The 72089-nt window shown below is 39.3% G+C and overlaps 2 protein-coding genes across 2 annotated transcripts; one reads left to right on the top strand and one right to left on the bottom strand.

Moving 5' to 3' along the window:
- Positions 1-27466: 27466 nt before the first annotated feature.
- On the bottom strand, positions 27467-30852 carry LOC133799935 (peroxisomal (S)-2-hydroxyacid oxidase GLO3-like). Its single transcript, XM_062237923.1, has 7 exons — positions 30845-30852; positions 30624-30726; positions 28523-28657; positions 28347-28399; positions 28217-28247; positions 27871-28126; positions 27467-27516 (listed from the first exon to the last, which is right to left on the bottom strand). Exons 1-7 carry the CDS (start codon positions 30850-30852, stop codon positions 27467-27469), a joined length of 636 nt encoding a protein of 211 aa, XP_062093907.1.
- Positions 30853-35493: 4641 nt separating this feature from the next.
- LOC133799934 (uncharacterized) lies at positions 35494-36918 on the top strand. The gene is made up of 3 exons (XM_062237922.1): positions 35494-35772; positions 36047-36319; positions 36391-36918. Exons 1-3 carry the CDS (start codon positions 35494-35496, stop codon positions 36916-36918), a joined length of 1080 nt encoding a protein of 359 aa, XP_062093906.1.
- The last annotated feature ends 35171 nt before the right edge of the window (positions 36919-72089 follow it).

The following is a 72089-nucleotide window of genomic DNA, read 5'->3' as shown; positions in this document are numbered from 1 at the left end:
TGTTTGGGATAGGATTTGTTTATGATTAGATCATTGTGTAAGCCATTATAGGGCATAGGATTTATGTAATTTTATTTGGTTTTTGACACCATAAAATTGTAATTTCGATCACACAAAAGTCAAAACGGAGCCTGGGATCAGAATTCAGCCATTGTTCCTCCGAGGCCACCCTTCGAGCCGCTGCCGGGGACATTGTACGGAAGGGTCCATATGGATCCGTACAGTTCCTTACAAAATGGCCCTGGCAGCACCAAATGGTGTCACGTGTCCCCATCTTACTGGTCTAGTTTTTTTTTATTTTTATGAAATTATTTTGTATTTTTTTTTTAATTTTTAAAATGTTAAATATCCTATTTATTATAAATTTGATATTTAAATAATGAGATAATTTTGTTATCCTAACAAACTTTTTTGAATACATTATATAAATTGTTTTTTAAAATAACATATTTTAATTCAATTTATTTCAGTTTAAATTAAAAGTTGTTTTAATTAAAAAGGAAAATAAAATAATTATTATTGAAAAGTTTTGTTTTAATTAATCAAGATAATTAGAAAATTGTTTTCTTATTATTATTCTGGACCAACAACGACACATATCCTACCGAAAGTAAAGTGAAGAAACTCGATGGAGATCAAGGCAGATTTATTTTATTTTATTCTATTTTATAAAGAGGTTGTAAAATGAGAAATACTTGAAAGCACCCGGTTCAACATTTATTGTTTATTTATTTAAATAATTGTTTTCATGTGATTGATAACTGTTCATGCATTTTGTGTCATACATAAAAAACCCACATAGTCATTATCATGCATCTCATTGGTAGAAACATGATTATTAGGATTGTCCTATATGTTTATATGAATTGTTTTGCGAAACCAATTGCATATAAATTACTTAGTTTTATTCTTTGAAAACTTGGTAAAATATCACACCGGTTTTAAGTCTTTATGACTTAATTTCTTTAAACCAACTTTATTTTAAAATTGTTTTTTAGTAAAGTTTAGATGAACATAATTGGTAATTTAAAATTGGATACGGACCTAGAAACTCGCTTTCTTTCCAATTTTAATTATGTTCATAAAATTTAAAGAATCTATAATTAATTCAGAATTAATTAGGTTAAAAACATTTATTTCAAAATAGTGAGTGGGAGAGGGTTGATATCTCAAATATAACCCGTGGTCTCCATTATTAATATAACACCGTGAGATGTGAATAGCGCCTCGCGATGACTTTGTTTTCGTCCCCCTAAGGAAGGTGTCTAGACATGTCAATAGTAAGGTTATATTTCTTACAAAGATAGGAACTAATGATGTATTTTAGGTTTGACCGACCCTAAGGCGGCATGTCCTAAGTTAAGTTATGAACTCTGAAATAATGGGTTACACTCACAAAGTTATGATTAAGCTTTTGCAGTGGATAATCATAACTTGACCAAACTAAGCGGTACTTTAATGTTTAAAAGAGAAAATAATGAGTTATTTTAAGTTTTAAACAATAAAGATAAGAACATCTTATAAACTCTCTAAGATTAATTTGACCGACCCTAAGGCAGCACTTTAATTGTTAGAAAATTTTATCGTGGAAATTAAACTTTATTATATGTGTTTTAATTGTTGTTGACTGCGTTTTTAGCCAACGACGTGAGAATGTCAAATACGACGAGCCTTCAAGAGAAATAAAAACGACACAGACGGTTTAAACAGGAAAAGTAAATAACACAAGAGATTTTATAGTGGTTCAGCCCCGATTGTCGGTAATAGCCTAATCCACTTAGAGTTGTGATTTATAGATCCGTACTCCAGATCAGATGGACTGAGCCAACTGAGTTTCTTCAGTACAGATTGCAAAAATACAAGAATTCTCTCTTATTTCAGCACTTTCTCTCTCTAGAATACTCAGACCCAAATTTCTCTCTCTAGAAAGAAGAAGCAGAAGAAGCCCTTCTTTCATCCCATAAGCCCTCTATTTATAGGCTTAGAGTCATACAACTGATATCCCTTAGAATTGGGATATTTTATTATATTTATTACATTTAAATTACAAAGAATCATTCAAAATTCAAAATGTAACAAACCCCCCATTTGTGGGAAGAATGAGAGATTCCCGCATATTTTGTTGAAGTTGTTTCTGGGAATCTTGACTTAGTCTCCTCTAGCTAGTTGATCCACCTCCTACTGACCACCCATGCAAGTGCTGGTCGAACATGTGCATGGTGGTAGGACAAACATTTTTTGGTCAGACGTGCATGGTGGTAGGACATGCATGGTGGTAGGACATGCACTCCCCTAGGCTTTCCTTGGCTCAAGGTTATGCATGCATGGCTCTCCTCGGACCAAGGTGGTCTGAGGCAATCTCCTTGGCATCTAACCTTGGATAGGTCTGAGGCAACCTCCTTGGCATCTCACCTCGGATAGGTCCGAGGCAACCTCCTTGGCATCTCACCTCGGATAGGTCCGAGGCAACCTCCTTGGCATCTCACCTCGGATACGTCCGAGGCAATCTCCTTGGACTTCTCCTCGGTCCAAGGTCCCTTGGTCTCTCTTCGGACCACATCCTTGGGGTCTCCTAGGACCACTCTCCTTAGCTCTCCTAGGAGGCACTCTCCTTAGCTCTCCTAGGATGCATTCTCCTTAGCCTCCTAGGATGCACTCTCCTTAGCCTCCTAGGATGCACTTGGCTTGGTTATGACATCTTTCAAGCAGTCCAAATTCTTCGTCAGTCTACCTGGTCACCTTATCACAACTCTGAGGAGTCAATGTATTTATTGACTATTTAATGTGTTTTTTACGGACCATGTACTGCCAATTTGTCACCTCTATTGCCACGCCATTGATCTCCAATTTTTGGGTATAACAATTGTGCTCAAGAATCACGTTTAATTTCCGAAACTATGATATTTATTTTTCTAAATATAATAATATTTGTATTTATTTATTCCCAAAAAAAATGTCTATTGGTGAATTACATACCGATGCTTTTCTCAAATCCTTGGTTTTTGAACCTGAAAATATGCAACACTGATTTCGAGGCATGTTGACCATTTTTTCTTATAAAAATATGGTGTCAACAGTCTGTGAAAAACCTCCAACAGAAACACCTTTGGCTACTAGCTATGAAGTAGAAGAAAAATATGCAAATTGGATGAAATCTGATAGGTTCGCACGTTATTGCATGCTTTCAACCATGCCTGACGATACAAAGGAAAAATATATACACTATAACTCAGCACATGAGATGTGGCGAGCAATGATAGAGGAAGTCTTTGCTGAGTGTCATCGTTTATATCAAACGAAAAAGGCAAATAAGATTTACAGATATTTTTCAATTTTGAATTATAGAATTCAAATACAATGAATATTATATTAAAAAAATTTGGATAGTAGATTCGAAAATATATGCCACTAATCTATTTTTCTTTTGTTTTTCCTTTTACAGAATCAGAACCCTGAAAAGGAGGAAGAAACTGATGAGGATTAAAATAGCAAGTAAAGAGATGGAGAAGTTGGAGAGTAGTTTTATTTAGTAATTTTATTGTTAGTTGAACAATTTAAATTTATTTATTTTGTTTTAGAAATTTTAGATTTCTTTAAACAAAAGAAAACTACAATCTAGAAATTTAGTTTATTATTAGTAATTTTGACTATTAATGTTTGGAAACTTATTTCTATTTTTGCATAACATTTATTTCTTTATTAATAAAGTAGTTATTATTTAAAGAAATTATCTATATACTTGTTATGCAAATGCTTTGGGATAAACAAAATTTGCATACTTACAATGAATGACAAAATTTTTATAATTATGAATTATTTAAAACAACTAATCCTAGATCTATTAAAATGATTCCGATAGTGAAACATATCTGTGACACTTGATATTGGACCATATTGCTCTAGACAGAATAAATAGGCTTGTAAAAGATGGTCCTTTAAGAGAACTATCAATTGGATCTCTCCTTGTTTGTGAATCCTTTCTAGAAGGCAAAATGATCAAGTGACCTTTCTCTGCTAAAGGTTCAAGAGCCATAGAACCACTTCAGCTAGTACATACGGATGTTACGATCCACTTAATGTACAAGCAAGAGGAGGTTATGAATATTTCGTCACTTTCATTGACGATTATTCAAGATATGGTTACCTATACTTAATGCAAAGACAATTTGAAACTTTTGGAAAGTTCAAAGAATTTCAAGCAGAGGGTGAAAAGCAATTAGGTAAATCACTAAAAGCTCTTTGATCTAATCGAGGAGGAGAGAACTTGGATTGTGAATTCAAGGACCATTTGCGTGAGCATGGCATTCAATCCCAACTCACTACACCTGAAACGCCACAGTAAAATAGTGTTTCAGTAAGACGGAATAGAACGTTATTAGATATAATTAGATGAATGATGAGTTTCTCATCATTACCACTGTCATTCAGGGGCTATGCGATTCAATGTGTTCTATACATATTGAATGATGTTCCATCTAAGTCTATCCAAAAGACACCCATAGAATTATGGAATGGTTGTAAACCTAGTTTACACCATTTTCGAATTTGGGGGTGTCCTGCACGCGTGCTTAAAGGAAAGACTGGGAAGTTGGAATCACTCTCTGAAGTGTGCATGTTTGTGGGATATTCCAAAGAGACTAGAGGTGGAATTTTCTATAGTTCAAAAGAAAATAAAACATTTGTATCGACAAATGCAACTTTTCTTGAATATGACTATGTTAATAACCACAAACCTCGCAGCAAGGTTGTACTGGAGGAGATGATCTCGAATGAAGTTGCAAAGTCACCAGCAATAACCAATGAAAAGCAACAAGAGTAAACTGCTAGTTATAGTCAGAATACTAGAGAACCTCGTCGTAGTGGGAGGGTTAGTAAGCAACCCACACGCTATGAATACGAAGTTCAAATGCTTGTGTCTAACACAAACAAAGACGATCCATTGACATTTAAAGATGCAATGAATGATTCTGACAAGGAAAAATGGCAAGAAGCCATGAACCAAGAAATAGAATCGATGTATTCCAATTCTGTCTAGGTTCTTGAAGATCCACTTGAGAATATCAAATCCATTGGTTGCAAGTGGATATTCAAGAAGAAAAGAGGAGCGGATGGGAAAGTAGAGACTTTGAAAGCAAGGCTTGTAGCCAAAGGATACACATAGAAATAAGGGGTTGACTATGTAGAAACCTTTTCTCCTGTAGCCATGCTAAAATCTATTCGTATACTCTTGTATATAGCTGCATGCATGGATTAGGATGGATGTCAAAACAACTTTTCTGAATGGCTACCTTGACGAAACCATTTACATGTCTCAACCAGAAGGGTTCAAATTAAAAGATCAAGAGCAAAAGGTTTGCAAGCTTCTTAGGTCCATTCATGGACTCAAATAAGCTTCTAGATCTTGGAATCTTAGATTTGATGACACAAGTAAAACATTTGGTTTTTGAACAAAATGTTGAAGAACCTTGTGTCTATAAGCAAATCAAAGATAATATAGTAGTATTCCTCGTTCTTTACGTTGATGATATATTACTGATTGGAAATGACGTAACATCATTATCAAGGGTAAAGAACTGGTTAGCTGAACAATTCCTAATGTAAGATTTGGGAGAAGCCAAGTATGTTCTGGGCATTAAGATTCTTAGAGATAGACAAAACAAAGCTTTGGCACTGTCTCAAGCAACTTATATTGATAAGGTGCTAGAACACTTTAATATGCAAAACTTCAAAAAGGGTGATATGCCAACCCATTATGGAGTATTCCTTTCCAAGGAGCAGTGTCCCAAAACACCTCAGGAAGAGGAAGACATGAGACAGTATCCCTATGCCTCAGCAGTAGGCAGTCTGATGTACGCCATGTTGTGTACAAGACCTGACATTTGTTATGCAGTAGGGATAGTTAGTCGTTATCAATCCAATTCTGGATTGAGTCATTGGATTGTAGTGAAGAATATTCTCAAGTATCTTAGAAATACCAAAGATTATATGCTTGTATATTCAGGTGGAGACCTGAACCCCACTGGTTACATTGATTCTGATTTTCAATCAGATAGAGACAGTCGGAAATCGACTTCTGGATCAGTGTTTATTCTTGGAGGAGAAGCATTAGTCTGGCAAAGTATTAAACAAACCAGCATTGTAGACTCCACCATGGAAGCCGAGTATATAGCGGCTTGTAAAGCACCTAAGGAGGCTGTGTGGCTCAAAAAGTTCTACTCTGATCTGGAAGTTGTTCCAGAAATGGAGAAACCACTCTGACAACAGTGGAGCAGTGGATAATTCCAAAGAACCAAGAAGCCACAAGAGAGGAAAGCATATAGAGCGCAAATACCACTTAGTCAGAAAAATCGTACATAGAGGAGATGTGTCCATTCTGAAAATTGCATCAGAACACAACCTGGCAGACCCGTTTACAAAGACGCTTCCTACAAAACAATTCGAGGGTCATGTACGTAATATGGGATTGAGAGAAATGCCCTACTTGCATTAAGTACAAGTGGGAGATTGTTAGGAGTATTTCCTAAAAGCATGCAAAAGACATTTATTAATTGATGAATAAATAAATACAATGATTAATTATTGTTATATTTAGATTATTACATTATTGTTTGAATAATTTTGTAAATATCAGAAAAATTCCATATTCATTATTGAGGATGTGATCTTGTATTAGTACGAGAGAATTAAGATCACATGAATGAATAAAAATAGTCAACAACAACAAATTGAAGTTATGGAATTCTTTAATTGGGGTTGTAAGTACGGTTTGCTGAGTATCATGTTGATACAAATAGTCTAGATTCGAATTATTGATGTGGTAAGAAATCTCGGTAAATTTGCTTTATATAATATGATTATATATATGACATGGACCAATATGAATAAAAGTCTTTATCCAAAAACCATTTAATAATAAGACTTGTAATTCATATCATAACTGATGATCATTTATAGATCAACCTAAATCCTGAGTGTTCATGAACTCCTGTTAATGTTTATTAAATCTTTTAATTCATTCGTTAAGGTCTCTTCATAGAATGAGGCTAATGACTTTTGTTTTGGAGATTTAATATCATGGATGGTTGGGAACATGTATCAATAATACGGAATCTAATCTTTCCTAACGGATCGTATATTAGTTCCCTTAAGGGTTAATTCTGGAACTGAATGATTTTGAGCTCAAATCTATAATTAGATTATAGATTAATTATTTACTAGTGAATTAATTGTACTTAAGGAATAAGAAGTAAATTAGAAAGGTAAAATGGTAATTATTCCATTGTAATTTATGAACTAATTAATTAGAGGGTTGAACTATTGTAAGATGGTTATATCAATGGACGACTTAAAGTAAGATTTCTGTAAAAGTATATCTATAACATACAGAGTGCAATTCTGAATTTATAGTGGAGAAATATCATAATTAATAAATTAACTATTATAATTAAAGAGTTTAAGTATTTAGTTTCAATTTATTTGAGCTTAATGTTATAGGTCCATGGTCCCCGAAATGGCTCAAACAAACACTGACAAAGGTAAATACAAAAAATGGGCAAAATGACTTTTTTGATAAGTAAAATATTTTTCTATGCACTAAACATAATTATTGTATAATTATGTGTAATTAATTAATTGAGAATTAATTAATTATTTGATTTAACAAAAAATATAATTATTTTGAATTAATTTATTTTTGGGATTTTCGGTATTTAAATAATAAGAAAAATTGGGAAAAATCACATGTCTTCCTTGGCATGTGGTACACGTGTAGCACAGTGCACAGTCACTGTGCTACACACATAAGAAGCTCATGGCAGTTTCTTGGTTCCATAATTTTAGTTATTTAAATATTAAATAAATAATGAGATATTGTAATATGATCAAAATATTATTATTTAAACAAAATCTGATAACTGATTAGTTATTTTCAAATTGTTTAAAATAACTATTATTTTATTTCTAATATATTGGATATATTAAATGTAGGATATCAGTTTTTCAGAACGATACTTTTCAATGATAGAAAATATATCGTGAAATCTCACTAAGAGAAATAGAACAGTGATACAAGCATAGGTCACTGTTCTTCAAAACTTAGGTCCAAACTTTATTGGATCTCATGTGTTGAGAATATCTGATAAATAGATTTTGCCTATTATTGTGTATAGCGAGCCCACACTCGTTCTTTGAGTGTTGAGAACATTTTGGAAGATCTTGGTGTGGAATCTCAAGGATTTTTACCGTACAAAAAGATAGCAGGAAGAAAGGACTTGAGGTAATTTTCTATTCATATCTTTGATTCAATATATATGTATGTGAAGAAGTAGAAGATCTAGAAATCTTGTGGGGTCAAATTAACAATTGTGATTGTTGTTCCACTGCGTATAATCTCTGATTTGATCTATAAAAACCAACTTTGATCAACTGTCGGCGTTGGGGTCAATAGCAACAATGTTTAAATGTCGGCATTGGTCTTGAATTAACTGTCAGAGTTGGGGTCAATAGCGACACCATTTAGTTGTCGGCATTGGTCTCGAATTAACTGTCGACGTTGGGGTCAATAGCGACACCTTTTAACTATCGGCATTGGTCTCGAATTAACTGTCGGCGTTGGGGTCAATAGCGACACCTTTTAACTGTTGGCATTGGTATCTAATTAACTATCGGCGTTGGGGTCAATAGCGACAGTCAAAAGAAACGGTGACAGTTATTAGTTGTCGGCATTAGTCTCCATGCCTACAGTTTTTAACTGTCGGCGTAGAGTCCCGCTAAGCAATTACGACAGTCAATAGAGTAGACTGTCGTGGTTGGGTGTCGGGAAATCCCAGTTTTGTTGTAACGCCCTGGATAGCCAAGACCACTACACAGTGTACTTATAAAGTTGCAAGACTTGCTAATCAAGTCATTAGTTTTAAAATGTGTCACTAAACATGTATGTGCTAGGGTTAAAAAGATTTTGGTTTCAAAAGTTTCATTTTATATAATTAAACTATTATTTACGCGGGATCCCAAAAGAAACAAAGTTAAAAGTAGGTTTACAGACTCCCAAAAGTACATGAGTACTCATTAGCCATACTAAGGAAAAATAGACAGTCTTTGGGTCTCGCGTCCCTGCCTAAACCTCAACCGTGGCGGCTGAGCAGCTGGCCATGTACATTCCACCCGCTGAGCTCTCCAATCAAGGCTGATCCAACTTGCCCTTGTCTTTACCTGCACCACGTAGCACTTGTGAGCCAAGGCCCAGCAAGAAAACATGAAATGCAACACGATCAGTGATATCAGATAGTAAAATTTACCAAGCATGAACTTTCATCAAATAATCCACATAATATCATTCAGCATATATTCAGAATCATGGATGTAATCAAACACTTAGAACATCTATATCACATAATAATCAGGGCCGACAACGTAGGCCGCACCCTCTGTTTATTCCACTAACTCCGGCCTGCTTAAACTGATCTCAGTGCATATTAAGCTGTCCTCGGCTACTAGTGGCCGAGTCGCGCCCTGTGCACTAGTGTAACCCTTGGCACCCTTAGGCCGTTGGTTCACTAAATGGCTTGCATGGCATAATACCATCTTTTCAAGCATTCACAATAGGGAACCCTTAGTTCTGTCACATATATTCAACCAGGTGCAGTTTTCTTACCTTTGATCTTTGCAGTTGTTATTTACAAGCAACACTCCTCAGGCACGATCCGTTCCCGAGCCTAAGCTTTTATCATCTAGTCACAAACAAAGTATATGGTTCCATTAATATCCAAATATAGGTTTTTCAGGTTCAAAACTAACTTCCGGGAAATCGAATCCCGCCAAGCATGGTGGCGAAAATGATCCTGAGCATTCTAGACCACATTCCCATGCCTAAAATCCCTAAAAGTTCAAGTGCATAACTAAGGGCTGCGGCCCTTGAAGCTTAACCGCGGCCCTAGCCTCAAACAGAGCCAAGGACCACCCCCGAAAGAGGACACGCGCCACGACCCTTGCCTTGGGCGCAGCGACGCTCACCTTTGGCCGAGCCCTCTTGGCTCATTTCCATCCTAGGGCCGCAACGCTCTAGAACAGAGCCGCGTCCCTTCCCTTCGAACCCAGAATTCCCACCATTTCTGATGCAAACCAAGGAGCTAGACATGCTGATCATACATGTGGGAATGGAGCTGGATTTACACTAGACCCTTTATCACTTCCTAGTGGCCCAATTACAAGACTTAGAGCCAAGCGTTTCAAGGAAGCACTAAATGGGCTAATCCAAGAGAATTGGGCTGATTCTAAAAAGACCAATATGGACTCAAATAATAATCAAGGCTTAGTCCATGTCATCAAAGCAAGTGAAGAGACTAATTAACATCCATAAACGTAATCAGCATGGTTTAGTCATTAAAGGGCATGAATTTGATGAGTTTCAAGGATATTAAATAGGGGAATGCCAATGGCCTTGGCTGGTTAAGTTAATGCATTAAATTTAGTCATTTAAGTTATTTTTGGCAGCCATTTGAAGTCCAAAATGCCTAAAAACGTGGGGACTTATTATTTTTATGTTTGTGATGATTTTAAGACTGAATTATGACTTTTCCTACTCTTGGAGGATTGTTCCAAGTATATATAGGGGTTTTATGAACATTGTAAGACATTATGTTTTGAGAAATATTATTATTATTGTGAGGTGTGTTCCTCAAGAGTTCTTTCAAGAACAAAGAGGAACACACCTCACTATAATAATAATATTTCTCAAAACATAATGTCTTACAATGTTCATAAAACCCCTATATATACTTGGAACAATCCTCCAAGAATAGGAAAAGTCATAATTCAGCCTTAAAATCATCACAAACATAAAAATAATAACTCCCCACATTTTTAGGCATTTTGGACATCAAAAGGCTGCCAAAAATAACTTAAATGACTAAATTTAATGCATTAACTTAACCAGCCAAGGCCATTGGCATTCCCCTATTTAATATCCTTGAAACTCATCAAATTCATGCCCTTTAATGACTAAACCATGCTGATTACGTTTTTGGATGTTAATTAGCCTCTTCACTTGCTTTGGTGACATGGACTAAGCCTTGATTATTATTTGAGTCCATATTGGTCTTTTTAGAATCAGCCCAATTCTCTTGGATTAGCCCATTTAGTGCTTCCTTGAAACGCTTGGCTCTAAGTCTTGTAATTGGGCCACTAGGAAGTGACAAAGGGTCTAGTGTAAATCCAGCTCCATTCCCACATGTATGATCAGCATGTCCAGCTCCTTGGTTTGCTATGGTTGGAGATTTAATGGTAGCAAGGCGAGTTCTAAATGTGCAGATTAAGGAGGAAGAAAGTAACCAAAGGGAGAACTTATTTCATATTCGGTGCTTTGTAAATAAAAAAGTTTGCAGTGTCATTATTGATGGAGGGAGTTGTCAAATGTAGCCAGCACTTATTTGGTGGAGAAATTGGCCTTAACCACTTTGAAACATCCTCACCCTTACCGTCTTCAGTGGCTGAATGATTATGGCGAAATAAAGGTGACAAGGCAAGTGTTGGTGGCGTTATCCATTGGCAAATATGAGGATGAGGTGCTTTGTGATGCGGTTCCTATGCATGCATGCCATTTATTGTTGGGAAGACCGTGGCAGTATGATTTGAGGGTTACGCATGATGGATTCATGAATAGGTATTCTTTCACTCTTAAAAGGCAACCTATTACTCTTGTTCCATTAACTCCAAAACAGGCCATGGAGGATCAACTAAAGTTACAAAGATCAAATGAAAAAAATAAAAAAGGAAGGCTGAAATAGAAAAAAGAAAAGAGTTGAAAAATAAAGAAAGAGAGAAAGACATTGATCAGAGTGAAAAAGAAAGAGAGAAAAACATTGATCAGAGTGAAAAAGAAAGAGAGAGGATTTCAGCCATAGTGAGAGCAAGAGAGGAAAAATTCAATTATATTGCAAAAAAAAGTGAGATCAAGAGAGCATTATTTTCACACCAGCCCTTTATTGTACTCATGTACAAGGATCTCGTCAGGACTTTGCCGAGCGATATTGTTTCTCTTTTGTAGGAGTTTGAAGATGTCCTTCCCGAAGAGGTACCTTATGGCTTACCTCCAATTCGAGGGATTGAACATCAAATTGATTTCATACCTAGTGCATCCATTCCAAACCGACCTGCTTATAGGAGCAATCCCGAGGAGACCAAGGAGCTTCAGAGGCAAGTAGGTGAATTATTGGAGAAGGGGTATGTGCGTGAAAGTATGAGTCCTTGTGCTATTCCGGTGCTATTAGTTCCTAAGAAGGATGGAACATGGAGGATGTGTGTTGACTGCCGAGCCATCAACAACATAACGGTAAAGTATCGTTATCCCATTCCTAGATTAGATGATATGTTGGATGAATTGCATGGTTTTTGTGTCTTTACAAAAATTGATCTTAAGAGTGGGTATCATCAAATTAGGATGAAGGAAGGTGATGAATGGAAAACTGCTTTTAAGACTAAACATGGTTTGTATGAGTGGTTAGTAACGCCTTTCGGTTTAACTAATGCTCCGAGCACATTTATGCGTTTGATGAACCATGTTTTGCGTGCATTTATTGGCAGATTTGTAGTTGTGTATTTTGATGATATCCTAATTTATAGCAAAAACTTGGAAGAACATGTAATGCATTTGAAATTTGTTTTGGAAATTCTAAGAAAAGAAAAGTTGTTTGCTAACCTCAAGAAGTGCTCCTTTTTCACGGACAAGCTTGTGTTTCTTGGTTTTGTTGTTAGTAAGAGCGGAATTGAGGTGGATGAGGAAAAGGTGAAGGCAATCCAAGAGTGTCCAACGCCTACAACAATCAGCCGAGTGAGGAGTTTCCATGGCTTAGCTAGCTTCTATAGACGGTTTGTGCGTGATTTTAGTAGCTTAGTCGCCCCTCTTACTGAAGTCATCAAGAAAAATGTGCAGTTTATGTAACGCCCTGGATATCCAGGACCGCTACACTGTGTGTTTATAAAGTGCCAGACTCGCTAATCAAGTCATTAAAGTGAAAACGTGTTATTGAAATAGTAGAGGAACTAGGGTTAAAAGCGTTTTGGTCTCAAAAGATACATTTTCACTGCTCAACATTGTTTATGTACATGGGATCCCAAAAATGACAGTTTAAAAGCCATACTACAAAAGTTACAAAGTTTATATACGTTAACAGCCATACTAAGGCAAAATGAGCAGTTAGGTGATCTCCGTCCTGACACACTCCTCGATCGTGGTGATCGAGCGGCTGGCTATGTACATTTCACTTCGGAGCTCTCCACCTCAGGACTGGTCCAGCTTGCTCTTGCCTTTACCTGCACCACGTAGCACCCGTGAGCCAAGGCCCAGCAAGAACACATAGCAACAATAGAACATGCACATTTAGCTGTCAAGTCAATCTCACATATGGCATCTCATAAACTTCAAGCATATCAATAGTCAAGTATTTCATATACAAAGCATATCAGCTCATATAACACAATGCACAAATGATAACCAGGGCTAGCGCTCGCAAGCTGCTCCCTCTGTTATCCTATTATTTCTGGCTCCCAGTGGCCAATTCGCGCCCCGTGCGCTAGAAATCATGAACGGTACTCTTAGACCGCTTATACGTGTCCCTTGGCATAATACCAACGATGACACAAAACAGTTCTCGGGAGCACTTAGTCCCATCACAATCATACACTCAGGTGCAGTGTTCTTACCTTTCAATTTACTGATTTCCGATGCCACGTAGCCACAAGCACGGTCCTCTACCCCGAGCCTCTCCAAATTCCTAATCAAAACACAAATATAATATTCTTTGTCATTAACCAATCCAAGACTACCTTCCCGGTACCTAATCCACACTCTCGGAACCCCCAAAACCTTAGAATAACACCCCGGAGGCATCCCCCGAACCCCCAGAGCAAAGACCAAAAATTGCAAAATTTAACTCCCTGAAATTTGCCTTGTGCCACGGCACCCACCTCCAGAGACCCCTAGGCCGCGGCAAGCAAAAGCCATGCCGCGGCACACCATCGCAGACCCAGATTTCTGGGTTTCCCTTCGCATTTTCCCGAGCTCCAACCTCTCCAAATCACCCCAAACTCTATCCTAAGCCCCAAAACCAACTCTAAACCCCTAACAAACCTCACAACAACTCAAAGACATCATGCCCAAGCTCACTCACACCTTCAATCCTAAAATTCACTCTTGAATTTCCCACTTGACAACTCAAACCAGAGAAATTATGAACTGCTTGAACTCAAGCACAACCCACACTTCAAACTCCCTATACCTTAACAAAACAAACCTAATAAACATACAGAGACCTTACCTTAAGTGATAGGTTCAACCTCCAGCTCTTGACCTCCTTCCCCCTTGGTTCCCAATTCTCTGAAATTACATAAAACCAGCCACCAACTCATCTCAATTCACCTTCCTTAACTAAAATTCAGACTTTAAACTTGGATATAACATAATCAAAATCTTACCTCTGAGTTTTCTTGGCCTAAGCTTGGTTGATAACTTCAAACATCCCTTGATTCTCCTTCCAAGAGTTTAGATTTCTGCTTCTCCTTTCTATCTCCTTTTTGCTCTTATTCTAGGTCTCCACAATTCAGCATAACCAACTCCCAAAGTGTTACACGTATATGATATTCCCCCTTCAGCTGAAACTCATCTACTAACTGCCAAAATACCATTTTAACCCTCCATTAATATCACTTACTAACTAGACCTCAAGGGCTTATTTGTCCTTTCCCTAACTTTGCAATTCTACCACTTCCCCAATAAGACCTGTTACTCTCTATAGTTACTAACGGTTACGCAGGTTACCAAATCACCAGTTACCATTATCTAGTTTCCTAGGACCGTCTTGGCACGTGCATCACGTTTGTATCACATCACCCACACAGTACAATTCACATATCATAATTATCACATAATATAATTCACATAGTCATATAACATGCTTAAAATCATAATCATACATCTTAATCATAATAACCACACATAATTCTCATCTTGCCCTCCCGGCACACTAATCAAGGCCCTTAAGCCTTATTAGTGAATTTGGGTCGTTACAACTATCCCCTCCTAATAAGAATTTCGTCCTCGAAATTTACCTGAACAATTCCGGATACTGATCCCGCATAGCTGTCTCAAGCTCCCAGGTCGCCTCCTCGACATTACTGTTTCTCCACAGCACTTTAACTAAAGGAATCGTCTTATTTCGCAACACCTTGTCTTTCCGGTCCAAGATCTGAACTGGCCTCTCATCATAAGCCAAATCTGCCTGCAATTCCAGATCTTCATGCCGCAATACATGGGTTACATCCGAGACATACTTCTGAAGCATAGAGACATGAAACACGTCGTGAACTCCAGACAACGATGCCGGCAAGGCTATCCTGTAAGCCACCTGACCAATCCTTTCCAGGATCTCGAATGGTCCAATGAATCTAGGGCTCAACTTGCCCTTCTTACCAAACCTCCTCACCCCTCGCAGAGGTGAAATTCGAAGGAAGACGTGATCACCAACCTGAAACTCCACATCCCTACGCTTAGGATCAGCGTAACTTTTCTGCCTGCTCTGAGATGCGAGCATCCTAGCCCGGATCTTCTCTATGGCCTCACTCGTCTTCTGGACCATGTCCGGTCCCAAGTATCTCCTCTCACCCATCTCGTCCCAATGGATAGGCGATCTACACTTCCTCCCATACAACATTTCATAGGGAGCCACTCCAATCGTTGACTGGTAACTATTATTGTACGAGAACTCAATCAACGGAAGGTACTTACTCCAAGAACCCTCAAAGTCAATCACACAAGCTCTGAGCATATCCTCCAGTATCTGGATCGTCCTCTCAGACTGTCTGTCAGTCTGAGGATGAAAAGCCGTACTGAACTTCAACTGAGTTCCCAAAGCTTGCTGCAAACCTCCCCAAAACTTGGAAGTGAAAATAGGATCCCGGTCTGACACAATAGACTTAGGAACCCCATGGAGACGTACGATCTCTTTCACGTACAACTCAGCGTACTGATCCACAGTATAAGTTGACCTCACTGGAAGGAAATGGGCTGACTTAGTATATCTATCCACTATCACCCATATTGAGTCATGAAACCCTACTGTCCTGGGTAGACCTCCTACGAAATACATAGTAATATCCTCCCATTTCCACTCAGGAATACCCAAAGGCTGAAGCAACCTTGCTGGTCGCTGATGTTCAGCTTTCACCTGTTGACAGGTTAAGCATCTGGCAACGTACTCTACCACATCCCTCTTCATCCCGGCCCACCAATACAAAGTCCGTAAATCCTGGTACATCTTTGTGGTACCCGGATGAAGCGAGTACGGTGTCGTATGAGACTCATCTAGTATCTCCCGTTTGATCCCCTCGTCATCTGGAACACAAACTCGTCCCTGATACCGTAGTAAACCAATCTCTGAAACAGAATAGTCCTTGGCTGTTCCTGCTAAAACATCCTCTCTAACCTTCTATAACTGAGCGTCTATCAACTGCCCCTCTCTGATCCGCTCTAGCAGGGTCGACTGTAGAGTAATATTAGCCAATCGGCCCACAACCAATTCTATTCCCGCTCTAACCATCTCATCTGCTAACTCCCTCGAAACCTGAACAGAACTATACAACTGACCTGGACCTCTACGGCTCAATGCATCAGCCACCACATTGGCTTTTCCTGGATGGTAAAGAATATCACAATCATAATCTTTCACCAACTCCAGCCAACGCCTTTGTCTCATATTCAGGTCCTTTTGTGTGAAGAAATATTTCAGGCTCTTATGGTCAGTGTACACTTCGCACTTCTCCCCATAAAGATAATGCCGCCAAATCTTCAGTGCAAAGACCACTGCTGCCAGCTCTAGGTCATGAGTAGGATACCGCTGCTCATACTCCTTCAGCTGTCGTGATGCATAAGCTATCACCTTCTCATTCTGCATCAGCACACAACCTAAACCCAACCTCGATGCATCGCAATAAACAACAAACTTCCCTTCTCCTGAAGGCAAACTCAACACTGGTGCAGTGATAAGTCGTCGCTTCAATTCTTGGAAACTGCCCTCACACTTGTCTGACCAAATAAACTTTAGATTCTTTCTTGTCAATTCTATCATCGGTGCTGCTATCTTCGAGAAGCCCTCTACAAACCGCCTGTAGTAGCCTGCCAAACCAAGAAAACTCCGCACTTCTGAGGCGTTCCTTGGCCTCGGCCAATCCCTAACTGCCTCTATCTTAGACGGATCCACTTTAATCCCATCCGCACCTACAATGTGTCCAAGGAATGTCACTTCAGGTAACCAGAACTCACACTTCTTGAACTTAGCATATAACTGATGCTCCCTCAACCTTTGAAGAACTAGTCGAAGATGAAACTCGTGCTCTACCTCTGAACTGGAGTACCCTAGGATGTCATCAATGAAGACTATAACAAACTGATCCAGAAAATCTTTGAACACTCTGTTCATTAAATCCATAAAGGCTGCTGGGGCATTGGTCAAACCAAAAGACATGACCAAGAACTCATAATGCCCATAACGCGTCCGAAAAGCTGTCTTAGGTATGTCCTCATCCTTGATCCTCAGCTGGTGATAACCAGATCAAAGATCAATATTTGAGAACACCATCTTACCCTGCAATTGATCGAACAAGTCATCAATCCTCGGTAGGGGATACTTATTCTTAATAGTTAACTTATTCAGTTCCCGATAATCAATACACATTCTCAGAGTCCCATCCTTCTTCTTAACAAATAAGACTGGAGCACCCCATGGCGAATAGCTAGGTCTGATGAACCCTATATCCAGAAGTTCCTGCAGTTGTATCTTTAACTCTTTCAATTCCGCTGGTGCCATCTTGTATGGTGCCCTCGACACTGGCTCTGTCCCCGGTGCCAACTCAATAACAAACTCAATCTCCCTACGCGGCGGTAACCCAGGCAAATCCTCAGGGAACACATCTAAAAACTCACAAACCAGTCTGGTCTCCTCCGGTCCAACTGATGAAACTTTGGTGGTATCCACCACATTAGCCAAGAAGCCTATACATCCACCCTGTAATAAATCTCTGGCTCTCAACGCAGAAATCCTGGGTACACGGGGTCCACGCACCGCTCCCACAAAAACAAAGGGATCCTCACCCTCTGGCTCAAAAGTCACTATTTTCTTTCTACAGTCAATGGTAGCTCCATACCTAATAAGCCAGTCCATACCTAAGATCATGTCAAAGTCCTCCATACTCAACTCAATCAAGTCCACTGACAACTCTCTACCATCAACTAACACTGGCAGTGCCCTAACCCATCTCCTAGACACCACCAGCTCTCCCGTAGGCAAAATTGTCCCAAACCCTGAAGCTCTAACCTCACTAGGTCTACACAATCTATCAATCACCCTATCAGAAACAAATGAATGCGTAGCACCAGAATCAATCAAAACAGTAAAAGAAGTGCCAGCACTAGAAAGCTGACCTGTCACTACCGAGGGGCTAGCCTCGGCCTCTGCCTGCGTCAAAGTGAACACTCGAGCTGGAGTTAAGCTGTCCACTTTTCCTGCCTCGCCCTTCTTCACTGTTGGGCAATCTTTCCTGAGGTGTCCCACCACCCCGCATACATAACAGGCCTTAGCCTGACACTCGCCCAAATGGCGTCTCCTGCACCTCGGGCATTCTGGGTAAGTCCTCCATGATTCACCGCCTCCCCGTCGACCACCCTGAGTACCCCGACCTCCTCTATCAAACCTAGGAGCAAATGGGGCTTCTGGAGTCTTTCTCTTCAAATCACTAACACCTCCACCTCTACTAGAACCAGAATACGGAGGCACCGGTCTACGGCCCTCCCTTCTTGCTGCATTATCTCTCCAAATTCTATTCTCTGCTTCCTCAGCAGTCAAAGCCCTTTCCACAGCCTGGGCATAGGTAGTCACTCCAGGGACTATGGTAATCCTCACATCTCGAGACACCATAACATTCAATCCTCTAACAAATCTGTCTAACCTGGCCGCATCGGTAGGCACAAAATCCGGTGCAAACTTTGCAAGTCTATCAAATTTCAAGGCATACTCCGTAACAGTCATACTGCCCTGAACGAGGCCCACAAACTCATTCACCTTTGCTGCCCTGATGGCAATGTTATAGTACTTCTGGTTAAACAAATCTTTAAACTCTTCCCAAGTCATCGTGGCAACATTTCTGGTCTGCGATACCACCTCCCACCAGACTAGGGCATCCTCTCTCAACATATAAGTGGCGCAGGCCACCCTATCATGTCCTTCTACTTTCATAAAATCAAGTGTGGTGGTAATCAAGGTCATCCACTGCTCAGCTTTTAGTGGATCTGGCCCACCCTCAAAGATCGGGGGCTGCTGCTTCCTGAACCGCTCATACAACGGTTCCATTTTATTACCAACCTCAACAGGCTGTACCACAGGTACCAGCGCCGGTGGCCCAGCTGGGGCAACACTCCCAGATGGAGCCTGCTGCAGCATTTTGATCAACTCATCTTGGCTCTGAAGCCTAGCTTGCATTTCTGCCATTAACTGTTGCCAGTTCTCAGGGACTGGCAGAGGGGTTGGGCCCTGATCATCCTCTCTAGCCCCAGACCTGCCGGCTTGTCGTGTTGATTTCCTTGAACGCATAGCTATTCAAGTCAATCTGCAAACAACGACTCGGCAATTAGGGTAAGATGACAGGGTGATAATCTCACCATAATCCACCACCAAAACTCCAATCTTACACAAGTAAGCAAGTATAACAATTTATCCAGATATTCATCCACATACACAGCAATGCTAATAAGCACGCCCCAATAACATCATGCAATAGTCAAGGGCCAGGCCCTATCAGAATCTCATGCTCCCTATTCAACAGACAGATATCAATATTCATATCTCACCCAAATCATTGAAACACATAATCATACATATACAGTTACCAAACCCTGAGTTGAGCTTGTCTCCCGCAGCGAATGTACATACCCAGCCAGTCTTCAGGACCCATAAACCTAGGACGCTCTGATACCAAGTTGTAACGCCCTGGATAGCCAGGACCGCTACACTGTGTGTTTATAAAGTGCCAGACTCGCTAATCAAGTCATTAAAGTGAAAACGTGTTATTGAAATAGTAGAGGAACTAGGGTTAAAAGCGTTTTGGTCTCAAAAGATACATTTTCACTGCTCAACATTGTTTATGTACATGGGATCCCAAAAATGACAGTTTAAAAGCCATACTACAAAAGTTACAAAGTTTATATACGTTAACAGCCATACTAAGGCAAAATGAGCAGTTAGGTGATCTCCGTCCTGACACACTCCTCGATCGTGGTGATCGAGCGGCTGGCTATGTACATTTCACTTCGGAGCTCTCCACCTCAGGACTGGTCCAGCTTGCTCTTGCCTTTACCTGCACCACGTAGCACCCGTGAGCCAAGGCCCAGCAAGAACACATAGCAACAATAGAACATGCACATTTAGCTGTCAAGTCAATCTCACATATGGCATCTCATAAACTTCAAGCATATCAATAGTCAAGTATTTCATATACAAAGCATATCAGCTCATATAACACAATGCACAAATGATAACCAGGGCTAGCGCTCGCAAGCTGCTCCCTCTGTTATCCTATTATTTCTGGCTCCCAGTGGCCAATTCGCGCCCCGTGCGCTAGAAATCATGAACGGTACTCTTAGACCGCTTATACGTGTCCCTTGGCATAATACCAACGATGACACAAAACAGTTCTCGGGAGCACTTAGTCCCATCACAATCATACACTCAGGTGCAGTGTTCTTACCTTTCAATTTACTGATTTCCGATGCCACGTAGCCACAAGCACGGTCCTCTACCCCGAGCCTCTCCAAATTCCTAATCAAAACACAAATATAATATTCTTTGTCATTAACCAATCCAAGACTACCTTCCCGGTACCTAATCCACACTCTCGGAACCCCCAAAACCTTAGAATAACATCCCGGAGGCATCCCCCGAACCCCCAGAGCAAAGACCAAAAATTGCAAAATTTAACTCCCTGAAATTTGCCTTGTGCCACGGCACCCACCTCCAGAGACCCCTAGGCCGCGGCAAGCAAAAGCCATGCCGCGGCACACCATCGCAGACCCAGATTTCTGGGTTTCCCTTCGCATTTTCCCGAGCTCCAACCTCTCCAAATCACCCCAAACTCTATCCTAAGCCCCAAAACCAACTCTAAACCCCTAACAAACCTCACAACAACTCAAAGACATCATGCCCAAGCTCACTCACACCTTCAATCCTAAAATTCACTCTTGAATTTCCCACTTGACAACTCAAACCAGAGAAATTATGAACTGCTTGAACTCAAGCACAACCCACACTTCAAACTCCCTATACCTTAACAAAACAAACCTAATAAACATACAGAGACCTTACCTTAAGTGATAGGTTCAACCTCCAGCTCTTGACCTCCTTCCCCCTTGGTTCCCAATTCTCTGAAATTACATAAAACCAGCCACCAACTCATCTCAATTCACCTTCCTTAACTAAAATTCAGACTTTAAACTTGGATATAACATAATCAAAATCTTACCTCTGAGTTTTCTTGGCCTAAGCTTGGTTGATAACTTCAAACATCCCTTGATTCTCCTTCCAAGAGTTTAGATTTCTGCTTCTCCTTTCTATCTCCTTTTTGCTCTTATTCTAGGTCTCCACAATTCAGCATAACCAACTCCCAAAGTGTTACACGTATATGATATTCCCCCTTCAGCTGAAACTCATCTACTAACTGCCAAAATACCATTTTAACCCTCCATTAATATCACTTACTAACTAGACCTCAAGGGCTTATTTGTCCTTTCCCTAACTTTGCAATTCTACCACTTCCCCAATAAGACCTGTTACTCTCTATAGTTACTAACGGTTACGCAGGTTACCAAATCACCAGTTACCATTATCTAGTTTCCTAGGACCGTCTTGGCACGTGCATCACGTTTGTATCACATCACCCACACAGTACAATTCACATATCATAATTATCACATAATATAATTCACATAGTCATATAACATGCTTAAAATCATAATCATACATCTTAATCATAATAACCACACATAATTCTCATCTTGCCCTCCCGGCACACTAATCAAGGCCCTTAAGCCTTATTAGTGAATTTGGGTCGTTACAGTTTAAGTGGGGGAAAGAACAAGAAAATGCATTTAATCTGATCAAAGAAAAGTTAACTAATGCGCCTTTGCTTGTTTTACCTAACTTTGCTAAAACTTTTGAAATTGAGTGTGATGCTTCAGGAATAGGTATTGGAGCTGTTTTGATGCAAGAAGGACATCCAGTTGCTTATTTCAATGAAAAGTTGAGTGGGTCAGCCCTAAATTATCCCACTTATGATAAGGAGATGTATGCCTTGGTAAGGGCTTTGGAAAATTGGCAGCACTATCTATGGCCCAAGGAATTCGTGATTCACACAGATCATGAATCTTTGAAGCATTTAAAAGGACAACAAAGGTTGAACAAACGACATGCCAAGTGGGTGGAATTCATTGAAACATTTCCTTATGTGATCAGATACAAGCAAGGTAAGGAAAATGTGGTGGCTGATGCATTGTCCCGCAGGTATGCTTTACTTTCCATTCTAGATACAAAATTACTTGGCATTGAATACATTAAGGATTTGTATGCACAAGATTCTGATTTTGGTGATGTGTTCAATGCATGTGAAAAAGTGGCGTTTGGTAAGTTTTATAGGCATGATGGATTTTTGTTTCGAGAAAATAAACTGTGTGTGCCTATGTGTTCTTTGCGTGAGTTGCTTGTGAGAGAAGCTCATGGTGGTGGTTTGATGGGTCATTTTGGTGTAGCTAAGACTTTAGGAATTTTTCATGATCATTTTTGTGGCCTCATATGAAACATGACGTGGAAAGAATCTGTGAGAAGTGTATCACGTGTAAACAGACTAAGTCTAAATTGAAACCCCATGGTTTGTACACCCCTTTGCCAATACCTCATGAACCTTGGACTGATATTTCTATGGATTTTGTTTTAGGTTTACCTAGGACTAAGAGGGGGAGAGATTCAATTTTTGTGGTGGTAGATCGATTTTCCAAGATGGCACACTTCATTGCATGTCATAAAACTGATGATGCATCACATATAGCTGATTTGTTCTTCAAATAAATTGTTAGGTTACATGGCATGCCTAGGACCATTGTTTCTGATCGGGATGCAAAGTTTTTGAGTTACTTTTGGAAGACTTTGTGGGGAAAGTTGGGAACCAAGTTGTTATTTTCTACTACTTGTCATCAACAAACGGATGGTCAAACTGAAGTAGTGAATAGAACTTTGTCTTCTTTGTTGCGTGCTATCATTAAAAAGAACTTGAAAACATGGGAAGTTTGTTTGCCACATGTTGAATTTTCTTACAATAGAAGTACACATTCTGCAACTAAGTTTTCACCATTTGAAATTTTTTATGGCTTTAACGCATTGTCACCTTTGGATTTAACTCCTTTACCTTTGAGTGAACGTGTGAACTTAGATGGAAAAAAGAAGGAAGAATTTGTAAAGATGATTCATGAAAAGGAACGGTTGAACGTTGAAAGGAGGACTAAACAATATGTCCATCAAGCCAACAAGGGACACAAGAAGGTAGTGTTTGAACCAGGAGATTGGGTTTGGTTGCACATAAGGAAGGACTGTTTTCTGGAGAAACAGCGTTCAAAACTCCTACCACGGGGTGACAGACCATTTCAAGTAGTGGCACGCATCAATGATAATGCCTACAAGCTTGACCTACCAGATGAGTATGGTGTTAGTGCAAGTTTTAATGTTGCTGATTTGTCTCCTTTTGATGTAGGTGATGATTTGAGGACAAATCCTTCTCAAGAGGGGGAGAATGATGCAAACCAAGGAGCTGGACATGCTGATCATACATGTGGGAATTTAGCTGGATTTACACTAGACCCTTTGTCACTTCCTAGTGGCCCAATTACAAGACTTAGAGCCAAGCGTTTCAAGGAAGCACTAAATGGGCTAATCCAAGAGAATTTGGCTGATTCTAAAAAGACCAATATGGACTCAAATAATAATCAAGGCTCAGTCCATGTCATCAAAGCAAGTGAAGAGGCTAATTAACATCCTAAAACATAATCAGCATAGTTTAGTCATTAAAGAGCATGAATTTGATGAGTTTCAAGGATATTAAATAGGGGAATGCCAATGGCCTTGGCTGGTTAAGTTAATGCATTAAATTTAGTCATTTAAGTTATTTTTGGCAGCCTTTTGAAGTCCAAAATGCCTAAAAACGTGGGGAGTTATTATTTTTGTGTTTGTGATGATTTTAAGGCTGAATTATGACTTTTCCTATTCTTGGAGGATTGTTCCAAGTATATATAGGGGTTTTATGAACATTGTAAGACATGATGTTTTGAGAAATATTATTATTATTGTGAGGTGTGTTCCTCTTTATTCTTGAAAGAACTCTTGAACTTATCAAATTAATCTTGTGGCGTTCAAACAACCAAACTTATCACCTTGATCCTTGAGATATTCGTAGGTTTCCTGGTGTGGCGTTTTCTATCCTTTGTAGTCTTGGTTTTCATCTAATTAGGTGACAGGTCAAGGCTCAAAAAATCTCGTCTACATGATCTTGGGGTTTCATACCATCATTATTATTAGGTTTCATCACAATTGTTGGTGAGGTTCATATCAATTTCTAAGCTTAAAACCTCAGCTGAAACCACCCTTAAGCTCCCTATTTCAACACCCAACAATCCCAACACTTTTAGCATGACTTAAGCAACATAATTCCACTGAAAATACCAACCTAACATAGACTAGCCATTCAAACCCAAATTAAAACTTCTAAATCATGAATTGATACTTACCTCTTCTGCTGGACCACTTCACCAAGCCAAAACCAAGCTAACACCCAAGCTTCCCTCCTTAATTCTGTCTTTAAACATCAAAACCATATTTACCTCAAAACCCAACCAAAACTCAGAATTTCCAACCACAGAAAAGGAAATTAAGTGCTTACCTTAGCCCTGATTTAGTTCTGGATTAATTCCTGAGCTAAGCCTTCAAATCCCCACCTCAATTCTTAGAAATTCCCAGCTTGATTCACCAAATTCTCAATGGTTGCCTCTTTGTGTTTCCTTGAATGAGAGAGTAAAGAGAAGGGCTGAGAAAGAGTCGGTCTAATATTTCTGTCTACTGTTTTCCTTAAGTTTGTCTTACTTGTTAAGTTAATCCCAAGGTTCGGGGTGCCGGAACAGTCCCCGAGGGCAAAATGGTAAAATCCCCCAATATTCCCGCCTAGACTTCCTAACCTCAAATATATCTCCATATATTTATTTTCATAACCCGATAGTCTAAATAACTACCCAATACCTGAGATACCCTTGACTTATCTAAAGTCAACCGCTAAGCCCCGTTGTGACTTTTTCCCCGCTAACTAGCCCTAGGATCGCCTTGAGTCATGCTCTGCAGATCTACCCACATAATAATGTGGTTCTCACAATTACCATAGTCACATATCACACAAAAGCCAATATAATCACACAAGCATCATTAACCATATAATCATGCATTTAAATCAATATATTCATGCAAACCATATTTAACCCAATAATGCCCTCCCGGTACACTAATCAAGGCCCTCAAGCCTCATTATCGAATTTGGGGTCGTTACATTTGTAGTAGTGCAACTGTCGCTATTGTGCAATGACAACAGTCGACTAACTGTCGTATTTGCCTATGTCGTCGTAGGGGTATCTACGCTAGTTAATAAGTGTCTTCGTTGCTGGCTACGCCGACAGTTAATATGTGTCATCGTTTTTGGCAACGCCGACAGTTAATACTTGTCATCGTTGCTGGCAATGCCGACAGTTAATACGTGTCGTCATAACATCAAATTTGTATATATAAATAATAATTTTTTGATATATATATTTTAAAACTTTTAATTCTATTTTTAACCATTGAAGTTTGATATAAATTTCAATAAAAAATTACTCACATAATTAATTATTATTACCATAACTTGTGAAAAAAAATTATATTTATCATAATAAAAATTCATATACATACAACATTTATTCATAAAATTGAAATGTAAATAATACATCAAATCCCCATGAGACTAAATAATTCTCAATAAAAATTCATTTTAATAATATAAATCCATAAACTTCAAAATATATAATACAACAAATCTCAACAAGACAACATAATTCTCTTCTCCAAATCACTGCAAACTCAATCATGTTTCTTTTCTCAATATTCTTCCTAATAAATCTAGTCGTTCAACTTAAAAGTCAGTTTTATGATATTCCGTGCACCAAAGAATTAAAGACTTCAAATTATAATTAAATAGTATATCTTATCATAATATATTAACGAATGAATGAGAGAACCAACAATATAAATATGTAAAATTAGTTGATTAATCATTCTTAGAGATTATTAAACAAAAACTAACCTTGTAAGAGTTCCGACAAGGTTTGAGACGGTTGGAAGACCAATGATGTTGTGAATTAAAGTATAAAAAAATTCTCAATTTAATAATAGAATATCCCAAATTTAATCATCATAAGGATTTCAGAAAAAAAAAAAAAAAAGAATGACTTATTATGGGCATTTATGACACTTTGTATGCCTTTAAAAATATAAGAGCACAATAAGTCCTATAATCACCAACATAATAAGCATACACTCATTATTTTAAAATCATTGGCAAAAAAAAAGTGAATACCATAAATATAATTAACCATAATAATACCAGAAAGAAATATCCAACAAAAACATATTTATATATAGATATATTTATACCAAAAGCAATGAAGGTAAAAAATGAATCACAAAAAAGAACTTAATTACAATAGTACACATGTATACTCTAAATCTAAATAAACATGGCAAAATCAAAGACAAAGTATCCAACAAAAAATATATATACCCTATAAAAAAATATATATATATATATATACATAAAATCAAAAAATCTAAAAAAAATTAAGCACTGACATCAAAACACAAATATACCCTAAAGTTGATTAACATAACAAGATAATAAACAATGTCTTCAGCACTAACAGAGTAAACACAACACAAATATGCCATAGAATACCAAATATAAAATTATATACAGGGTACCAAAATCCACCAATAGAACAATCTATATATATACCCTGAATCTGAATAAACATAACATAATCAGAAGCAAAGTATCTAACGAAAAAATATAAATACATAATATACACTAAAATCAATAAATCTAAAAAATTTAAGCATTGACACTAAAATAAAACTATACTCCAAGGATGATAAAATCAATAAATGCTAGTCTAAAAGAATGAAACTTAGAGTCCAATATAACTATGAATTATCAACCAATATGCTAATAATGTCAAACTTTTGTATAACACTTTATACTATTGAACCTAAATGTGATCACAAGAAGCAAAAGTGATGCCCAACGTTATAAATCACCTCACCAAAGACATTAGACAAGGGACAAGAAGAAAACTGACATCGTCTAAAACAAGAAGTACATTCATACAAGTATATGTTATAAGCAAACCAATCAAACACAATTCAATTATAGGATAATCATAGACAAGTCTACATAAAATCGAACAACATTTACCCCATACTAGCAACCAACCATCTGCTAATATCAATTCAAACAACACACAAGTTTTCTTTCTTATCTCCACAACACACAAATTTCTCAGATCCAACTTCACTAAAACACACAAGTTCTCAACCTTCCATTATCACTGCAGCACACAGTAACAATCCTAGAACCTACTTCACTATGGATGAATATTTAAGATATTCAAACTCCTCTAACATTTGCATAGTATTAAAATAAAAGTTAGAGGCATACCTCTTGCAAACTGTTGCAAAAGAAGTTTCTTTGAAGTCTGTCTCAGCACCACTACTACAAAAATTGCATGAAAAGTTGGTTTCTTTGAATGGAGACTGTCACGCTGTGTCATCACATGACTCCCCGTAATATGTTTTAGTGCAGGACAGCCAGACAGGGACATAGTAAGCTCAAACTCATTCTTCAGCATTTCAATCAAACTTTTCACCCCATGTTGCCCCATTGCTGCTAGGCCATAGATAACTGGCCTCCCAATCTGTAATTTTAAATTTTCAATACGTACTACAGCATGCGGATGCTAGTGCTCTAGTACGTATGCTCATTTGTGGTGTTGAACATAACCTACCATCTCTCCTAAAATTTTGCGACAACAAGTGCTGAAAGGAAACATAAAAGCTCAAATTATTTTAAGGTAAAAGCTTACAAGTACAAATTGTGCTCCAAGGGCTAAAGCCTTAAAGACATATGTTCCTCACCGAATTCCTCCATCGACAATAACATGAACTTTCCCTCCAACAGCTTGAACAACCTAATGTAAGGATTTCAAAAATTCATTAAACATTAGAACTTTGATCATTTGTATTATAAATAGAAAGACAACAATCCTAAAAGCTAAACAAGAGGTTAGAAACATGATTATAAGCATAGTCACCTCTTCTAAGACAGAGATAGTGGCAGGAGTATGATCTAGCTGGCGAGTTCCATGATTAGAGACCACAATCCCATGAACTCTAGCTTCAACTGCCTTTCTTGCTGAAATTGGTACAACATCAAATAGTAAGAAGATCTGATCAAATCAATAGATGCATAAAAGTAGTTCAACTTTTAGTTTTTAGGAACGAATCACAAGCTAATACAACCATGCAAAAGAAGCATTTAATGAATTTACTGAATCTGAAGGCTATTTATTTAAATGTTTGATTAACAAAGAATGGAAACTTTTGAATTAATGAAGAAGCTTATATACTCTAGAATGTCATCCTTTGTGGTATATTTGGATTTCACTTACTTTAGAATGGCGTCTTTGAAAGGAGAAATGAAAAAAAAAAGAAAAAAGAAAAAAGAAAAAGAGTGTTTGTGTTTCTTGCATGACTATGTGACATGAAAGGAAAACGAAAATGGTCTAGTTTCCTGTCATGCTAAGAATAACACTACGAAAGTGTGCAAATAGCAAAAGGAAATAAAAAAAGACCCTTCAGTTACCATGATTCCTCACATGATTATTTTGATGTGCTTGGTCGTTGAGTACATATATGAAACACTTCATTCTACTTAGAGCTTGGTCTCAAATCTACTGGTTCCTATTTGAAAAAAGAAATCATAAGCAACCATATCCATGTTCTACCATACATAATCAATTTATGTCATTATTGGGAATTCTCTTCGAACACCTTGAGTGCATTTGAAATAATAATAAAAAAATACTGAGCAAGATATATTGTTTGCAACATTCTATCCATGTCCAAACAGGGTAGTTATCCTTCAAATAAATCTTCTCACAAGTGTTTAGAAGAGAAAGCTAGGAACTAAGCGAGATAAAAACCACAAAATTCACTAGCCATTCATTTTAAGAGTTTCTAGGTCAGAGATTGAAAATTTTCACTTGTGTGTGAATTTTAGTTAAGTGGAATGATCTCAATCACTCACCTTCACCAAGAGAAACATTGTTGTTGACCGACAGAAATTAAAAACAAAGATAGAGATATAGAGATTGAGAAAATAATTATCTACAATTAAATCATGTCAAGAACAATGATGAAGCATATATATGAGAGAGAGAGAGATTTACTTACCATAACTAGTTGGAAGACAAGAGTCATCCATAATATGTCCAAAACTTGAACTGAAAAACGAACCCGATTTGCAAACAAACATGAAACAAATAAAAACATATCTAATATTTGTGACTCAGACTATATATACTCAATAAGCTCAAAACTCTAATTTTACTTAAATTTATGCAATTTTCTAACACACATACTTCTATATATATATATGAGAGAGTACGGGTATAAGGACAAACTACTAGTCAAATACATATGTAGTATTTAAAGACATTTAAAAAGAAAATAAGTGATAAGAGTGATCGCTACCGTTTTCCACAAGCTCTTATTGAAGCGGTTCAAGTTATGCAATAGTAAGCTCAACATGCAATCAATGACTCACTAGTCATAAAAAATAAAGTAATTTCACTAATCACAATCCATAAATTTACACACACACAAACATATTATGCCTATATATAAACAAACATATATATATGCTTATATTGAAGATGAGAGTAAGGCTAAGAGAAAAATTAAGAAATATAGAGGAAAGAAACAAAATCAAAACATGTAGCCTAAAATTAGTTCGGAGATCTAGATTCTCATTAGAAGAACGTTAGCACAAAGCAGGACCACAAATCCGAATTCTAAAAATAATTCAAAATCGCCAAATTATATAACTTAACACACAAAATTAAACATGTAAGCCCATTTCTATTTCTTTCAAATACAAAATACTCAACATTGGAAATAAGATTCACTTTTAAGAACCCCCAAAATTATCTAAATTCATAACCTTCCTATCATAAATTTCATCAAAAACAGATACTGCATAATGGATTGCAAGTCCAAAAATTGTAAAAAATCTGGTCATTTGGATTCTTTAATATGGAAATCTCGCTAGCAATAAAATTATGGGCCACTCAACATACTGAAATTGGTTGATTTATACTAAAAACTGAACCAAAGGAAACAAAAATTCAATACCTCTTTGCTTCCTTCCAACTCTTCCATCCTCTGCCAGTCTGCCACCGCCTTTGCCCTCATTTTATCGTCCGGAAACCCCTCCACCCTCTCCAGAACCCCATCCCTACAAGAAAAAATACTTTCAATAAGACCGAAAAAGTATTATCAAATACATACCATAACACTTTTTGATGTGTTAAGTAAAGCAGTGTTATAGTAGGTCGGAGCATTTTGCCTAACACTTTTCCATAGTTATAGACATATGTTATGGTATAGCCTACAATAACACTTTTGTTGTGTTATTTTAATAGTTAGATAAGTATTTCATTATGCTATTTATAAATAGATTATATAACACTTATTTGAACTTATAAAGTAGTGTTATGATACACTTTATAATAACACACTTTCTGCTTTATAGAAAATAGTTTGTGTTGACTGTGAATTTAGCCAACGACGTGAGAACGTCAACTACGACAACCTTCAAGAGAATTATAAACGACAACAGACAGTTTTTTATGAACGGAAGTAAATAACACAAGGTTTTTATAGTGGTTCAGCCCCGATGATCGGTAATAGCCTACTCCACTTAGAGATTTTATTACTATATTCACACTCAAGATCAGATGAACCTTGTCAACTGAGTTTCTTCAGTGTGAGATACTCTAGAATACAAAAATGGGTTTTTCTCAAGAACAACACACTTTCTCTCTCTAGAATACAGATTCACTCTCAATTTTTTGCCCAAAAAAAATCCTTTTACGATCCTCCCAAGTCCCTATTTATAGACCTGGGTTCTCAACTGATATCCCCTTTTGATAGGGATATTCCATTATTTACCTAATATTTATATTACAAAATAAACATTCAAAATATAACTGATCCCTAATTTCGAGTGAGGATTGAGTGATTCCCGGATGCTTGGACCAATTCTCACTGAAGTAGTTTCGGGCAGTTTGACGTAGCTTCTCATGCATGTTGACTATTCTTCAAGCTTTCAAGCTTTACGTAGGTCAAAGGTGGCATACGCATGGCTATCCTTGGACCAAAGGTCAACTACACTCGAGGTATACTTCTCCATTGTGTCCGATCGGACACAATGGTTGTCTTCTTTGGCTTAAGGTGGTTCAAACCATCTTATTTGACTCCTTCAATCAAGGTCCAATATGACCTTACACTTTGCACCTCGGACCAAGATGGTCCGAGCCATCTTCTTCCTAGCTTATCCTCGGACCAACATGGTCCAAGCGCTCCTGCAGGCGTCTTGCGCGATCGGGGGAGGTCATGTGCGATCGGGGGAGGCCTTGTGCGATCGGGGGAGGCCTTGTGCGATCGGGCATAATGCCCCTTGGACCTAAATGGTCCAAGCTTCCTTTGTTTAACCAAGGTGCGATCGGGGGAGGCCTTGTGCGATCGGGGGGAGGCCTTGTGCGATCGGGCATAATGCCCCTTGGACCTAAATGGTCCAAGCTTCCTTTGTTTAACCAAGGTCCGATCGGACCTTGGTCCTCTCTCTTCGGACCTAGGTGGTCTGAGCCACCACCTCTCCTTGGATCAAAATGGTCCAAGGTACTCATAAGTACCACGTCCGATCGGGCACACATCCTTCTCCTTGGGCCAACTAGGTTTGAACCCCTTCGCTCAACCAAATGCTCGATCGGGCATTAGGCTTCTCTCCTCGGACCAAGGTGGTCCGAGCCACCATCTATTCCTCCTTGGACCTGAATGGTCGAAGGTACCTCCTATGTGTATGCTCGATCGGCCACTATGTGGCTTTCCCCTTTTGAGTAAAACTTGAGCCTTATTCTTTTTGAACTTATTCGAGCCAAGCTTAACAAGAGGTCCCCTAAGCTTAGGTCTGATCGGACCTACTGTTTTTATATCTTGAACCAAAATTCATACCTCCCTTTCACTTTCTTGGTCTTGGCACCAATTTAATTATAGGGGTCTTTAAACTGAGGTCTGAGCCAAGCAAACTCAAAGTTCTCCAACCTTGGGTAAGCCTCCTTTCTCCAAGCGACCCCCAGTCTAAATACTCTCTTCGATTGGGCGTATTTGGCTTGACTCTCTGTCCCATTCCTTAACTAATGTATTAGGCCATTACCAAGCCAGATCACCCTACTAACTTATGCCACGTGTCCATTTCACCGCCACGTCATTCTTTTCAAATTTTTGGGACAACATTTGCCCCCCAAGTTTATTATATGATTTATTCACGTAATAAACTTTTTCTTCGGCTGACGTCATTATAAAAAATAATAACTGTTCATCTTCATGCAGCAGACCCACGATGACTGCAAAAATCCACCCATGATCGTGGAGGAAAGATAATCCCAGAATACCAGAGGTTCAAAAGTAAATGAAAAACCCACTTTTTTCCCTTCAAATATCCCCACTTTACATTCTCTTCTTCACACATACAAAAAAAAAAAAAAAAAAAAAAAAAAAAAATATATTCTAAAAACCCTTCATCTTCTCCCTTGGCCGAAACCCTCTCAAGGACTCCCTCCTCTTGCCGACTTTACAATCTTCAAGGGGAGCTCCTCATCTTCAAGCATCCTCCAAGCAAAATCAAAGCTCTCCAACCTTGGGTAAGTCTTCTTCTCCATGCCTCTTAGATTGCTACATTTTCTTTTCTAAAAAAAATGTCATGGCCGAATATGCTTGTCCCTTGGATGTTCTTGAAGTTCTTGAATATGTCTTGTTCAATGTGTTTGCTTGTGGTCTTGATAAGGTTTGTGGCATGGGTAACCCGAATTTTCCCTTAAGCTTTTAGGAATTTCAAGACATTTTTGGTATTTTGACATAAACATGAATATGGGTTTTGAGGGTTTTGATAGTGTAATGTAATGGGTTTTTAAGAACATGAAGAAAACCTTTCACTTATATGTTTTGATCTTGTTTTTTGTTTATGTAAATGATGGAATGTGTTTGAGACTAGGGATTTTTAGGGCTTTGTTTATTTGGTTCGGATTCAAGGTAGGCAAAGTATGCCATTAGGGGTCATTTTTTACATAGTTTTTTGCCCAGAAATTCTGGGCATAAGCGAGTGGTCCGATCGGACCACACTTTGTCCTCATGGTGAACTCATGTTCGATCGGGGATGATGAACCATGGTTCAAGCTTGAGGCGTGTATCTCTTCTGAACGAGGTGAGACAACCACTTCCGATCGGGCCTTGAAAAGTTTCAGATAAGTGTGTGGTCCGATCGGACCACACGCTCCTTCCTTTGCTTTTAAGTGCCCAGATTTTTACTAGTTAAATCCGAACTTCCCTAGACACCAATGCCCAGTCGAACCTAACTTGTTGCTGCTGGCTAGAAGCTTTGGAGGCACGAGGCACACCAGGCGAACTCTCGGGACCAGGGTGCACACCTCTCCTCGGGCACGCTACGCCCGATCGGGCGTTCTGGAGGCTTGCGTGAGGCTCGTGAGGTGGCGAGGCAGGACGTCTCCTGGCTGGAATGTGTCCGATCGGACGTGTCACAGGCGCTTTGGGGTTAGGCTCGCATGGAGGTAAGGTCGAATGCCCTCCCAGCCAAGCTATGTACGATCGAATGCATAGAACCTCCCTCCTGAGCTCAAAATGTGGTCCGATCGGACCATACATACTTTTCTTAGGCTTTGGCCTTTTTTCCTTCCAAACATGCAACCAACCTCTGTATGTTAACTGTGTACATAAGGAACCTAGCCTTATAGGAAAATCCCAAAAATGCCTCCTTCTACAAAGTTTAATAAGTTCAATACTTTAAGTGCCTTTTAGGCACTTTTGGGCATTAAAATTATTTTTTCCACATGCGCTATATTTTTATAACTTGGACAAAATTTTCCAAGTATATAAATAATTCTTATTTTCGATGAATTTTTTCTGTATGGTTACTCACCTCCCCATTTTTTATTCATTTTTGCAGATGAATCGCTCTGACTATAGGGGAGGTGACAATCATACGGACTCCGAATCATCCGCCCCGCAAACAATCGAGACTCCCTTGAATAGCGATTCCTCACCAGGCTCGTCTATTGGTTACACTCCAGAGGATCGTCTTTGCCGCTTCAAGCAGATCCTCCCTCGCTCAGCCTTATATCTTCTTCACGAGGAACAATTTCTTCGACAGGCTTCTCAGTCGACGATGAGGGTGAAGCAATCTAACAGGCTCCCTCAGGAACACGATCCGCAGGTTGCCCGCAGAGCAGTACAGAAGGTGGTAAAGCGCAATCAAACCTGCACTACCACAGCTTCAAGAAAGCCTTTTCTGAAATTTGCTACTGCGATCCTGGATTTGGCTGTTCAGAAGCCACGTGATGAGGGAGAAGAAGAACCCTCCTGGTTCGTTGCCGAAGCCTCAAAACTTAATCCCGCTCTATTCCAGAAACACATTGAAGCTTTAGGCTTGAGTGGGGCAAACATGACGTGTCCGGGCTCGCATCAAAGAGCCAATAGGCCCGGTGGAAGGTACTGTGCCTGGTCCAGGTACCATGTACAAGCTGGAGCAACACTCCCGCTGCACATCTATTTCCGGTCCGTAGCAGACTACTTCAACATCTCCCCATTTCAGATCACGCCGAATGGGATACAGGCACTCTCTGCGCTGTATATTCTTTATTTTCTGAATGGTTGGGACGAGCCCACCCCTCATGAGGTGCATTACCTGTTTGATCTTCGGACCAACCCTTCTCATAACAACTCAGGTTTCTTCCATTTCTATCACAGGCATAGGGGGGTTACATATCTCAATGGCATCTCCCATAAGTCAAACGCCGGGAAATATCATAAGGAATACTTCCTCACATTGGATATTGAGGCCAACAACTTGGCTTTTACGCGCTCGGGTCCGTTCGAGCGACCATTGCCCACTGAAGGGATGTTTAGGCGGGCCAAGAAATTGGCTAACATGAGTCTTAAAGAGAAGGATGTAAAAAAGTTGGTCACGTTGGACCTTCTCCAGATGGTGAGTCTAGTGCCATGTGAGCAGGATCTGGTGGTGGAAAGTACCACCGGGGAGAACGACACGCCTGGTCAGTCTACCGAGGGCACAGAGCAAATGACTGATCGGCATTCTCCTGGGCCTTCTCCGCTTTCCCGTAGACCTGGCGACTTAGTCATTAGAGAGCCTGATCCTCAGCGTAGATCTACTATTCCCGCTCAACCTGGGAAAGGAAAAGCTATCCAGGTTGAAGGGGAACTTAGCTCATCCTTGGACGACGAGGATGAGTTCCTTGATCAGATCTTCAACGCAGGTAACACATGCTTAGTGAAAATAGGCATATTTTTTATAATTGGTAATTAGAGAGCATCACAATTGTAGTATACACTTGCATATGTTTCATTATGTTTATTTCTCTAACAATCTTGTTTTTTCATCCTTGGCAGATTCAGACATGTTCAGAGATTGCGTTGCTTCAAAGAGGAAAACTGGTGATGGAAGTGGCTCTACGCCTCCACAGAAGATTCAGAAGGTAGTACCGCCAGGTCAAGGGAGGCAACCTGGGGGACCAACTACACTTCCGCCATTGACCCCCTCTTCCCTTCCTCCTTCTGCGAGCCTAACTCCTACTCACCAGGGTAGTTCGAGTGAGCTTTTTCGTGCTGTTAGCGACCTGGGCAAGGGGCTTCTTGAGGATATTGGCCGTGATGCATCGACGCTTCAAAGCCTAGACTCCTACCCTCGACTTAGTGTCGAAGTTGTCTTGAAGAGAGGACTCGCTCAATTGATGAAGGTAAGCATTTTTCCTCGAGATACTTTGTTATTAGTATTTTTACTTGTATTAACTTTTTGTCTTTCATGCAGTCACTTGTCACCATTGGTCATGCTCAGCTTCGAGCCGTAGATTACAAGGAGCTGATCAAGGTGCAGGACGATCAACTGGTGGAGGCCAGGTCCAAGCTGGAGCAAGCAGAGAGAACTATAGCTGAACGGGACGAGTCTCTCAAAAAGCAGGCTCAAAACAATGCTTCCTTGACAACTCAATTGGAGAAGCAATCCCTTGATATTAAAGAGTTAGTTCGAGACAATGAGAGGTTGATTAGCGAGAACGAAGAGCTGAAGCAAGAAAAAGAGCTTGACTTGATTCGCTTTGAGGATGCCAGTTTTGACTGCTTCTATAAGGTCTGGAAGCTGAACAAGCCTCTTAATCTTGATTGTTTCCCCAAGGAGGCCCAAGCAGAGGATCTTGCCAGATGTGAAGCAAGAGCCGCTGAAGAAGCCGCTAACCCTCCTGCACTCGCCCCAACGTGCTCTGCTATATCATTTCGAGCGAGAGGAGCATCTGATGCAGAGGAGGGAGTCGATCAACCCTCTAGAGGAGCTCGCCTGTGACTCCCTCTCGTAGTTCATCACAGTCTACTTTACTTTGTATTTTGTTGCTCGAACTAGTGAGCTATTTTGACATTTAGCACTTTACTCTTTCCTTGTTGACAATTTCAAACTTCTAAGTTTTTATTGTGCATAGCAAAGTTTTTGGATGCCTTTAATTTCACATGAGAATTTAGTTTTTTAACTTAGAAATTTTTACCATTCCATAAGTTCACACCAAATATACTTCCTCATGCTCTTATTGCTCTAACTTTTTATGAGCGTAAATGTCTTATTACACGAATATCAGTTTTTAACTTAGAATTTGAAAAATTCTAAGTTACTTAAGCTTTGTAAAACAAGTTAGCTTAAGTCAGCCCAAAAACAAACATATTTAGCGTAAATGTCTTGTTACACGAATATCAGTTTTTAACTTAGAATTTGAAAAATTCTAAGTTACTTAAGCTTTGTAAAACAAGTTAGCTTAAGTCAGCCCAAAAACAAACATATTTGCTCGTGCTCTTATTGCCTGTGTTGAAATACATACCAGTATACCCTATGTGCCCCCCAAGTGATTGAGGGTGGATAAATCCTTGATCACTTACTACTTGATCGGATTTGTTCGAGTAGTTACTACTCGTGAAACACATGAAATACACGAAAATATATCAGTAGCTGACCACTACATAAATATTATCTAAACGTTGGTCCTCCATATTATGATACCGACCAGTTGAACACTGTCCAGTACATTAGTTTTTAAAAGACCTGTTTTGTTTAAATTATTATGACAGTTGAACACTGCCCAACAAAAATAATCAACACATATGCAAAGTTTGTAGCAAGGTACGACCACAATGCGTGTGGTCTCTTTTATTACTCGTAATAATAAATGACAAAACGTGTCTAACAACGAGTTCCAAACAAAATAACATTGTTCAAAATAATGTGACTGGGTAGCAAATAACCAGTTCACAAACAAAAAACTTAAATAACAAGTTAAGCACTTGATACAAAGCTACTACTCTGCAAGTAGTATTTATTGATAATATTTTCTCAAGTGCTCGCCATTCCAGTAGTTTCTGATTAGCTCCCCATTCAATCGAGCAAGCTTGTAAGTGCCGGGCGGTAAGACCTGTTCAATTTGATATGGTCCTTCCCAGTTCGGTCCTAGCACACCGGCTGCTGGGTCTCTAACAAACACCTTCCTTAGGACTAAATCTCCAACCTGGAACTTTCGATCTCGCACTCTGGAATTGAAGTAGCGTGCCACTTTTTGTTGATGAGCTGCTACTCTGAGGCTTGCCTCCTCTCTTCTCTCTTCGAGGAAGTCCAATGATTCTGTCAACAACTGATGGTTCTCCTCTTGGTTGTAGACGGTCCTTCTATGAGAGGGTGGATCTATCTCCACAGGTAACATGGCTTCATACCCATATGCTAAAGAGAATGGGGTATGGCCAGTTGCCGTCCGAGCGGTAGTCCTATACGACCAAAGGACTTCTGGTAACTCATCTGCCCAAGCACCCTTAGCTTGTTCCAGGCGCTTCTTCAAAGTGTCCTTCAATGTTTTGTTCACTGCTTCAACCTGCCCATTGGCCTGAGGATGGGCCACCGAGGAGAAACTTTTGGTGATGCCATGCCGAGTGCAAAAATCGGTAAATATGTCGCTGTCAAACTGGGTGCCATTGTCAGACACTATCTTTTTAGGTAGACCATAGCGACATATTATATTTTTAACAACAAAGTCCAACACTTTCTTCGATGTAATCGTGGCTAATGGTTCGGCCTCAGTCCATTTAGTAAAATAATCTACTGCAACCACAGCGAATTGCACTCCTCCCTTTCCTTTGGGTAACTTCCCGATCAAATCAATGCCCCATACTGCAAAAGGCCACGGACTTTGCATTTGCTTCAAAAGATTTGGTGGTGCTCTGGGTACCTTAGAAAATCTTTGGCACTTGTCACACCTTTTCACATATTCCATAGAGTCTTCGTTCATAGTAGGCCAGAAAAATCCTTGCCTCAAGATCTTTTTAGATAGACTCTGCCCCCCAGCATGATCTCCACAAAACCCCTCATGCACTTCAGCTAATAAGCTCTTTGACTGGTCGGGGGTTATGCATCTGAGGAGAGGTAAGGAGTATCCTCTCCTATATAACACTCCATCCACCATGGTGTGCCTAGCAGCTTGCCTCATAACTTTTCTTGCTTCATTACGACCATCTGGGAGCGTCCCATGTTCAAGGTAAGCAATGATGGGAGTCATCCAGGTGTCGACTATCGTAATCGGCATGGCCTCTTTTCTATCAATACTTGGCTCTGCCAAGTACTCTACTGGAACTATATTCAGTGTTTCGGCATCTTTCGCACTTGCAAGCTTTGCCAGAGCATCAGCATTGGAATTCTGCTCCCTTGGTACTAGCTTAATGGTATACTCCTCGAACTGGGCTAGTAAATCTTTAGTTTTGTTTAAGTATGCCACCATGCGTAGGCCCCTCGCCTGGTATTCCCCTAATACTTGATAAACCACCAATTGGGAATCACTGTTTATCTCCACCGACCGGGCACGTACATCTCTAGCCAGTCGCAAGCCTGCTAAGAGGGCCTCATACTCTGCTTCGTTATTAGAAGCATTGAATCCGAACCTCAGTGCACAATGAATTCGGTGCTTCTCTGGTGTGACTAGTATAATCCCAGCTCCTGAATGGTGCTCGTTCGACGATCCATCAACGAAAAGTTGCCAAGCAGGAACTTCTTCTTTTAACCCAGTAACACTCTCCTGTTGGTTAGGGACCTCAACGATTCCGGTACACTCAGCGATGAAATCCGCCAAGGCTTGACCCTTAATAGCAGTCCTTGGTTGGTACTTGATTTCAAACTGGCCTAGCTCGACCGCCCATTTAAGTAGCCGACCAGACGACTCTGGTTTTTGCAAAACTTGGCGAAGAGGCTGGTCAGTGAGGACCTTGATGGGGTGTGCTTGGAAATACGGCCTCAACTCTCGTGATGCAAGTACCAAGCAGTAAGCCAACTTCTCAATCATGGGGTATCGGGACTCTGCTCCTATCAAACGCTTGCTAACGTAATACACTGGGTGCTGCACTTTATCCTCCTCACGTACTAAAGCAGCGCTAACAGCGTGTTCCGTGACTGCTAGATATACAAGTAGGTCCTCTCCATCAACTGGTTTAGAAAGAACAGGAGGTTGAGCCAAATGTTCCTTTATCGCCTGGAAAGCTTGTTCACACTCTGCGGTCCACTCGAACTTCTTGCCTCCTTTAAGCAGGTTAAAAAACGGGACGCACTTGTCCGTTGATTTTGAGACGAACCTGCTTAGAGCCGCAATCCGCCCAGTCAAGCTTTGCACCTCCTTTATTCTTGTGGGAGACTTCATCTCTATGAGAGCCTTGATCTTTTCAGGGTTTGCCTCTATTCCTCGGGAGTTGACAATAAACCCAAGGAATTTCCCAGAACCCACTCCAAACGAACATTTGAGGGGGTTTAATTTCATGTTATACTTCCTCAAGATTGCAAAGCAATCCTCTAAGTCTCCCACGTGCCCCCCAGCTTCTTTCGACTTCACCAGCATATCATCTACGTATACCTCCATGCTTTTGCCGATTAAGTCACGAAACATGCCATTCACCAGGCGCTGGTAGGTAGCTCCTGCATTCTTTAACCCGAAGGGCATCACTCTATAGCAATAGAGCCCTATATCCGTTCGGAAGCTGGTATGTTCTTCATCAGGAGGATGCATGCTGATTTGGTTGTATCCCGAATATGCGTCCATGAAGGACAAGGTCTCGTGACCAGAGGTTGCATCCACCAACTGGTCTATTCTCGGTAAAGGGAAACAATCCTTCGGGCATGCTTTGTTTAGATCAGTAAAATCTACACAAGTCCTCCATTTTCCATTGGGTTTAGGCACCAAGACTGGGTTTGAAACCCAAGCTGGGTAGTATGCCTCTCTAATAAACCCGTTCTCCTTCAACCGCTCTACTTCCTCCTTAAGAGCCTTTGCTCGATCCTTGTCAAGTAACCTCCTCTTCTGCTGTACCGCTGGATACCTTTCATCTACGTTGAGCACATGGCTGATCACAGTTGGTGAGATACCCACCATATCCTTGTGAGACCAGGCGAAGACATCCCGATTCCTTCGCAAGAACTCTATCAGTTGTGCTCTCACCTCAGCTTTCAATTTCTTCCCAATCTTGACCCCTCTTGTCGGGTCATTCTCATCTATAGGGACCTCCTCTAATTCCTCGGACGGTCCCACATCACTCTCATAATCCCCAAAGCGAGGATCAATATCTCTTTCCTCGCTTTGGGCAACGCCCTATTTGGTGACTTCATCACCTGATGGGGTCTTCTGCTTTTTCGAACTGGGAGTGCTCTCCTGGTCACACCCCTTCAACACCTCTTCATCGTTTACTACAACAAGACTCTGGTCTACGTCCATCTCATCCACTTCCCCTCCTTCAACACACACAATCATGTTGTTTTCCTTGGCACCTTTCTTTGCCTTAGCTATGGAGGCATTATAACACTCTCTAGCTTCCCTTTGGTCTCCTTGGACGTAGCCTACGCCAACGCTGGTCGGGAACTTCATAGAGAGGTGCCAAATTGAAACTACCGCATGCAAGTTGGTGAGTAGTGGTCGACCAATAACCACATTGTAGGCAGACGGGCAGTCAACAATCAAAAATTCAGTCATCACGGTTTCATGCTTGGGAGCTTCCCCTGTGGTGACTGGCAACTTTATTGTTCCAGCTGGTGATAGTCCCTCTCCAGTAAACCCGTAAATGACATGAGAGCATGGTTTCAAGTCATTGATGGATAGCTTCATTTTTTCAAAAGAGGACTTATAAATAATGTTTACGGAACTTCCCGTATCAACCAGACATCTTTTCACCTTCATGTTAGCTATTTGAACTGTCACTACGAGAGGGTCATTGTGAGGATACCTCACGTGTTTGGCATCCTCCTCAGTGAAGGTGAGGGACTCACTTTCATACCTTGGGTTCTTTGATGGTCTCTCCTCCATCGTCATAACCTCGGATGTGGACGCTGCCTCCAACTCATGACGAAGGGTGCGAGCATATCTTTCCCTCGCCTTGCTGCTATCACCCGCAAGATGTGGTCCTCCACATATTGTATCTAGTGTGAAGTCCACAGGTTCAGGTTGCAAAGGTGGGGACCGTTGTCGCTTGAACCCAGGATTATTGTTGCTTCCCTCTCCTTGGGCTTTCTCTGCCTTATATTTTTTTAGTTTCCCCGAACGGAGGAGAAACTCTATCTCATCCTTAAGGTGGTTACACTCGTTCGTGTCATGACCATAGTCTCCATGGAAACGACAGAACTTGTTCTTATCCCTCTTACTCATTTCCTTCTTGATCGGAGGGGGCCTTCGGTAAGGGACCTCCTGATGGCTGGCTAGATAGATCTCTGCTCGGGTTGCCGAAAGAGTAGTGTAGTTGGTGAATCGAGGTTCATACTTCGTAGGTTTGTCATTCGACCCAGACTTAGCTTTCTTCTCACTGCGGTGGTCAGACCCGTTATTCCCACGTTTCTTACTACCGCCTTGATCATTTCCGCTATCCTTTGGAGTATCCCCCGATCCACTTGGGTTGTTCAACCCGTTCTCTCCCTTCTCAATGGCATCGTCCAACTTCATGTACTTATCTGCACGGTCCAAGAACTGTTGTAAAGTTGAAATTGGATGGCGGTGAATGCTGTCCCACAAAGGACTTCGATAAATAATACCCGAGGAGATCGCAACCATCTTCCCTTCATCTCCAACAGCGGTAGCCCGATTGGCTTCTCTCATAAACCTCTGTATGTAGTTCTTGAGAGATTCATCTTTGCCTTGCCTAATATCCACCAAGTGGTTGGCATAAACTGGAGGGGTTCGGGCAGTGCTAAACTGCCTGCAGAACTCCTTCCTAAAGCTCTCCCAAGAGGTGATGGAGTCGGGTTTGAACTTCCAGTACCACTCTTGGGCAGTGTCTGACAAGGTGGTGGGGAAGACTCTACAGCGGTAATCGTCACTCACCCCAAGCAGCTCCATCTGATCTTCGAACTTCCCAACGTGTCTCACCGGGTCTGCCTTTTCTGTATAAACTGGCAATATCGGCGCCTTGTATTTCCTTGGTGGTTGGGCTGCTCTTATTCTAGCACAAAAAGGGCTACCATTTCTGTGGTCTACTGGATCAATAACTGGTTGTTTGGATAAACCTTGTACTGCCGCCGTCAAAGCATCAAGCTGGGCTTGGATGGCTGGGGCCACTGCTGGGGACGCACTTTCGGGACCGCTAAGTCGGGCACTCCTATCCAGCGCATCCACGTCAAGTATTTCTACTCGACTAGTAGGACGGATCGGTTCCTGTCCTTCGAACGGAGCGGTCCTCCTTCTGTCATCAATGATGTCCCTTAGGTCCTTCTGAGCAGTGTTTTTTCCCAACCGGTCGAACACCGTACTCCGAGTCTTTTCGGAGGGTCTATTAGGTGGAGCGTGCTCTTTGCCATTACGCTGGTTGGGATGTCGTGGTGGCTTCCCCGTTTGAGCTGGTTGATTATCTCCCTCTCGTCGGTTATTATTCTTCTCTTTCGACTGGTTGGTGTGGTAACTGTCACCTTCATCACGCCCATGTCCATCTTTGAAGTGTGAAGTTTCCTTGCCACGAGGGGCTTTGTTATGCCCCTGCTCAGAAGGTGTTTTCTTACTGCCAGACTTATGACTTCCTGACCTGGAAGTCTCTGATCTATGGCTCCTTGAGGGGGTCTTAGAATTCCCCCTTTGGGTAGAGGCAGTGCGTGATCGTACTCCCTCCTCCTCATGACCAGGTGGGTTACCACCACCTCTTGCTGGTCTATCAGCTTTCTTTTGACCAGCCTCTATGGTCCTTGCTTTTTGAGTGGGTATCACCCCAGGCATAGCTTGAGCATTGGCTCGGGTCAACTGCGCAGCTACCTCCAGAGCAAGTGCAGCTTCGCGGTGTCGCCTGTCGGCCTCCTCTTGCTGTCGACGGATCTCCTCGCTCCTAGCGTCCATCTCTTGTCTCTGCTTGGCCATTTCCTCAGCAAAGGCCTCCTGCCTAGCATTGAACTGGGCCAACTCATCCTGGAACGCGCTCATGGTCTCCTGGAGCTCCTCAACTTCAGGAGCTACATCCTCAAGCACGACCCTAGGCTCATTCTCACGATCTTGAACGTTAGGATTTTCCGATCTAGCATGCTCCCTGGAGGTGCTTGCCCTCTTGGAGGCCGCAGTGGTGTTCTTAGGCGCCATATCGCTTTAGGGACTGTCTGTTTTCTCTTCAGGCTCTCAATGAAAGCACCAAAATGTTGACTGTGAATTTAGCCAACGACGTGAGAACGTCAACTACGACAACCTTCAAGAGAATTATAAACGACAACAGACAGTTTTTTATGAACGGAAGTAAATAACACAAGGTTTTTATAGTGGTTCAGCCCCGATGATCGGTAATAGCCTACTCCACTTAGAGATTTTATTACTATATTCACACTCAAGATCAGATGAACCTTGTCAACTGAGTTTCTTCAGTGTGAGATACTCTAGAATACAAAAATGGGTTTTTCTCAAGAACAACACACTTTCTCTCTCTAGAATACAGATTCACTCTCAATTTTTTGCCCAAAAAAAATCCTTTTACGATCCTCCCAAGTCCCTATTTATAGACCTGGGTTCTCAACTGATATCCCCTTTTGATAGGGATATTCCATTATTTACCTAATATTTATATTACAAAATAAACATTCAAAATATAACTGATCCCTAATTTCGAGTGAGGATTGAGTGATTCCCGGATGCTTGGACCAATTCTCACTGAAGTAGTTTCGGGCAGTTTGACGTAGCTTCTCATGCATGTTGACTATTCTTCAAGCTTTCAAGCTTTACGTAGGTCAAAGGTGGCATACGCATGGCTATCCTTGGACCAAAGGTCAACTACACTCGAGGTATACTTCTCCATTGTGTCCGATCGGACACAATGGTTGTCTTCTTTGGCTTAAGGTGGTTCAAACCATCTTATTTGACTCCTTCAATCAAGGTCCAATATGACCTTACACTTTGCACCTCGGACCAAGATGGTCCGAGCCATCTTCTTCCTAGCTTATCCTCGGACCAACATGGTCCAAGCGCTCCTGCAGGCGTCTTGCGCGATCGGGGGAGGTCATGTGCGATCGGGGGAGGCCTTGTGCGATCGGGGGAGGCCTTGTGCGATCGGGCATAATGCCCCTTGGACCTAAATGGTCCAAGCTTCCTTTGTTTAACCAAGGTGCGATCGGGGGAGGCCTTGTGCGATCGGGGGGAGGCCTTGTGCGATCGGGCATAATGCCCCTTGGACCTAAATGGTCCAAGCTTCCTTTGTTTAACCAAGGTCCGATCGGACCTTGGTCCTCTCTCTTCGGACCTAGGTGGTCTGAGCCACCACCTCTCCTTGGATCAAAATGGTCCAAGGTACTCATAAGTACCACGTCCGATCGGGCACACATCCTTCTCCTTGGGCCAACTAGGTTTGAACCCCTTCGCTCAACCAAATGCTCGATCGGGCATTAGGCTTCTCTCCTCGGACCAAGGTGGTCCGAGCCACCATCTATTCCTCCTTGGACCTGAATGGTCGAAGGTACCTCCTATGTGTATGCTCGATCGGCCACTATGTGGCTTTCCCCTTTTGAGTAAAACTTGAGCCTTATTCTTTTTGAACTTATTCGAGCCAAGCTTAACAAGAGGTCCCCTAAGCTTAGGTCTGATCGGACCTACTGTTTTTATATCTTGAACCAAAATTCATACCTCCCTTTCACTTTCTTGGTCTTGGCACCAATTTAATTATAGGGGTCTTTAAACTGAGGTCTGAGCCAAGCAAACTCAAAGTTCTCCAACCTTGGGTAAGCCTCCTTTCTCCAAGCGACCCCCAGTCTAAATACTCTCTTCGATTGGGCGTATTTGGCTTGACTCTCTGTCCCATTCCTTAACTAATGTATTAGGCCATTACCAAGCCAGATCACCCTACTAACTTATGCCACGTGTCCATTTCACCGCCACGTCATTCTTTTCAAATTTTTGGGACAACAGTTTGCATAACATAATTTTATGCTTATAAAGTAGTGTTATTGTAAAAGATAAATAACACATTTTTTGTGTTGTTATAATATTTGGATAAGCTTGAATTATTATTATATAAACCTATACATTATAATTATTTTTTATTGCTTTAATTCAAACCCGCTTCATTTAATACACTTAAGACACCCTTAACATCGTACAAATATATTTTTGAGTACCAATTATATGGTTCATTACACATATAACCAAATAATTGTGTCAAAATACATTCAAGATTATCTAAAAAATAATCCTAAAGTCTTAAGATATTCAACACTGTCTAATAAACATAAACAAAACATTCTCACAATAGTCAACAAAATAGTCTTAAATAGTTGCATATTCAAAAGTAAAGGTAGGAATTCATGATCTTCCAAATGTCAACACACGAAAGCCTTCCAAATCAGATTTTCTTTTGCACTTCACTTGTTGAATCTGGTAAATAAAACATAAAAGAAAAACTAATGAGGTCATGAAATATCATATCATTCATCTAAAATAGTCAATAATATCATGACGCGTAACCAAATTTAATATAAGTATTTAATATAAGTGGGCATATTAATATGAAGATACCAACAATCAAACATTATTGGACTTTGTTAATAATGATCTATGATCATTCTATCTCACTCTCAGAATTTTCTTTTTGATTTGGTGCAAGATTTAACAGATAAAGTGGGGCTTGGGTTGGGATCATAACATTATAATTGAGATCTTGAATATTGTATTTGCTGTTGGACTATATACAAAATTATTAAAAAGCTATGAATATTTTATATACAACACGTATGTAGTTTGCAGCAATATAATATCATTGAGTTATAATAGACAAAAAAATCAATGCAACTTTATTGTTTGCTTCTCAACACTACTAAATTTACACTATGGAAATTAATAAAAAAAAAGGTCCAATCTCCACCACTTTCTGATTTATTTTAACTATCAATTGAATTTAAATGACCCTAAAAATAGAGTAACAGAAGAGAACAAAAGAGAGAAGATTTTTTTTTGTCAATTTCAATAATGGGGAGCTATATAACTCTTTATGGCTGTTATGGTGTCCACAGAGGTAAATATTGAAGAAAAAGCAATTAGTTTTTCAAGAAAACTTTAATATTATTATGGTTGTGGCCCTTTGGAGTGGCAGATCAGTGGCCTTAAGTTCATCATTTTTTCTTTCAAACATATCCTTGCTGCTCCCCACCCTAACTCACTCTTTCCTATTTATTTTATTCAAAATAATTCAAAATCGAATCAGTATCAGAAAAGAGCGAGAATCAGAATTCAAAAGAGCAAAGGCAGAAAAGCTAATCCAAGAACTTAACCATCTTGAAGTTCAGATTACAAAAACACTAGACATACAAGTGAGCACTTTAAATCGCCAATCCTATTTGCTTATAATGTCTGTATAGAGTACTTTTGGTCTAATTTTCTTTTCTTCGTCTTTTTTTTATTTTTATGTACAGTCAAAACAAATAAGGGAACTTGATCTTGCTAATATACATCTGCAACTTGAGGACACAGGACCATATTCAATCCATACTGCTTTAGAGGTGAGAGAAGTTGAATTAAAAAGTCTACAAGAAGTCCTAGACAGGCTTTGCTTTGGAAATAAATCATATGAGACAGGAGCTATGGAGTGGGGCTTGTTAAATAGAATAAAAACTTACATGTAAATTATAGAAAAGTGTAATGAGATATGGAAGAGTTAGTAAAGAGCATCAAAATTCTACTATGCTAATACCATTAAAACCAAACACATAAAACACTGTCTCTAAGAATCATTATTAATTATTCATTTATTTTTATTTCTGATTAAATAAATACAAAACATAAGGAATTTATAGATAATTATTAATATATATATATGATGAATTTTCTAAGAATATAGTCACTAGTCTGGTCTTATATAGCAATGATATATAAAGTAATCCATGGTCAAAATTTAATGAACAAGTTAAATATGATTATTATTTTGCTGATAAATTGAACCAGTGACTAATGCAATTTAAAGAAGTACACATATATAATAAAACGATCAAGTCCCATCATTTTTTATGACTTTGCAGTAAAAAATAAGAAGCTGAATTCAACTGGGGGTTAGAAACTCTGAACTTGGTATATTAATTAGAGACCAAAATAAAACAAAACTCATCAACTATTATATTATTGACTAGTTATAATAATATGAGTTTGAACGATTCAAGGACTCCCCTGTTTGGTCCATATTCATTTATCAATATTTCATGTGGAAAAGAAGAAATAGATGATGTTCAATATGGCTGGAAAAACATGGTTGAGGTGGCTTTAGTGACGAGAATTATTCAGAATCTGTACAAAGGTATCTCACTTCATGGATCACTCTATTATACTTGGATTTTCTACATGCATATCGATCTTTCATTCATGAATACATGCATGATGGATGGTTCTTATTTTCTATACAAGCTTCAAATAATGTATGGCATATATATTGATATGTATATTCAACATGACGGTGATTCTATGCAAGACATAAACTAGTCATAAGTGTACTTACTTCTCATGGCATATGAGAATTTCTTACAAGACTGCCATGATCCAGTATTTGTGGAAATTGAACCTACAAAAACCAAACACATCAAAGTTAAGTCAAGAGATAAAATAAACCTAATATCCCAAAACTCAAAGGTAATGTCAAATAATAGATAAAAGTGGAAGAGCCAAAACAACAAACATTATGAAGACAAAATATATACACAAATCTTAGATTTACAATTTTTTTTTTATATTTGAAATAGAGGGGGATCCATAACAAGAACAAAAAATACATCTAAGTACAATATCTGTGAATGTAATGAACTAGCATGAGCTTTTTTTTGTACCTTCAATACAAGACCAGAGTAAGAGAACAATATAACCAGCCTAAAAAAATTCAAAGCTCCACAAATATACAATATAAAGTCACTTTAAATAAATTCCATAATATTTAATATTGTCTTAGTTTAGACAAAGTTTAAGCAAGTTTATTTATTCTCCAGAGCTACAAACAGAGAAAAACTAGGTGTTTTATATAGGAGCATTAATTTAATGATCCAATCCTAATAATACATCAAATTATAACATAGACAGAGTATAACCTTAGAACACTTGAAACTATATTCTAACTAACTTATGGTTTGGTTTTAAAATTCTCAACCTAACTTGCTTATTCCCACCATCATAATTAGGATGCAAGTTATTGATATAGCAACTAAAAAAGCAATAACATTTTGAAGCAAAAGTTTGTGCAACTTGTTTGACTTTGCTATCAAGGTACTCAGTGCATTCAGTACTTCAAACTTCGGTTACATATTGAAAGATTAAAAATTTAAATATAAATGTAAACATAAATCTAAAAGGGATTAAATAGACCTTGTTAAACTAATATTCAAGAGGCAAACACAAGTGCATAACAAAGAAACAAACCTAAGCAAAAGAAAAGACACAATAATAATTATTAGATATCAATTTATAATCCAGCTATTCGATAGTCAATTACAAACTGAAATTGTAATAACCTGGATTTATTTATTTATTTATTATGTTTTATGTAAACATTGTTCTGTGGATTTTTTTTATTAAGAGTAGGAATAATAATTAAAATAATATTTGGTGAATATTATTTTAATTAATGAAGTGTGAGTTGATCGCTTTAGACCATAGTGTGGGGACTTAGATGTGAAATAAATCTAAGATGGACATCTTGTTCAAAGAGTTTTAGTATATGATTTTATGTATTTGGAATCCACCTAAAATCATAGAATCATTTTAGACTATGATTTTGTAACTTATTCACTAAGAGTCTATGAATAATTCAAGAGGAATTTTATGGAATTAAAATTATGATTTTATGTTGAAAGGACTCACATAAAATCATAGACATAAGTTTATACCAAAGTTGCATTATTTAGTGCTTAGACCATAGTTGATTTTAAATATTTTAAGCTATGGTTTAATGCATTATTTTGGATAAATATATGTAACTTTCAGCACATATGCATTGTGCTTCTTCATTAAGTCTTGGCCAAGCACTCTAAATGGGAGGGAAATTTTTTAATATCTAAGGGTGGTTATTAGAGGTTAAGAGGAAGTTAGAGACATTATCCCTCATTTGCATCAGCCATTGGCGATATTGGAAAGAAGGACCGAGAGAGAGGAGGAAGAAGAAGAAGTGCATAGTGCTTGTGGTGTTGTACGTTCGGGTCCAAGGGGATAAGAACAAGGTGAGTTATTTTCTTTGGGTTTTTCATTGAAGTTACAGACCCTCAACACGTTCATAGAACCTCTTAATCCATTGTAGAAGAAAGCAAAGGAAAGGAGAGTATTCTTGAAAGTTTCGGTACAAGAACAGTTCGAAGGAAAAACGTAAGTATGAACCTACTTTGCGTTGATTTTTCTCTTAGATTCTGAGTTCCAAATTCATTTCGAATGGTTTTGTTGCGTTCATAGTGTTTTGGACTAAGTTGAGGAGAAGAAGAACACAGCAAGAACTGGCCACAGTAAGAGGTATATATTCAAAGATTTCCTTTGTAGTTTTACGTTTCCGATTGTTCGTTTTCGCTTCCTTATCGTGGATATGAATTTTTGGGCTGTTGTACATGGTTCTAATCATTTTATTGGGGCTATAGACACTCATTAAGGTGCTAGGGATAGTTTAATATATGTGTTCTTGAAGTTTGAGATGATTTGGTGGTGGTTGAAGATGGGTGGTGATGGCTGGCCGTGCGTGGGGGATACCACTTTGGGTAGTGGTCACGCGTGGAGGCCGGTGGTGGTGATGGTGGTGCTAGTGGTGGCCGAAGTGATGAGCATGGTGGTCTAGGGAGTGAGATCGTGGCTGCCATGGTGAGAAACCTTGGTTCGGATGGCCATGGCTGAATATGTGATGAGGTTGATGAGAATGGGCTCACGTGCATGAATGTATGCATGACCCAGCTGGTTACAAATGGTTACAAATTTGTAACCGAAAGGACAAAAAGTGGTATTTGGTCCCGAAACTTTAGGAAGTTACTGCAAGGCTTGGGATTAGGTATTCTAAGATCAAAATCTGATTATTGAGAATTAAGGATAAAAATTCTCTAGTTAAATTGTCCAAGTATAATAATTTACAAGCTAGGCTCGGGAATTATTATGTGAGCTTCAAGAAAAATTCTAGGTTTGGGAGTTAGTTTCAAAGTTTAGATTTGATGACTTAGAACCTACGAAATATTTTCAAGGACTTAAAAAATATTTTAGAAAGTACAATATTGCCGATTTTAAGCCTCAAAGTCAAGAGGTGGGCTCGGGGCTCGTGAATTGGACTTGAGCATCGGAAAACAGAATTGTAAGAAATAATTGGAGTTTTGACTTGAAGTTTCGAACACGGCCTAGGATAAAATTATTATTGGAAATAATAATTTTCTAAGTTGAGTTTGGGATTCTGAGAGGGGTATTATGGTCATTTTACCCCAAAGGCTCGGGTTTGGGCCAGGGTCGGGAATTTTAGTTTTGTTTTTTTTAAATTCCCTTATATATTTTATAATCTTAGTAAGCATAAACTAAGACATATTGTCCCAATATGATTATAGGGTATAAACGCGATCGGAAATACTCACAAAGACATAATTCACGAAAGCTACGGACAAGAGGTAAGAAAGTATACACCAAGAGTAACTTAGCTTGTTGTGATCTTAGTGAATTGTTTGCATGTTTGTATACTGTCGGTTAAATTCTAGTTGCTATACATATGTGTGATTATATGGCTGGACGCGCATGATAGTACCAATTAATCTATCGGGTTTGAATGTGCTTAGTGCAATAAAGTTGTCATGAATGCATGTGTAATGTTTGTGACTGTCAAGGGAAACCTTGTGAGGGTGGACCCCATGCAGCCATGTAGTGGGGCTACCAAGTCAGTAAAGTCATCGGGTTTTAGCGGAGTATACCCCTTTGGTACAGGAGGTGAGTATTCTCTGGGCCGTGGAGACCACACGGGGATAAAGACCCCACAGATAACACGATGGCTCAGTTATATATTTTCAGTATGTTACGCAACACTTTGACTTATGTGAATAAGCTATATGTGTTGCTCAGTTTGCAATTTCTAGTTATGCATTTCTGTTATGCAAAGTTTGTTTTGGATAGTAGAGTCATAAGTTGTAGCTAGCTTCCTTACTGAGCGTTATAGCTCATCAGTTACTCTATGTGTGTAGGTAAGGGTAAAGCTTAAGGAGCAGTGCAATAAGCTGGAGGGAATTCTGTCTGAAGTATGCATACTGTGAAACAACCGACCAGCAGAGTTGACAGGGTTCTCTTAAGTTTTCCGCTGAGTCCAGTAACAGTTTTATCATTTTCATGTGTACTAGTTTATCAAAAGAAAGCCATGTGGCTATAGACTATTTCTTAAGTTACGTTTAAACTACATTTAGTTTTTTTTTTTAAAAACTATGGGATCCCATCCAAACACTATTTTATTTCAAAGTAATCCAACGTAAAATCTTCCAAAGTTTACTTTAAAGTTTATTTAGTTTCTAATGTCCGATTTTTACCAAAGAGTTGACCGTAAGGGTCCAGTTGACCCCGGATAGTCATAGTCGTGTTCGGTGGGTCTAGTTAAGAAAAGTCAGGTCGTTACATTTAGTATCAGAGCCTACATTACTTAGGCTCCTGTAGACCCTCACAGTATGCATATGAAGATCAGAACGGCCACAACTACTGCACTGTAAGTATAATTTTAAGTTCTGCAAGTACTTTTGAGTTTAACCATAATTGTGGGTTTCATAATGAATATATAATGGTGATCAAGAAGAGAACAGTTATGTCTGGCTGAGGACGAGGGGCTAAGGAAACCCGAGATTATTGGATCCAAAGGACTAGGGAAATGAAAATGAGCCTGAGGGTAGCTATGATCAATTCGAGAGGCTAATTAGGCATATCAAGGTAGTGAACTATGTCATTCAAGAGATTAAGTGGGTAGAGGGCTTACTTAAGTGTCTATAGTGTTTTGAGGTTCTAATGAGCACAATCTCATGGCAGAGTGTTTAGGGATGCTCTTAACCAGGCCTGGAGCGAGGTAGCGCACTTAGAAGGTTAAGCCCCAAATCAACATTCGACTATGGGGAAGAGATTCCCTAGGATCTACTTTGAGAACATAGCCAAGAAAGTCAGGTTTAACCCTTTAAGGATCAAGAAAATAAACCATAGTAAGAAGAGGTGGGTACAAGGAACCCCTAAGCTACCCAGGGGGGTGATTAGGGAGTTGTCTCTAGAACTTAGGAAAGAATATGAGGATTCATTCCCAGTCCATATGGTAGTCTATGACACTAACAGCAGTCAGGCCAGGGCTAGAATTGGGATTTAGAAGTTATTTCCGTTCCGGTTAGTGAGTGAACGGGGGGTTCTGTCCCTGTTCTAGGATATGTTTGCGTGATTTTTTATGATGTTAGACAGTTGTATTTCATTTATTTTCAGTTGACTACTTATGTATCGAAATCATGTATTAAGTTTGAAGTAATATTAATGAAAAGTTGTTATGCTCTTTTCTCTTTATTATACATTGTTATGAAGTATGTTAGGTTTGAAACTTAGTTTATATTATTGTTATTGTTCTTCTTGAGTATTGAGTAGAATGTGTTAGGCCTTTTCCTAAATGGATAGAAGATTTATCGTTCGTAGTTTAGACTCTTTGGCTCAAGCTCCACGAAGAGCTGTACGACGAAGAGCGAATAGGGCTCACGCACCAGAAAACCTGAACCCAGGAAATGCCAACATGGATGCAGCTACGCTGTTTGGGAATTAGTCAGGCACAAGTTGAAGAGATTGCTCGTCTTCGAAATAAAATTTAATTGGGTACTTAGGGTTGGAAGGCCACCAGCCCAGCAAGTTGTGGAAGTCAGGCCACAACAACTTGCTCAACCAAATTCAGTATATGAACATTTTCGAAAGCTACACTGTAAAACCCATACTTTATATATATATATTTAATTAAGTTGACTGGGTCAAAGAGACATTATATATGCATTTGTCTTATTCTCTTCCCATTTCCCCCGTTAACTTCCCCCTTCTCTCTCATCCTTTCTTCCCTCTTTTTCATCTCTTAAAACACAGCCAACTCCCAAAGAAAACCATCCATTGCCGCCACCATGGACGAAGACCTTCTAGCCACGCGCCGCCCAAAAGTGTTCAACAGCTGCCGAAGAAGCTTGCCACCAAAGGATAGCCTCTTACTCGTCGGAGTTTGCCCGGAGTGGCAAGTCAAAGTTTCGCCATTCAAACTTTAAACGCATTTTCTGGCCAACTCCGAGCACCACTCAGGGAATGGTTGGTACCATCGGAACCAGCGTGAAGAGAGGAACGTTGCCCACAAAGTCATTTCGGTCAACTCACCGTTTTTCTCCGACGAGATTTTGGGTATCTCTGCCCCTTTGGAAGCATTTTCCAGCGACACCAGGGGTCATTTGAGCAAAGGATCTGTACTTCCATGATGTACTCATCGAGAGGATCGTTTTGATATATGCCATGCATATATTCATCGATGTTTCCGGTACTGCTACCAACTGCTGCTGTGCACTACTTGGGTGAGGTTCCGAAACTTGAAATTTTAAATATGGTCATATTATATGTCGTTGGGCACGATTTTGAATAAGGAATACAACGATGATAATCGTTTGCTCATTTGAGTGAACGTAGGAAAAACGTGATATAAAAATTGGACTAAATCACTCTAAGATCATCGTTAAGCTTAAGAGCGTTGCTTTGGGCTCAGATAAAATTCTAAAGAGGTATCTACAGAGGTAGGGACTCAACTAGACTATTGGACTTATTTTACTTGTATTAAATTGCATTCAACATATTCCAATTTTGATATTTATAAAATGTTTGAAGATTTGAAAACTTAACCTGCATGTTTTCTGATCTGTTTTGAGGGCACTGAGTGTCAACTATATATTTTTGTTCACTTATTTAAGCTGGTTATGATTTTTGGGTTTATTCAAATGTAGTTGTTATGCTGCCCAATTTTGTAAAATAAAAAGGGAATATGTTTCTTTCTTTTCATGTTTACCTGGATTTGGTTATACTGATGAGAGCCATAGTGATCATGATTAGTGCACATTGTTGTTTCACGACCTAGTCTTTGTGTCATCATAGGTAGATCAGGTGTCCACTCACCTGTAGGTGTAAAGACCTAGCATCTGTATACAGGAAGTGTTCTGAGCCTCCCCCTTGTGGTGGTTATCAGGTCTGGCTACCCAGTTTAGGATGTCAGATTTTCTGCGATGGGTAATGGGAACTAGGGATCTAGTGGACGGTGTGATGTGCACTTGTAGCTATGCTCTTATGATTATTTGTGGTTTCTCTATTTTGGTTTATACATGTCGATGTATGTTTTGTTTTCAAAGCTAACCATGCATGGGTTGTATTAAACTTTTGGGTCCTATGTTATTAGTTGTTTTCCTCTGGGCTTTATAAGCTCACCCCTATCTCTCCCATTCCAGGAGCCTAGTGACGCAGACGTGGAAAAGATGAATTATCGATGGAGCTAATGTGTTTAGCCTATTTCTATTTCATGTCATTGTCTTATCTTTTTAGCATTATATATGTATTCAACTTCGAATTTAATGATCGGTATATCTGAATGAGCTATGAAATAGTTAGGGATGAGGAATGGTGGATGCTAAGTATTATTTTGGATGTTTATGACTTATTAAATTTAACTATTTGGTGATTACATAACTGTGGGAATATTATTGTTTTATGTATAATGATAAATGATCATACTTTTATCACTAATATTTATATATATAATTATATGAGTTATTTCATTATTTTAACTTATAATTATAGGACGATTTAATATAAATGAAAGGATCATTTATAAAGACTATTTTCCAACAAGGGTCAAAGTTTGACCTTTGACCACCCAAGTTATGGATATTACCAATCTGCCACAGCCTAGTGCTCGGGTCGTGACAGAAAAGAAATGGTATCAGAGCACCGAGTTTAAATACCTCGGAGTGTGTCACCAAATAGATTAAATTTATTTTAAAATAAAGTATTTTGATCTATAAAGGCGTATGTATATAGATAGCATCCATTCCTCACTAACTAGTTAGCTTTTGATTTACTGACCTAAGAGAATGCCTCCGAAAGGAAGGACAACAAGGAGAAAGCCCTGTAGATGATGTCCTTGAGGCTGAGGTTCCTCTCCGCCAGTTGCATTCCCTGTGAATGCCATTCTTGAGGTTGAGAGGCATTCCTGCCCAACTGATGGATCCAGCTGCTCGACAGAGCAATCACTTCCAAAACTTCCATCTGGTTCGAATGCCTAAGTTTAAAGGTGGAAAAGATTCCATGGTTGCTGAAAAATGGTCGAGGGGGATAAAGAAGAGCTTTAACATTATGGGAACACCTGACGAGTATCATGTTAATTTTAATGTGTCCAAGTTGGTAAGGAGCGTCAGATTGGTAGGAAGCCTTAAGTAGAATGAGAGGAACTGATGGGATGAATTGAGGAAATTTTGATAAGGGTTTTCAAAGAGCAACACTTTAACCCATCTCACCGGAGGACTTTAATTGGGTCATTTGACAGCTTAAGACATGGGAATGTGACAATAAATGAGCTCTACATGAGGTTTGTAGAATTATCTTCCTATGCTTATGCCGGTATGGTCGATCAACCTCTTTTAATGGAGCAGTTCCTCCGTCGCTTAAACCCTTCAATATTGGGTCCACTTGCCCCTATGACCTTTGGAAATTTGAACGAGTGTGTAATAGCAGCCTTACGGACTGAGGCTCATCAAGAAGGAATTGAAAGAAAGAATCCAGCCCGAGAAAGAGGAAATGATAGGAAAATGAACAAGAAGAACCAAGGGCAATGGTTATCCGAAGGACAACAACATAGTGGGGGTAGCAATAGTAGCGGATCTTCAGGAAAGACTCGAATTGGTTCGTATGGGGGTTTCAGTTGTGGCCAACAGGGTCATAAGAAGAAAGATTGCCCACAATGACAACAGATGTTCCAACCATCACATGGAGGACCCTTGGGGAGTTATTCTAGGTCTACTCCTTTCACAGGACAAACTAAGAGTAACCAGTCTCAGACTTCATCCTATGGTTTCACACCTGCACCAGGGCAACAATCCCAATATCAATATCACTTCAAGCCCTAAGGTTCAGGGTTCAACCAGGGGTACTCACAGAGTTTCCAAACTCATATTTCTGCTGGGAGTCAGAGAGGGTTCAATCAAGGAGGAAGTTCTAGTGCAAGCACAAACCATCCCGGTCAAGGAAAAGGTAAAGCAAAGGAAAAAGCCTCTGGCCAAGCCTATGCTCTTGGTGGTGATGATGTGCAAGGATGAACATGCGAATGAGTTGTGGATGATATGTTTCTTATCTCACACTCTTGGGCTCATGTATTATTTGATACTGGTCCATCACATTCTTTTATATCATTAATGTTTGCTAGCATGTTGGGTTTGAGTTGGGAAACTTTTAGTCCTACATTGCAGTTGAGTGTACCTACGGGAGGGCATGGTGAAGTACCAAGCCATTGTTGATTGCTCACGAAAAATTGTGACTCTTTTAACTCCAGTTGGAAATTTCATTGTATATCGAGCCAACATGAATGCAGTAAGGCAGGATCCTATCCTTAAGGTTTGTTTAGGTGGGAAAAGAAACTTAGGGTGTTATGGGAGTCTATTTGCAATTGAGGATGAGTCTAGGCCTCTAGACAATTTTCCTTGGATATCAGTGGTTAGAGGCTTTCCAGATGTGTTTCTTGAGGATTTGCCAGGACTACCACCTGATAGAGGGACCAAGTTTTGTATTGATTTGATTCCTGGGACTTAACCAGTTTCTACTACCCCTTATCGCATGGCACCTGTAGAGTGGGATGAATTGGAAAAAGTAATTTGGTGGGCTAATGGATAAGGTACATCAGGAACAGTACTTCCCCATGGGGAGCTCTAGTTTTGTTTGCCAAGAAATCTGATGGATCCTTGTGATTGTGCGTTTAGATGAAAATTAAGAACAAGTATCCATTGCCAATGATATATGAGTTGTTTGATCAGCTCAGATGTTCAAAGTGTTTTTCCAAGATTGACTTAAGGTCAGGCTATCATCAATTGAGGATTTAGGAAGAGGATATTCCTAAAACTAATTTAAGAACGCGTTATGGACACTTTGAGTTTTTGGTGATGCCATTTGGATTGACGAATGCACTTGCCGCATTTATGGACCTTATGAATAGAATCTTTAGACCTTATTTGGATAAGTTTGTGGTTGTTTTTATTGATGACATTTTGGTGTATTCCAAGACACCTGAGGACCATGTAGAACATTTAGCAATTGTGTTGCAAACTTTGAGAGACCATTAATTATATGCTAAGAAAGAGAAATGTGACTTCTGGATGACTGAGGTCAAATTCTTAGGGCATGTAAAATATCAAGAGGACATTACTATGGATTCATGCGAAGATAGATTCTATCTTGCAGTGGGAAATATCAAAGAACGTTACTGAGATTCCAAGTTTTCTTGGGTTACAGGTTACTATCGTCGCTTTGTGGAGAATTTTTCTCTAATTGCTATGCCTTTGACAAAGCTAACAAGAACGGATTTAAAGTTCATGTGGGACAGCAGTTACAAAGAAGCTTTCAGAGAACTTAAGCCAAGATTAACTACGGCGACTATTCTCACTGTGCCTAACAGTGATGAACTATTTGTGGTATTCACTGATGCTTCTGGTACTGGTTTAGGTGGAGTTCTCATGCCAAATGGCAAGGTTGTAGCCTATGTTTCACGCCAATTGAAGACACATGAGAAGAACTACCCCACACATGATTTGGAACTTGCAGCAGTGATTTTTTGCCTTGAAAATTTGGAGATGTTACTTATATGGGGAAAAGTTTGAATTATAATCTGATCATAAGAGTTTAAAGTATCTCTTTAATCATAGAGACTTGAATTTGAGGCAAAGAAGACGGGTCTAGTACATGGCAAATTATGATTTCACTTTAAAATATCATCATGGAAAAGCAAATGGGGTTGCTACATAGTGCTACTTCAACAAGTTAAGCAATGTCAGTGCCAAGATGAGAAATTGAGACTTATCTAGAATCAAATCCAAAATGATGAGCAGTGAGATGGATGGACAGTAAATGCTGAAGGATTCTTATACCATAAGGGAAGATTAGTCATTGCAAATATCCTTGATCTTAGAGAGTCTATTATGATTGAGGCCCATAGGTCTAAGTTTGTTGTACATCCTGGAAGCACAAAGATGTACCAAGATTTGAAAAGACAATATTGGTGGGAAGGTATGAAGAGTGACGTGACTAACTTTGTAGCTAAGTGTATGGTTTGCCAACAGGTTAAAGTTGAGCACCAGAGACCTTCAGGGTTGCTTTAACCTTTACCTATACCAGAATGGGAGTGGGACAAGATCACGATGGACTTTGGGACAGGATTACCGTTACCACCATTAAAGCATGACACTGTCGGGGTGATTGTTGATTGTTTGACCAAATCTGCTCATTTCATTCCAATTAGGAAGGATTATAAGGTTTCTAAACTAGCTCGACTTTATGTGGATAATATACTTCGACTACATGGGTTACCTTCTAGCATTATTTCTGCTGGAGATCCTCGATTTACATCAAGGTTTTGGTGAGCATTGCAAATTTCTTTAGGAACTGAACTTGACTTGAGCACCGCTCACCACCCTCAGACAGACGGACAGTCTGAGAGGACCATGCATATTGCCCTTAAATTTTTGAATTTACTTGGAATCACTTCTTGTGAGTGGAGTTACTTGGAAAAAAATTATATTATCGATGATCTGAATACAATGTCATCATGACTTCCTATGGGGATTTATATGGGAGACCATGCATATTGCCCTTCTATTGGGCATAAATGGACGAGTAGGTCACCTCTGTACATTAGATTTTTGCTAACATAGTAATCAATACCAAGACCATACAAGGACTCAAGGCTGTTCAAAGACATCAAAATGGTTATTTGATCTTCATCAATGAAAAATTGAGAGTTTGAGGTTGGTGACTATGTCTTACTGGAAGTTACTCTCATGTATGGCATAATGATATTTAGAGTAAAGGGTAAGCTAGCTCTAATGTATGCTAAACTTTTCAAGGTTATCGAGAAGGTTGGGGGAGATCGCTTACGGGTTCAATTTTCTAGCGCAGTTCAGGACATTCAAAATGAGTTCCTTGTGTCAATGTTGAGGGAGTATAATCTAGACCATTGCACATTATTGGATAAGATGTTGTCCATTGTCTGAATTATATGCTTTACGAAGAACTAGAATTTTTATAAGCGTGTAAATGTATAAAAGAACAGGGAGATTCAAGTAATTAGAGTTTCTGGTGAATCCATAGAAATAATGGGAATACTTGGGAGTTGGAGTAGAAGACAGAGAGGCGTATTCTTAAAGGGAGTGTCTTTGCCTACTTGAATTTTTAGCTGGGGGTTGTAATGCTAAATTTTGAGACAAAATTTATTTAAGGAGGGATGAATGTAAAACCCATACTTTATATATATATATTTTTAATTAAGTTGACTGGGTCAAAGAGACATTATATATGCATTTGTTTTATTCTCTTCCCATTTCCCCGTTAACTTCCCCTTCTCTCTCATCCTTTCTTCCTCCTTCTTTGTCTCTTAAAACGCAGCCAACTCCCAAAGAAAACCATCCATTGCCGCCACCATGGACGAAGACCTTCTAGCCACGCGCCGCCCAGAAGTGTTCAATAGCTGCCGAAGAAGCTTGCCACCAAAGGATAGCCTCTTACTCGCCGGAGTTTGCCCGGAGTGGCAAGTCAAAGTTTCGCCATTCAAACTTTAAACACATTTTCTGGCCAACTCCAAGCACCACTCAGGGAATGGTTGGTACCATTGGAACCAGCGTGAAGAGAGGAACGTTGCCCATAAATTCATTTCGGTCAACTCACCATTTTTCTCCGGCGAGATTTTGGGTATCTCTGTATCTTTGGAAGCATTTTCCGGCGACACCGGAGGTCATTTGAGCAAAGGAGCTGTACTTTCGTGATGTACTCATCGAGAGAATCATTTTGATATATGCCATGCATATATTCATTGATATTTCCGGTACCGCTACCAACTGTTGTTGTGCACTGCTTGGGTGAGGTTTCGAAACTTGAAATTTTAAATAGTATCATATTATATGTCGTTGGGCATGATTTTGAATAAGGAATGCAACAATGATAGTCGTTTGCTCATTTGATGAACATAGGAAAAACGTGATATAAAAATTGGACTAAATCACTCTAAGATCATCGTTAAGCTTAGGAGCGTCGCTTTGGGCTTGGATTAAATTCTAAAGAGGTATCTAAAGAGGTAGGGACTCAACTAGACTATTGGACTTATTTTACTTGTATTAAATTGCATTCAACATATTCCAATTTTGATATTTATAAAATGTTTGAAGAATTGAAAACTTAACCTGCATGTTTTCTGATCTTTTTTGAGGGTACTGAGTGTCAAATATATATTTTTGTTTACTTATTTAAGATGGTTATGATTTTTGGGTTTATTCAAATGTAGCTGTTATGCTGCCCAATTTTCTAAAATAAAAAGGGAATATGTTTCTTTCTTTTGATGTTTACCTGCATTTGGTTATACTGATGACAGCCATAGTGATCATGATTAGTGCACATTGTTGTTTCACGACCTAGTCTCTGTGTCATCATAGGTAGATCAGGTGTCCACTTTCTTGTAGGTGTAAAGACCTAGCATCTGTATACAGGAAGTGTTCTGAGCCTCCCCCTTGTGGTGGTTATCAGGTCCGGCTACCTGGTTTAGGATGTCAGATTTTCTATGGTGGGTAACGAGAACTAGTTATCTAGTGGACGGTGTGATGTGCACTTGTAGCTATCCTCTTATGATTATCTATGGTTTCTCTATTTTGGTTTATACATGGCGATGTATGTTTTGTTTTGAAAGCTAACCATGCAGAGTATTAAACTTTTGGGTTCTATGTTATTATAAGCTCACCCCTATCTCTCCCATTCCAGGAGCCTAGTGACGCGAACGTGGAAAAGATGAACTATCGATGGAGCCAATGTGTTTACCCTATTTCTATTTCATGTCATTGTCTTATCTTTTGAGCAATATATGTATTCAACTTCGAATTTTAATGATCGGTATATCTGAATGAGCTATGAAATAGTTAGGGATGAGGAATGGTGGATGCTAAGTATTATTTTGAGTGTTTATGACTTATAAAATTTAACTATTTGGTGATTGCATAACTGTGGGAATATTATTGTTTTATGTATAATGATAAATGATCATATTTTTATATATAATTATATGAGTTATTTCATTATTTTAACTTATAATTATAGTACGATTTAATATAAATTAAAGGATCATTTATAAAGACTATTTTCCAACAAGGGTCAAAGTTTGACCTTTGATCACCCAAGTTATGGATATTACAAATCTGCCACAGCCTAGGGCTCGAGTCGTGACATGCACCCTCCACCATTCGAAGGAGGCATGGATCCTATGGAAGCTGAAGAATGGATGAGTTTTATTGAACCCATTTTCGAATTAATGCAGTTGGAAGACCGAGCTAAAGTATCTCGTGTTACATATATGCTGAAGAAGGACGCTCGCATGTAGTGGGAGAACATGAAGCTTATCTATAATGTTAGAGTTATGACATGGGCGGAGTTTGTACATGCTTTCAACGAACAGTTTTACAATGAGACTATCAGAGCTTCTAAGGTGGATGAATTTGTGAACCTGATCCAAGGAAATTCCATTATAGCTCAATATGCGCAACAGTTCAACAGAATGGCTAAGTTTGCTGGAAATTTAGTGGCCAACGAGGAAGCTAAGGTCGACAAGTTCATGAGAGGGCTCAAGCCAATGATTGCCCCAGATGTAGAAATGGCTAGTGCGGAGAGGATCACTTATGCACATGTCATATTCATATAGCCAATCTCTTATGCAATGTGTTAGATGATTCGGATGCTACCCATTCTATTATCAACGTGCATGATTGAGAAAATAGGAAGACCTAGAGAGGTATTTTCAATAGGCCTTAGTATGATGTTGCCGTCTGAAGAGAGGATGACATCTAGAAGATGGGTACATGCGGTGCCAATAACTTTAGATGGATGAGAACTCTACGCTGACTTGATTGAGCTGGCTATGAATGAGTATGACGTGATACTTGGAATGGATTGACTCTCCAGTATAGTGTAAACATCAATTGTAGGAAAAAGATCGTAGTGTTCCAACCTGAAGGGGAAGAGAAGTTTGTGTTCAAGGGAGAAAGTACGGGACCCAAAATGCTAATCATCTCAGCGCTCAAGGCAAAGAGGATATGATGGGAAAGAGGTGCCAAGCATTCCTATCTAGTATAGTGGACACAACTAAGAACACGCCACAACGGCCTAAGGACATTAAAGTGGTGTGTGAGTACCCTGAGGTGTTCCCAGAAGATCTACCAGGCTTTCCCCCGGATCGAGAGATCAAGTTCGTGATCAAGTTAGCACCAGAGACAACCCCTATTTCAAAAGCACCGGATAGGATGGCGCCTTCAGAATTAAAGGAGTTGAAGGAACAGCTGCAATAGCTACTTGACAAAGGATTTAATCGACCAAGTCACTCACCATGTACTATTCGTTAAGAAGAAGGATGGAACGATGCATATGTGCATTGACTATAGGGAATTGAACAAGGTGACGATAAAGAACAAATATCCGTTACCTAGAATCGACGATTTGTTTAACCAATTACAAGGGGCAGCGATATTCTCTAAGATAGATTTGAGATCGGGATATCATCAGCTTAAGATAAAGGAAAATGATATACCCAAAACCGCTTTTAGGAATTGGTATGGACATTATGAGTTTTTATTAATGTCATTTGGTCTAACAAACGTCCTTGTAGCATTCATTGATTTAATGAACAGGGTAACTTGAGGGCTAGTAAACCTAGTAGTTCACTCCTTCCACACTTAGAACCATTACACCACAATTTGTGTTTTAAGCTTCATATCACGACAATAAATCACAAATTTGACACTATTCACTATCATCCCTGTATAAGAGAACACGGTGTCGCTTGATTTGTTTGTGAGCGCATATAATTCATTATTAACTTCTGTGGGTATTGACTCATGCAAACCATTCACCTATCAACATTAACATTGAAAGTTAGTTTTGGATTGATTAAGTGGGGTTTCGGAAAAGGATTGACTAATATACTTACTCGTTCTTTGAACCACTGAGGAAACTCAATTGTTTATCAAACTTCAAGAATCGAGCCCTCCCTGTCTTCTTAATTCATCCATACACTACTACAAAAAAGGCTTTTTCGGACTCGCAGGGCGCGAGTCCTCTATTTGAGAGTCTTAAAAACTGAGGTTTTTCAGGACTCGCAAGATCATGCTGAGTGCCTTTATGTATGGTTTTTAGGACTCTCTTTGGGTGCCCTTAAAAGTTATATTTTTAATTTAAAAAAAAATTATTTATTGTTATTTTAAATTAAAAATTAGGATTTAAATGAAACATTTATATATAAATTAATCTAAAAAATTATAGATTAAAATAACAAAACTTATACAAAGTATTTACAAATCTAATAAAACAAATTTTGGAACAAATATAACACTACTACTTGACTCAAAAATCATATAGCCTGAAACATAATCGTCTTGACCTTAAAAAATATATATCTAGATTTACAAAGTAAATAATTAACCACTCAAACAAGAATTATTTACTCTAATAAAAATTACAAATAAAATAAAACACTAAATTCATTGTCAAACAACATATCTTTCTTCTTCTTGTCCTTGTACTCACCCTTGTCACTGTCTTTCCAACATAAGGATTGACTGCCATGAAATATTAACCTACACATTAATATCAACATTATATTTAATTTTGTAAAATTTCACATCAATATAATTTAAATAATAAATCATGTATTTACTTTTTGACACCTTCTCATCAACCCAACAATAAAATATCTACAAATATTATTTTGATGGCAACTTTTCAAAACCTAATTAAGTGCTCTTTTATCATTGTGGCAATCATCTTTTTCATATTTCCACACTTACTACAAGGACAACAAATATAGTTTGGATCTTTGACATGATCCAAACTAAATTTAAGAAACTCATCGGACAACATATTCCTTAATTTGTTGTCCATTCTTTTTCCATATTGCGCCTATTTGTTTTAATAAAAAGTAAAATATTAAGAAAATAAAATAAACATACAAAACAAAAACTAGACTAGCCATATGTGACAATCAACACCAACATGTCAAACAAATCAAACAACAAACATGTTTTCATCCATATATCACCGCAGCACACAAAATTCTCATAACCTACTTCACTAAGACATGCAAGTTCTCAATCTTCCGTTATCACCGCAGCACACAGAATCCCCAGAACCTACTTCACTACGGATGAATATCTAAGATATTCAAACTCCACTAAAGTAATATAGTTATCATTCAAAATTGTAAAATATTGAAATTTTTTAAAACTAAATCAAATACAACATACCTCTTGCAATTAGCTACCAATCCAATGCTTTACGACCAATCAAAATATTAACATATTCATTTTAATCAACATTATAAAAAAAAAGGTAAGATGTTGACATTTAATTTTAAAAAGTTCACATAAGTAATGCAATGCCAAAATTACCCTAATCTCATAACTTTTCTTTTTAATCGACATCCTAATGTTAATTAATTGTTTATTTTTATATTATAAAAATCATTATTTTAATTTGATAAAATAATATGTAGCTCCCTATCATTTTGTTGACATTTACCATTTAATATACCTTCTATTTAAAAAAAAAATAAGTGAGCTTTTTTTCTGTGTCCATCAAAATGAGAAAATTATTTGCAACATATTACCGAAAATTGAAAAATGAAAATCAATGCCAAACAATTGTTATTTATTTATTTTATTTCTAATGACCTTTATTATTTGTCTAAAATGTGTCATTCTAATTTTATCAAAAAACAAAAGAATTAAAAAATTGTTTGACAAAAATCTAAAACTCCAAATCTATAGTTTTTAAAAAAAAAAAAATAACAAAAGTAAACCTATATAAATTTTGAATGAAGAAATATTAGGAAACACTCTTTTATTTAAGTTGTAGTTAGAAAATTGCACATGGGTATTGATATTTTTTTTAACCTTATTTTAAGTTTTTAAATCAAAAGTATATTTAATTGTATATTAAACTTTGAAATTATATTATTATCGTATATTATCTATAAAATAAAATCTGAAATTATAATATTACCAATTATAAAAAATATATAAATAGCATACATATATATTTATATATGTTTATTTATCAAAGAAATTAAAAAATAAAAAATAAAAACATGCTAGCCGTGAACCACATTAGGATCTAAGGTCCATGCCGCCGCGAGTCAAGGTGCTGGAGCCGAGAACCTAGGGCGCCGGAGAAGACTTCACCACAGCTGAGAACCCACGCTTGCTGGAGGCGAGAACCCATGCCCCTCCATCACCGTTCACCACCCAGAAACTACCGTCAACCTTGCCTCCACCTCTGGCCAGCCGTCCCAAGCCAAACCTAACTCTAAATCCCCAAATGTGATAACCCCCTATTTCCTTTCTCTCTTGTGTTGTGTTGACATTTTTTGTAATATAACCCCCTATTTCGAAAAAATGAAGTGTTTTATGTCTCTTTTACTTAACAATTTTAAAGACTTGCTTTGGGAGTCCTTAATATTTTTTAAGGACTTGCTAGCGAGTCCTTAAAAGTCACCATTCCTAATTTTTCAGCCCAGATTATAGGACACTCACGGCGAGTCCTACATTATATTTTTTAGGACACTATATTTAGGTGCATGTCCTAAAAAAGTGTTCCGTAAAGGGTATTTTGTAGTAGTGATATGCTCACTACAAATGAACAACAATGTTATGACTTTTGCCTTTACCTGGTATATAAACCAAACAAATTTATTGAAAAAGACTAGAAAACACTCATAATGTACTCCTTATTTTCAACACTATTGTTCAAGATATACCATAACTGCAGATTGAGGAGAATACTTGATTTCTTACCAAATGGATGACCAACAGCCTTATAAATAGAATATTCTCAATTTGGTTGGGATTCAACACGATCTTCATTCCTCTTAGGTCGATTGAATCGAGTCTCAACTCCCCGCAGGTACACCGCGTAAGCTTCTACAATTGAACCTTCCAGATACTTACTATTTATAAATCGCCATTGAATGTTCAATGGGATACATCCACCTAAAGTGCACGAGACCGCCAAGAATTCCCTCTTTTGGAAGATGGAAAACCAAATGCACCATAATGTCAAAAAATGCAATAGGAAAAATCATTTCCAACATGTCCAAAATGGTGATAATGTCTGTCTCCATCTTCTCAAGGTCTTTAACATTCAATGTCCGTGAACTAAGTTTTTTGAGAAAAACCACGCAACTCAATAATTGGCTTCCAAACTTTAGGAACCAAAAATGATCTAATTGCGGCGGGCAACAACTTCTTAAACAACACATGGAATTCATGTGATTTCAGCCCAGTTATCTTGCCATCATTGACATTGACATTCTTTGAAAGGTTTGCATCGAAAGTGTCTGGGAATTCAACTGACTTCACAAATTCACAGAAAAATCGATGCTCCGGGACACTGAGGATGTAACCGGCGTGCGGTTTCTTTCACTTGTTTCCTTCCTTGCGAAGGTGGAGTTTTTCCCTAATTTTCATTTTTGCTAGATCAAGTCTTGCCTTGTAAGTATCTTTAGATTTTCCCTCTAAGTTCAACAAAGTTCCATGATACTATCACAAACATTCTTCTCAATATGCATTACATCCAAGTTATGCCTGAGCAATAATTCCTTCCAATAATCAAGCTAAAAAATATGCTCTTCTTCGACCAATTAAGTTCAGTCGGAGCCCTTTTGCATTTCACACCACCAAATTCTTTCTGTTCCTAGGTTGTCTAATCTACAAATTCTCTAATTGCTTCAACACATCATCACCGCAGTAATCTTTCGGCAATGGCCTAGGTTCCTTGTTACCGTCGAATAGTGCTCGTTTACTCATCCACTCATGATCCATATCAAGAGATCTTCAATGGCTAATGTTTGCAATTTTACTTCTAATCCCTACAGAGGGAGTTTCTTCTTTACATGTGGGGCACACCTTGCACCCTTTTGTGCTCCACCCAGACATCATAGCATAAGTTAGGTAGTCATTAATGGTCCACAAGATTGTTGCATTCATATTAAATAAGATACTATTGTATGCATCTTGTGTTTCGACACCATTCACCCATAAATCCTTCAACTCGTCAAGCAAAGGTCTCATATAGACATCAATATCTTTTCAGGTGAAGAAGGATTGGAATTAGAATAGATAACATTAATGACTGTTGTTGACGCGGTTCTTTGGCAACAGATAATTAAGAGAAGAAGAGAAAGAGATTAGTACTAAAAGTAGAACCGTCACAGATATGAAATCTTTTGGAAAGAACTAGGTGACGCAAGGCACGTTTTTAAGTGGTTCGAAGGTTAAAATCCCTCTACTCTACTAGTCAATATTATTGATCTTCTCTGGGTATTTGGTTTACAAAGTATATAGTTCTTCAAAGACTATTTTTTCCAACCCCTATCAACTCCCAGGGTCTCCCTATTTATAGGAGAAGGCACCTGGAAGTTGGTAGGGAGGTCATCCCGTGACCTTACCATTTGTCATATCAAATCTGTGACATTCATGATTAATTCCTAAACCTGACACACAATTGTGGTCTAATCAGCATGGAAGGAGATAATGGGCCGCACGGCCCAACCCGTCCGTGGGTGTCTGAATACGCACGTTCCTGCTGCGTGTCCGAGAAGTCAGGGGGATATCGGGCACGTGATGGCAGGAATATGCACGTTTATCTTGCGTGTTGACTTCCCATAGGGTCGGAGCTTCCTGAGAAGCTCGTGACCTAAGCAGTTCGTAACCCGAGCTGCTCCCGTCCGTGGCCTTCAGATGTCACTCTCAGCTCCTGGGCAACAAATGCGAGCTGGAAACAGGACCCCCTCGAGCTGACAAGGGTCCGTCCTGGAAAAAGAACCTCCGGCCTGCGGGAGCCTCGGACTAAACATGATTAGTCCGAGGCTCGTCCTGCTAAACAGCCCGTGGGAAAACCAGGGCGTACATCTGCCCCCCAAGCTCCTGCTCGTGGTCTATGATGTCATATACAGGAGACCACAGTAGGGGCTTTTAGACTTCCCCCACAACCCTTCGCATTCCATTCTTTTCGCAGGCATCTGATACGTGGAACGTCGTGGGTGGCGACGGTACACTCTACGAGAACCGCATTAAATGGCCTAGCCTACTGTCCAGCCGTCGTTTCACATTTCGAGTGGAGGGTCTCCCAAGAGCCTTTTACACGTGATCCTTCCCTTGTATAAAAGGGGGTGGTCATCCGACGCACGGACCACCTTATCATTCAAAAAATTCCCAAATTTCCTTCTTCTTTCTCTGACCTTCCAAAGAACGAAACCCTCATCTCTGCTGTTCTCATCTTCTCCGTTCACGAAGCTTAAGCGTACGAGTTTCTTCAAAGCATTGGAGGTCACTGTACCAACGAAGCTCCTACCAGCGCAGCAATCTCGCTCACCATTCAGCCACATACTGTAAGTTCTTCTGACCCTGTTCACTTTGAAAGCATGCCACTGTAGCTTAGGTAAAAAATATTACTGTAGCCACATGCAGGGGTTTTCTGAGTTGCGTGAATACAGAGGGTGACAGCCCTTCATAGGTTAGGGCACGCCTGCCATGGGACACCATCTTAGAGTATGGGTTCATGGTGCTTCTTAAGGGACAATTTCTGGGTAGGACCTTTAGGAATTTTGGGTGCAAAACCGGGTAGCTTAGGGAATACGCCTCAAAAGCGGTTTTGCACGTTTTGCCTGTTGAAACTTCCCCCCCAAGGCAAATTTTTACTCTGAGCCCCCTGACACACGAATTCCGAGTAATCTGGGATCTGTTGAGGGCCTAGGCGCGTGTTCATTGAACCGCGTGGTTCCACTCTCCGCGGGCTGGGCTTACCCCAGCTCGTGTAATTAACATTTGCCTCAGCCTTCTGCTTGGGTCGCCTTTCCTAAAGTGTTTTCTTTTGTTCGATAGGCGACCAGATGGCCCCGAAGAAGAACCTGCCCCAGAAGAACGTGGGAAGCTCGGCCTCTCAACAAGATAAAGGAAAGGTGGTGATGCCCAGCTCGCCAATTTCCCACTTTGGCCCGGCCGTGGAGAAACAGGCTGAGGTGGCCCCTGACGCGTTTTTCGAGGCGGAGAGAATCATCTCGAAGATAACCGAGCAGGCCAAGATCACCAAACTCTTCATCACCCACAACATTCCCTTGGGGAAAGCCTCAGTGATTTCCCGACCTGCCGCAGAGGGCGAGCGGAGCTGCACGCCGCTCGATGAATCGTTCGCGGCCTGGAGCGGTGAACACTTCAAGGCAGGGGCCTTCCTCCCCCTGGACCAGTACTTTGCTGTAATGCCCTACTTCCTTAGAGCCGTTACTAAGTGAGTTTTTAAGACGAAATAGTGTGCAATGAACTCGCTAACCGAGGTTTTGAGCAAAAGTGTGACTAATTAAAAGTTAAGGCTGTAATCTTTGAAAATGCGTCGTTTCATTAAAACTTCTATCATTAAACATTTGGGATCCCAAAATAAGGTTTGAAAACTAATTACATCTTGAAATAAGGTTACAGTTAAGAAATCATAAAATCATAGATTATTACAGCCATTTTCGAATAAACCCCCAACCAAAGCAGTCGGGCAGGCCAAACATGTACGCGTCGCTTCACGCTCTCCGTACTCATGGTTGGTTGACTGACTCCTTGCTTTTACCTGCCACACAGAGCACCCGTGAGCCGAAGCCCAGCAAGAAAACCCAAATAACACATAACATATGCAAAACAAATAGCTGGCAATAATTCACTGACACATAGGAAAACCATCATAATAAACAAGTACGCCCATGCCGCTCCCAAGGCCTTACCAAAGCCTGGAGTTTCGGTTCTCACCGCGAGGATAACTCATGTATCCCTTGGGTCCCACCCTGAATATAAGCATCCCATGTGCTGTGTGTTACTTTCGGCCCACGGCCGCCCCGGCCTATGCCGTACCCGGCCTCTGCCGTTCGTTTCATCATAATCGCTGTTGACCCTCGTTTTAGCCAACTGGCACGGAGTCAAAATATGAATGATATAGGCGAATATGTATAGATAATAACGTAATGACAAAAGTAAAGAAAACACAGTAATTTATAGTGGTTCGGCCCCAGAATCTGGTAATGACCTACATCCACTTAGAATGATATTGATATGGGAACAAAAGTGTGATCAGAGAGCTTGGGCTCAATGAGTTTCAACACTCCTCATAAACAATCTTAGTTTTCACAGATAATTTCTATATTTCTATGGTTTTTTAGCTGCCAAAAGGTCCCTTCCCATGAGCCATCTCTTGCTTTTTATAGGCCCATGGAGGGTTGCCCAATATTGTTACAGATATTATCCCCTGAATCATGGGATATTCAGAAGATTGCATGAAATAAATTCGGGATACATAAGATCTTTCCATAAATGTTGCTTTGCCAGCGGAACCACCGACCAGTCTGGTCGTGGTAAAAACAGGTCTGTCCTGCTTCTGGTGTGTCTCCTGGTCGATACTCTAGCAGACGCTCCAGGTGTCAGGCACGTGTCAAGAGATTATTCGCCACGTCACAAATGCTAATTTATTGGATAACATTTGCCCCCCAAAGTTTATTTACTACGAACAGTAAATAAACTTTGAGCGAACGACTCTTCGGTAACCCCTCCTGACGTGTCAGAGCCTTTCGTGCGTTCTTGAAAAAAGCAAACCACTCCTGTCTAATCAAGGCTTTTCAGTTTCCCAGAAACAATTTTGACGGCCATTACGCTTCCCCATACTTCGAAAATGGAAAACTAATGATCACGCCTTTTGAATACCAAAGACA

This window comes from Humulus lupulus, chromosome 9, assembly GCF_963169125.1.
Source record: "Humulus lupulus chromosome 9, drHumLupu1.1, whole genome shotgun sequence".
Taxonomy (NCBI): Eukaryota; Viridiplantae; Streptophyta; class Magnoliopsida; order Rosales; family Cannabaceae; genus Humulus; species Humulus lupulus.
The sequence above is the reverse complement of the archived record's forward strand: the minus strand, read 5'-3'. Positions and strand labels throughout refer to the sequence as shown.

Bases quoted from the DNA above. Each gene is read 5' to 3' on its own strand.
- LOC133799934 (XM_062237922.1), top strand. From the start codon at position 35,494: ATGAGTCTTAAAGAGAAGGATGTAAAAAAGTTGGTCACGTTGGACCTT. The intron at 35,773-36,046 runs GTTGAAGGGGAA...ACGCCTCCACAG, and splicing joins GGAAAGGAAAAGCTATCCAG to AAGATTCAGAAGGTAGTACC. The intron at 36,320-36,390 runs GTAAGCATTTTT...TCTTTCATGCAG, and splicing joins GACTCGCTCAATTGATGAAG to TCACTTGTCACCATTGGTCA.
- LOC133799935 (XM_062237923.1), bottom strand. The intron at 28,248-28,346 runs GTGAGGAACATA...GTTTCCTTTCAG, and splicing joins ATTGTCGATGGAGGAATTCG to CACTTGTTGTCGCAAAATTT. The intron at 28,127-28,216 runs GTAGGTTATGTT...TTAAAATTACAG, and splicing joins GCAAAATTTTAGGAGAGATG to ATTGGGAGGCCAGTTATCTA.